General features: G+C 42.4%; 2 protein-coding genes across 3 annotated transcripts; both read left to right on the forward strand.

Moving 5' to 3' along the window:
* The first annotated feature begins 16,544 nt into the window (after window positions 1-16,544).
* On the forward strand, window positions 16,545-29,888 carry LOC113199007 (eotaxin-like). Of its 2 annotated transcripts, none has more exons than XM_026411893.2 (3): window positions 16,545-16,620; window positions 17,353-17,467; window positions 29,666-29,888. In XM_026411893.2, exons 1-3 carry the CDS (start codon window positions 16,545-16,547, stop codon window positions 29,772-29,774), a joined length of 300 nt encoding a protein of 99 aa, XP_026267678.2. In that variant the 3' UTR covers window positions 29,775-29,888. The 2 variants fall into 2 exon arrangements, with proteins under 2 accessions (XP_026267678.2, XP_026267677.2); XM_026411892.2 differs by lacking the exons at window positions 16,545-16,620; window positions 17,353-17,467 and adding exons at window positions 27,885-28,000; window positions 29,134-29,245.
* Window positions 29,889-58,975: 29,087 nt separating this feature from the next.
* LOC113199009 (C-C motif chemokine 8-like) lies at window positions 58,976-60,339 on the forward strand. Its single transcript, XM_026411895.1, has 3 exons — window positions 58,976-59,099; window positions 59,804-59,918; window positions 60,111-60,339. The coding sequence occupies exons 1-3, from the start codon at window positions 59,024-59,026 to the stop codon at window positions 60,214-60,216; spliced, it is 297 nt and encodes a 98-aa protein (XP_026267680.1). The 5' UTR covers window positions 58,976-59,023; the 3' UTR covers window positions 60,217-60,339.
* The last annotated feature ends 11,750 nt before the right edge of the window (window positions 60,340-72,089 follow it).

Consider the following 72,089-nt stretch of genomic DNA (forward strand, 5'->3'; position numbering starts at 1 on the left):
TAAAAATGTATATTTTTGTACAAAACCTGGCTTTGGGTATTTTCTTGAGGGAAATCACAAAGCTGAGCATACGCATTTGGTGGTAAGGTGGGGCATGGTTCTAGAGGTGGAGCTGATGTTTTGAAGGAATGGGGATGTGGGTCAGCCCTGGCCTTTTCCACTGGGAGGTCCCATCTGAGTGTCTATAGACGAATCTTTAAAACAAGGCCCAATCAGGTACTCCAGTATCATTGCTCTAGTCCTCAACATCAGTGACCCTAGTAACTTACCTGCTTAGCAAATCCCCAATCTCATGACTTTTCTCACGTCCCCTGCCCTTGCCCAAGCCCTTCTTATAATATATTCCAACCGCCCTTAACTGTGCTATGTGACTCCCATCTGTACCACCCACCATTACCTGAAATCGTTCAGACAGTGTAGGCACTGGGGGATGGCTATCAATAAGCTGATTAGATTAAGTTTCCCCAGGAAGGAGAAGACCAACTTATTCTTGATAACTAGTTACTGTTTTTATTTTTTTCTGGAAAACTTATAGAGGGGCTGGGATATAGCTCAGTTGGTAGAGTGCTTGCCTTGAATGCACAAGGTCCTGGGTTCAATCCTCTGCACCACCCCCACTCCTCCAAAAAAAAAAAAAAAAGAACTTTAGGATCATTAAGAAAAATAAAAAGATGAGTCAGAGAAAATAGCAGGAGGTAGAGACATTGATGACCTGTACATCAAAGAGGGAGAAAAGCAATTAGATGGCAGTGGGGGTCCACACCTAGATGAAGTGCTACGAAGTTTAGAAAGGAAGGTTAAATGAAAGGTTTTGAATGTTCAGGTGGGACCTGCCCAACTTTATGGTTCCTTTTAGAAGGAAAAGTTGAACATCTTCAGTCCAGTGAGGAGGAATGTGCCATGTTCAGAAGTTCAGAGGTGAGTTTCAGAAAATGGAATGCACTGACTTCACGCCAACATGAAGACGCAGGGAGAAGTGAGAGGCTACAGTGTGGTCCAGCAGGAGAGAGCCTGAATGCGGAGGCTGCCCGTCAGCCTGGAGGAGAGGGAGTGAGGCAGGGTGAAATGCTCAGGGTTTAGATGGAGGAGAGGGACCTCGGATGCAGGCTGGGGAGGCCTCCCCTGCAACCCCCATTTTAAGGGAGCAGCCTCCCTGAAACCAGAATGCACTTCTGCCCATCACCATCCCCATCCCAACCCCAGGAGCCTGGGAACATCCATTTGAATGGATGAATCTTCTCCTCCTAAATATCTACCTGTATTCCCTGGAATAGCGTTTGACTCACTATAGGGTATCTGACCCACTTGGGCACTCAGACATCTCCCACTAGGGAAAGCAAGCCTCTTACACCAGTGAAAAAACCGCATGGTACTCACCTTCTCAACCAGGTAGTGTGCCTTTGGTAGCATCACGTTCTGGGGAGAACTCTGGCTGGCAAGGACCCTCAGATTCCAATTCCAGGATAGATATTGGCTCGTTGTCACTTAGGAGTAGTTGGGTACTCTAAGTCTCTGTCAACAAAATCAGGCTGACAATGTGTTACAAACAGAAACTCGTGGGTACCTAGGTTCTCTTTTATATTTGGAAACATCTCTTGGGAAAAAAAAAAAAAAAACTTCCATTTTCCTCAGCTGAAGCTGGAGAGGAAGAAAGGGATTGTATTTCTACGTCCCTGAACCAAACCAGGGTCCCGGATGGAGGTTGAGGGATTCCTTCATGGCCTTAAGTGCCTTGATACATCCATCAGTCAGCAGGCAATATATTGGCAACTATGAAATTCATTAACCGTCATTCCAGATCCATCAGCCCTCCCTGCCTCTCTTCCATCCCTCCTGTCCACAGTCTTGCCCATCGGAAATGAAATCTCAAATCGCAGGGATGCTAAGAGGCCAAAGAGGGCAGGCATGGAATACAAACAAGTGAGACCCCACCTAGCTTACAGAGGACCAGGTCCTCTGAGGCCAGGTCTAGGAGGTAAAGGGAAGAGGGATCCACAGGTTAAACTCCCAAGATAATCTGCTCACGTGGCTACATTGTTTTTGCAAGTCATGTGTATTTATTTTCAGAAACTCTCCAATCCTTTCCCCCCACCCCTAGCCAAACATGGACTTCCTCTCTCCTTGCATGATGAAACCGAGCACAAAGCATTGGCAATCACGGCCCCTTTAGGAAGGAATGCATTCAGCTCTGGCTGCTGCCAATGTCCATTCCCAGAAATTTAGGCCTTTTCTGTCATGCTGAGAATTCTTCCAGCCTACATCCACTGCCCACTTTCAAAGCTGTGTTCACATTTCTAAGCGTTGGTTAACGTAGCACCTTTTTCCAGGTTCCAAATTCTGTATCAGTTTCTTATTACTGCTGAACGGAATTACCATGGACTTAATGGCTTAAAACAATACATCTAGACCTGAAGTGAAAAATCTGGGATGAATCAGTAGGGCTGCATTTCCCTGAAGAATTTGGGGAGGGGAGGAGTCTTCTGATCTTTAGCAATTTCTAGAAGTTGCCTGCATTCTTTCATTGTGGTTTCTTCCTGTATCTTCAACCCCTGTCTCTCTCTCTCTCTTTCTCTTTCTTTCTCTCTCTCTCTCTCTCTCTCTCTCTCTCTCTCTCTCTCTCTCTCTCTCTCTCTCTCTCTCCCTCTCTCTCTCTCTTTCTTCTTTGCTTCTGTAATTACATTTTATCTCTGACTTTCCTGCCTTCATCTTATCAGGACCTCTGGATAATCCAAGAGATCCTATCCATCTCAAGATCCTTATACTAACCTATAAAATTTCTTTTGTCATGTTAAGTAAAAATATGCACAGCTTTCCAGAGATTAGATTAGGATGTAGGCATTTGGGGAATCGGGTTGTTCTTCAGACTACCCACACCTGGAACCTGGCAAAGATGTATAATAGATAGCAGGGCACTTCGATCTAGCTTTGAGATCTGGATCTGGTTTGCTGATGACTTTGCCAGATAAGTTTTGTGCACGGCACCTTTCATCCGTGCCTGTGAAGGTTAGGGACTTGTTTTGTGCATCAAATGACTCCTAGGTAGCCTGTGCATCCAAATCATCCGAGTTCCTTTCCAAATATCAGTACATTCCCAAAGATTCTGATTTGGGATGTTAGAATGGAAGGAGGCTCACCTTCCCACTGGTATGTTTTATGAATTCCCCAGAAGACCCTGGTGCACAGAGGAATCTGGGCTCCATCCTCCTTGCACCCTCATTCAGGCGACTGGCTGCAGCTCCGATCACCAGAGTGAGAACACCTGGGTTTGAAATACCTGGGTTTTCATAGTGTCCTTTGCTCTGACCTAGACTTGGCCAATTCACAATCAGGAAGTGAAAGGGCATAGAGAGAGTCCAGAAATAAACTCAGGATCTTGGAGAGTTTGAAATACTAAGGGTTTCACCATCTCAAGCAGTTAGATGGATTTTTTAATTTTAATTTTTCAAAATTTTACATAATATGTAATATATTGTGCATATATTTAGGGGACCTCGAGTGATGTTTGATTGTGTGCATTGTGTAAGTTCAAATCAGGGTAAACATATCTATTTCCTCCATTATCATTTTTATGGCAAAAACGTTCAAAATTCTTCTAAGTTTTAAAAAAGTCCTTATATACAGTATATTATCCTTATCTGCAGTCACCTTACTGCAATAGTATACTAGAACTTCTTTCCCCTATCTAAAACTGTACATGTTAATCAACCTCTCCCCATATTCTTACCCTCTGCTCCCTCCAGCTTTTGATAACCCCCACACTATACTCTCAGCTTCTGTGAATCAACTTTTATAGATTTCACATAGGAGTAAGATCATGCAGAACTTGTCTTTCTGTGCCTGCCTTATTTCATGAAAGATAACAACCTCTAGTTCCCTTCATGTTGTTAAAAATGACAGGATTTAGTCCTTTGTGTGGCTAAATAATATTCCACTGGGTTTATATAATATGCTTTGTTTATTCATTCACCCTTTTGATGGACACTTACATCATTTCTATTTCTTGGCTACTGTGAATATGCTGCAATGAATGTGGGAGTGCAGCTATATCTCCAACTGACGAATTTCACTTCCTTTGGATATTTTCCCAGTATTGGAATAGATGAATCATATAGAAGTTCTATTTTTAATTTTTGGAGGAACCCCTTACTATTTTCCACAACAGCTGTATTAATTTACATTCCCTCTACAAAGGTTCCCTTTTCTCCATATATCCTTACTGGCATTTATTATCTTTTGCCTTTTTTAATAACAACCCTTGTAATCAAAGTGAGGTAACATCTCATTGTGGTTTTGATCTGTATTTCTCTGAGTGATTACTAGTGTCAAGCATTTTTTTCATAACCTGTTAGCCATTTGGATATCTTCCTTTGAAAAATGTCCATTTAGATTTCTTTTTTTTTTTTTATGGTAATCTTTTTTTTTTTTTTTTTTTTTTAGATTTCTTGTCCATTGTTGCATGGGATTATTTGTTTTTCTATTGGATTGTTTTGTATGTTCCTTACATATTCTTGTCATTAACTCTGCCAGAGGCAGTTTGCAAACATTGTCTCCTGTCCTTTGGGCTGTCTCTTCATTCTATTGATTGTTTACTGTGCAGAAGATTTTAGTTTGATGAAATCTCAGTTGCCTATTTTTGTTTGTGTTACTTGTGTTTTAAGGGATCCTATTCATAAATCCCTGGCCCATTCCAATGTCCTGAAATATTTTCTGCTTTCCTCTAGCAGTTTCTTAGTTTTGCTCTCACATTTAGGTCTTTAATCCATTTCAAGTTGGTTTTGTGTATGGTGAGACAGAGCGAGGAAAACAGTTTTGTTCTCCTGGATGTGTATATCCAATTGCCCCAGCATTAAGTACCGATGACTAACTTTTCTTCCATGCCTGTTCTTGGCACCTTTGTTGAAAATCAGTTGGCTATAGGTGCAGGGAGATGGAATTGTTTAAAAAATCTTTGAAAAATAAAGCATCCATTGAGCCTTTCAGGGGCTAAAGGAAGAGAATGGATTAAAAATGCAGCAATCTCATGCAAATCTGAGATCCTCAGCTGAAAAGAGAGTTCTGGACTCGGTGTGGAGGAAGCAGAAAGATCAACCAAGAATACTTATGGAGAGTGATGGCACTCGGCTCTACTAGAAAATCAGAAAAGTCCAGGTAGTTGTTTGAAGGAATTATGTTGCCAAGAAAAGTAGGAGCCAAGACTGAAAAGGTTTTGGCTATCCTAGCCACAGAAGGACATTTTAATCTTCCATGAGCAACAAATGATGACAGCCACTAAACAGGGCAGCTCCACCGATTTCCATTTCCAGGGTGGCCAAGGAGCTGCTGTTCCGGGAGTGGTCCTGCCCACCATCTCCCTAGCAATGGACCAGAACTGCTGTAGCTCAGATCCTGCCATGTTTCTTCCAGTCTTTCCTTTCCCAATGAAGGTTGAAGGAAATGGAGTTGATAATGCCCCCACCAAGACAGTGTGTGCCCTGGGAGGAGGGAGGGAGAGAGTTACCAAACCTTTGAAGCTTTCAATCATCTCCTAGTGACAATCCCTCCTCCTAAGGACTGCTATCTTGGATTGAAAGGAGATAACCTTTCAATCAAATTCACTCCCAGTGACAGTGAAACTACACACCAATCTTGTCCCCATGTCAATAAAATGACCCCAGGAGGTCAGATGAGGACTGGACTCTGAACCCTGAACCCTCCATCCCTGCCCTCTAAAAACACTGTCTCACTGATGTATTCAGTAAAAAAAAAAAAAAAAAAAAAAAAAAAAAAACATGCCCAGGAAAAACAAGTTCCAGAAGTTTTCAATCTTTTACCTATGTCCTCTTAAAGGTATTCAAAGTCTAAGACACTCCCCCAGTGTAACCAATGTAAACCCATACCTCCCCTGTAATCAGTGCTATTTTCTGTCCAGAAAGTGAGCCCACCCGATGCCTGACTCTGAGGCTGAATAAAAGTCCTAGCTGATCCATGAAGTCTGTCCCTGTCCCAGCTATTTGTACTTTCATTATGGTTTGGGTTATTTTTGCTTACAAATGTCTCTATTGTAATTGCCTTTTTATTCTATGCTATGCTTACGGGAGGGTCAGAAAAAAAGGTAAATTGTTCATTTTTTAGAGGTATCCATCAATCCTTTATTGGAGACTATAAAATTCACTGCTGCAAGATTTCATTCTCTTTTTCTAACTTCTCAATTTTTAAAACATTGTGGTAAACCAAACATAAAATTTAACATATTCACCATTTTTAAAATATTTATATTTTAGTTGTAGTCAGACACAATACCTCTATTTAATTAATTAATTTATTTATTTATTTTGATGTGGTGTCGAGGATCGAACCCAGGGCCTCACCCGTGCAAGACGAGTGCTCTGAGCCCCATATCAACCGTTTTAAGTATGGTTTAATAGTGTTGACATTAATGTACTTAACATCGTGTGCAAGAGATCTCTAGAAACTTTCCATCCTGCAAAACTGAAACTCTGTACTCAGGGAAAAAACTCGCCATTTCCCTCTCTGCCCAGTTCTGGTGACCAACATTTTATTGGCTTTCTCCGTGAATTTAACAACTTTAGATACCCCAGATAAGGGAATCGGACAGTGTACATCTTTTTGTGACTGGCTTATTTCTCTTGGGACAGTGTCCTCCAGGTTCATCCACGTTGTAGCATGTCACTTTCTTTTGTTTCTCAGGTGAACGATGTTTCATTATTCCATTAGATGAATACACCTCATTTTGTTTGTTCATTCATCCAGTAATGGACATTTGGGGTGCTTGCACTTCTTGGCTATTGTGCATAACACTATTATGAACAAGAAACACAAATATATCCTCCAGAGTCTGTTTTCAATTCTTTTATATAAATACCCAGATGTGGGATTGCTGAATCTTATGGTAATTCTATTTTTTACTTTTTGAGGAACTGCCATTCTGTTTTCCAGACTGGATACACCATTTTGCACTCCTACAAGCTGAGCACAAGCATTTCAGTTTCTCCACATGTTTGCCCACATTTGTTATTTTCTGTCTTTTTGATATTAGCATCCTAATGGTGGTGATATGATAACTCACAATAGTTTAGATTTGCATGCTTTTAATGATTAATGATGCTGAGTAATTTTCCATATGCCTATTAGCCATTGGCATATCATCCTTGAAAAAATGTCTATTGAAATCCTTTGCCCACTTTTCAAACCTTGTTATTGAACTTTTGTTTTTTTTTTTTTATTGGTTGTTCACAACATTACAAAGCTCATGACATATCATATTTCATACATTAGATTGAAGTGGGTTATGAACTCCCAATTTTACCCCAAATGCAGATTGCAGAATAACGTCGGTTACACATCCACAGTTATTGAACTTTTGGTTATTGGTTTGTGGATGTTCTTTTTCTATTTTGAATGTCAACTCCTTATCAGTTGCATGATATGCAACCACATTCCCTCATTCCATAGGTTAACGTTTCACTCTTGATTGTATCCTCTGATGAGTAGAAGTTTTTAAGTTTGATGTAGTCCGATGATATGTCTGGTTTTGCTCTTGTTGACAGTGTATCATCTCGGGTCAGACCCAATAAATCATTGCAATATATAATGTCATGTAGATTTTCTCCTATGCTTTCTTCTAGGTGATTTATAGTTTGAGGTCTTGCATTTAGGTCTTTGATGTCTTGTGAGTTAAATTTGGCATATAGTATAAGATAAAGGTCCAATTTCATTCTTTTGCATGTGGATGCCTGCTTTTCCCAGCATCATTTGTTGGAGAGACTGTCTTTTTTCCATTGAGTGATCTCGACAGCCTTGTTAAAGTTCTCTTGACTGAAGACATAAAATTATATTTCTGGGATCTCTATTCTATTCTGTTGATCTATATGTCTGTATTTATGCCAATAACACACATTTTTTTTATCTTGTTAGCTTTGTAATGTGTTTTGAAGTGAGGATGTATGAGACCTTCAGGTTTATTCTTTTATGAGATTTGATTTTGGCTACTTGGGGTCTCTGGATATTACATATCAATTTTAGGATGCATTTTTGTTTTTTCTGACAAAAATGCCATTAAGATTTTGATAGAAATTGCATTGACTCTGTAGACCGTTTTGGAGAGCATTGCCATCTCAATACTGAGTCTTCTAATCCACAGATATGAGATGTCTTTCCATTTATTTAGGTCTTCTTTAATTTACCTTAAAAACACCTTGTCATTTTTTTTTTATTCAAGTCTTTCACCTTTTTGGATAAACTCATGTCTAAGTTCTTAATTGTTTTTATGCTATTGTAAAGTGAATGCTTTATTAATTTCCTTTTCAGATTGCTTATTATTAATGTATAGAAATGCAACTTATTTTTGTGTGTTGATTTGGACTTGTTTAATAAAACAAACCATTCTAATTCCTCCAGGTGTACAGATGGGTCATTAATTTGATATCATTCTGCTTTTTTTGATGTTAGCATTTATAACTATAAATTTCCCCTTTAGCATTGCTTTCTGGGCTACCCATAAGTTTCAATATGTTGTGTTTTTGATGTTTTATTCTGAATTTAGAGTTATAGAAAAGTTGCAAGAATAATACAGAAGATTTCTTCTGTTCAGAAGATTTTTTTCTTCACTCACCATCCTCTAATGTTATCATCCTATTTTCTTCATATCTTGTAAGTTTTTCTGTGTCTGTTCCACATACCTTCTTTAGAATGGGATCCATCCTGAAGGGCAACTTCATTTGGGCCATGCCATTCTTATGATTAAGAGCAAAAGGAAACATGGTAAAACCATGAGATGACTATTAATTTCTGCTCAGAGATGGATATGTGGCTTCTGCTCACATCCAACTGGCCAAAGCTATTATACTGGTGGCACACAGATGGTGTAAGATGCGTGCTCTTACACTACCTGTGTGCCTGAGTGAACAGATTCCAATGAGGACCAGAACATTTCTCATTTTGGGTTCTTCCCCAAGATTTCCAGGACTTCCTCTGCCTCTGAAATGCCAATCTCTTTTTTAAAAAAAAATACTTATTGGGATCCAACATGGCGGCGGGCGCGGAGAGATCAAGTCTCTGACCTCTTCAGCTGCGCTGGCATAGGGAGTTGTAAACTGTCTAAATGCTGTTTGCTCAGGATCACTAGGCAATGCTGAGCTGACGTGGATCTGGGGCGAACAGTCTGGGCCTCTCAGAACACACACGGAGCCCGGATCGGCTGAATTCAAGCTCCCGTTCGCCTGCTTCTTGCAGACAAACTGCTGTGACTCAGCACAAACGATCCCGCCGAAACAACTGGTCGGCCCTTCTGATCCTACAGAAGTAAATGCCAACCGAGCCTGCATAGGCAGTGGCCACAGGATTGAAACGGGGCTTGGGAGAGACAGTCAGGACCCACCCATTGCATTGGTCACCTGGCAAAGGGAAACAAATTGTTGCCATTTGCATGGGATTCCACCATGGCAGAGGACTGACGTCACCAGAATTCGGCAGAGGAGATAACTTCATTGAAACCAGCGGCTACAGGTGTGTAATCCCCTAGCCTTCCCTCTCCACACAGCAGGGAAACCTTAAGGGCCCCTCCCAGCTCTCCCGTGAGCTCGATAGCCAGACAGAGGGAATCAAGAGTGGCGCGGGACCTGCGCGGCACAGAACTCCCAGCTACCGCTCCCACCAGTGCTGACAACTGAGGTCTCTTGCACCAGCTACCGGGGGCGTGGCTACCAGAGGGCAAGCAAAATTCACTGAGGATTCTCAGCCCCAAGCTCTATAAACTTAGGGTCTGAGGGAATGGCAAAAAGGGAGAGTGTGCCCAGGTGTTCATGAAAATAGGGCTCCCGGGAGCAGCAAACCTGGTGTGTAGCCAGTATTGTGGTGAGCGTCACCGGTGAGCAGGGCCTGGCGTGAGGAAAAGTGGGGAAGCGACTAGACACAAGAGAAGGCCTTAGGCACTCAGGATTGGAGACCTGCCCAGTCTGGGAGGAAGAGCTGCTGCACAGTGATTGGTTCCCACGTATTGAGAGGAGAAGCTTGGCCAGTGGGCACAGCTCCATCTACTGGAAGAGAAGTTAATCAAACTCTAAGACTGCATTTATTAATTTTTTTTTAATTTGGGTTCTTTTTTTTCATTTTCATTTTTTTGTTGTTGTTTTTTAAATTTTTTTCTATTTTGTTAATTTTAATTTTAATTTTTTATTATTATTATTATTATTATTATTTTTATTTTTTTATTTTTTTATTTTCTATTTTTTCTTTAGTCTTTTCATTTCTTTTCAATTTTCTTATTCCCCCTTCCTTGAATTCTACCTGCTTACTCTCATTCTCTTTAGTGACTTCTTCCCTTCCCTTTTTATACCTTTCCTCCCAAGCATCAAATAAATTTATAGGAGTAAACAGTAACTCAGCAGTCAAACAGAACAGGAAGTAACATGAGCAGCATGAAAAAGCAAGGAAGAAAAGGAGTACAAACAATGCAGGACAGCCTAAATATTCAGGAGGACCTAGAGTCATCAGAAAAAGGGTCATATAAAGAACTCAAGGAATACCTTAGACAGATGGAATGGAACCTTAAAGAGAATATGAGACAGCAAATCCAAACAGTGAAAGAACACATTGAAAATGAATTACATAAACAGATATAATAATAAATTAAGCATCTTTATCAGGAGATAGAGATTATAAAAAAATCAAACAATAATTCTAGAAATGAAGGAAACTATAAACCAAATTAAAAACTCAAATGAGAGTCTCACTAACAGAGTGGAGCAAGTAGAAGCCAGAACGTCAGATAATGAAGACAAAATATATCATCTTGAAAAGAGTCTAGCCAACTCAGAAAGGCTGGTAAAAAATCACGAGAAAAACATCCAAGAGATATGGGATAACATAAAAAAACCAAACTTAAGAGTCATCGGAATAGAGGAAGGTGTAGAGATTCAAACCAAGGGAATGAGTAACCTGCTGAATGAAATAATTACAGAAAACTTTCCAGAAATGAAAAAGGAAACAGATATACAAATTGTAGATGCATACAGGACACCAAGCACACAAAATCACAGTAGACCAACGCCAAGACACATTGTTATGAAGATATCCAATATACAGAACAAAGAGAAAATATTAAAAGCTATAAGAGAAAGGAGGCAGATTACATTCAGGGGTAAACCAATAAGGTTAACAACGGATTTTTCATCACAGACGCTGAAAGCAAGAAGGTCCTGGAACAATGTATTTCAAACACTGAAAGACAATGGATGCCAACCAAGAATTCTGTATCCAGCAAAATTAAGCTTCAGGTACAACAACGAAATAAAAATCTTTCATGATAAACAAAAGTTAAAAGAATTTGCAGCCAGAAAACCAGCATTGCAAAGCATCTTGAGCAAAACACTACACGAGGAAGAAATGAAAAACAATAACCAAAACCATCAGAGGGAAGTGCCTCGGTAAAGACAGAGGGCAGGGTGAAAGCTAATCCTGGAGAAACAAACTAAATTTAAAAAAAAAGATAAATAATCAAACATGGGTGGAAGTACAAACCATATATCAATAGTAACTCTAAACGTTAATGGCTTAAACTCTCCAATAAAGCGACATAGGCTGGTAACATGGATTAAAAAAACAAATCCAACAATATGCTACCTCCAGGAGACACATCTGATTGGAAAAGACATACACAGGCTGAAGGTGAAAGGTTGGGAAAAAATATATCATGCACACGGTCCTCGTAAGCAAGCAGGGGTGGCTATCCTCATATTGAATAAAATCGACTTCAAGACTAAGTTAATCAAAACGGATAAGGAAGGACATTATATACTGTTAAAAGGAACCATTCACCAACAAGACATAACAATTATCAATATTTATGCACCAAATAATGGTGCTGCGACGTTCATAAAACAAATTCTCCTCAAGTTCAAGAATCAAATAGACCACAACACAATAATTATGGGTGACTTCAAAACACCTCTCTCACCATTGAACAGATCCTCCAAACAAAAGTTGAATAAAGAAACTATAGAACTCAATATCACAATCAATAACCTAGACTTAACTGACATATATAGAATATATCAACCATCATCAAGTGGATATACTTTTTTCTCAGCAGCACATGGATCCTTCTCAAAAATAGACCATATATTATGCCATAGGGCAACCCTCAGTAAATATAAAGGGGTGGAGATAATACCATGCATTTTATCTGATCATAATGGAATGAAACTGGAACTCAATGATAAAAGAAGGAAGGAAAAATCCTATATCACATGGAAAATGAACAATATGTTACTGAATGATCAATGGGTTACAGAAGACATAAAGGAGGAAATAAAAAAATTCTTAGAGATAAATGAAAATACAGACACAACATATCGGAATCTATGGGACACAATGAAAGCAGTTTTAAGAGGGAAATTCATCGCCTGGAGGTCATTCCTCAAAAAAAGAAAAAACCAACAAATAAATGAGCTCACACTTCATCTCAAAGCCCTAGAAAAGGAAGAGCAAAACAACAGCATATGTAGCAGGAGGCAAGAAATAATTAAAATCAGAGTGGAAATCAATGAAATTGAAACAAAAGAAAATATTGAAAAAATTAACAAAACTAAAAGTTGGTTCTTCGAAAAAATAAATAAGATCAACAGACCCTTAGCCATGCTAACGAAGAGAAGAAGAGAGAGAACTCAAATTACTAACATACGGGATGAAAAAGGCAATATCACAACAGATGCTACAGAAATACAGAAGACAATTAGAAATTATTTTGAAAACCTATATTCCAATAAAATAGAAGATAGTGAAGACATCGATAAATTTCTTAAGTCATATGACTTGCCCAGACTGAGTCTGGAGGATACACACAATTTGAACAGACCAATATCAATGGATGAAATAGAAGAAGCAATCAAAAGACTACCAACCAAGAAAAGCCCAGGACCGGATGGGTATACAGCGGAGTTTTACAAAACCTTTAAAGAAGAATTAATACCAATACTTTTCAAGTTATTTCAGGAAATAGAAAAAGAGGGAGCTCTTCCAAATTCATTCTATGAGGCCAACATCACCCTGATTCCGAAACCAGACAAAGACACCTCAAAGAAAGAAAACTACAGACCAATATCTCTAATGAACCTAGATGCAAAAATCCTCAATAAAATTCTGGCAAATCGGATACAAAAACACATAAAAAAAATTGTGCACCATGATCAAGTAGGATTCATCCCTGGGATGCAAGGCTGGTTCAATATACGGAAATCAATAAATGTTATTCACCACATCAATAGACTTAAAGATAAGATCCATATGATCATTTCAATAGACGCAGAAAAAGCATTCGACAAAGTACAATGTCCCTTTATGTTCAAAACATTAGAAAAACTAGGGATAACAGGAACTTACCTCGACATTGTAAAAGCTATCTATGCTAAGCCTCAGGCTAGCATCATTCTGAATGGAGAAAAATTGAAGGCATTCCCTCTAAAATCTGGAACAAGACAGGGATGCCCTCTCCCACCACTTCTATTCAATATAGTTCTCGAAATACTGGCCAGAGCAATTAGACAGACAAAAGAAATTAAAGGCATTAAGATAGGAAAAGAAGAACTTAAATTATCACTATTTGCAGATGACATGATTTTACACCTAGAAGACCCAAAAGGGTCTACAAAAAAAAATCTTTTCCATTTTTTAAAAGCTCTTCCAACTTTATGTGGTGCTGAGGATTGAACCCAGTAGTACCTCACACATGCGAGGCAAGCACTTTACCACTGAGCTACAGCCTCAGCCTCTGCCAATCTCTTTTTCTGTTCAGCATGGTATTTCCTGGAATCTGATCCCCACTTCACTGTTCAAATTTTGAAGAAAAGCCAGATTTAGGAGCAACATATTTGGGAAGCTGTCAGTGTCTCTCTGAGTCCCTACCCAATATCTCGTTGTCTAGTGCCCTTTCTTCTTTTCTACTATGAATAATTAATAATAAGTCTTTTCTAATATGAATAACACACTTACTGAGAACCGTGTTCTGGTTATTTCCAGTGCATTTTTTTTTTACATATTCACTCATTTATTCCTTACAATAACTCAGAAATGAAAGTACTTTTATTATCTCTATTTTCGGAGATGTGGCAACTGGTTTACAGAGAATAAGGGCTGTCTATGGTTACGACTAAGTGATTACTGGGAAGTGACACGGGGAGTCATTCCCTGAGACATGTCCTCAATTGCCTCTCCTGGAACTGAAGAGCAAAAGCCTTTGTCTGACTCCCCTTACTCCCCTAGACATCCTGGTCCTTGTACAAATATGCTCTAGAACAATGTGCTCCGAAGGAGGCTACAAGCCATCAAATTCATAACTGGCTGATGTGGGGCCTGGACGGGACCACTCCCTGCAGCCACTCACACACCTTGAACTCAGACCCAAAGCCACTCTCTTCAAGAACTCTGTCTGGGATCCCTTCTAAAAGGGAAGGGAATGGGGACATCCGTGATATCGTGAATGAGCTCAGGAGACATCATGCTAAGTGAAATAAGCCAGTCACAGAAGACAAATTCTCCACGATTCCACTTATGTGAGATGCTCAAAATGGTCCAACTCATAGAAGCAGAAAACAAAATAGGTTACCAGGAGCCAGACGGAGGGAGAGAGGGAGAGTCATTGTTTAATTCAAAATTTGGAAAAAAAAAAAAAAAGCTGGTAGAGTTAGCCGCAGAAGCAATGTCATAGAGGTAAATATAAACATGATATCCAATGAAAGACAGAATAAAAGCCTGATATTTCTTTTCAGTCAGTGTTCAAGGTGAGAGGATGGTCTGAGCCCTCCCACTGAAGTTCTCCTCTCTCGAATCCCGTGGCCATCATGGAGGGTCCAGTCACAGGTGTGAAGAGGCCATGCATGGCCTCTTGTCAAACCTCCATTCATGAATATCGTCAGCAATCAGTCGGTGATCTTGTGATGTGTGTTTCTAGGGGAAGTACTGCGAGATGAGGAAGGAGACTATGGCTTTCAAAATGTATTCTTTATATCCCTGAGATATATAGGTGGGGAGGGAGACATGGAATCTCCCATTTCTGCTTCAAATTGATGGTGTGCTTGGATGTCATTCATTCATTTGACCTCCCTGGATTCTTTCACTTGAAGAGATTTTCATACAGATATTTTGAAGACCACAGCATTCTAAGACCCTGATGTGCCATGAAATTCTGATAGCCTCTAAAACATACAAAGGTTTTATTTTACTTCTATTTGTTTGTTTATTCATCCTAGGGATTGATCCCAGGGCCTTATACACATTAAGCACATGCTCTACCACTGGGATATACCCACAGTTCTAGATACTGGGCAGTTCCCCTACCCCCTCCCCATTTCCCTTTGCTCTGACTCCTTCCTACCATCCCTTGCATCCCTTCAAGAAAGACCCAGAGCTCACTGTCATGAGCCTTTCTTGTTGCATTGCAGTTGGGATTAATATCTCTACCTGCTCCTCATGTAAAACATGTCTAAAAGTTATTTTACGTTCTCTCATTAAAAGGTGTGGTCTTTGTACCCTAATCTTGCAGCGAGGAGCCTTAAACCATTATGTAAAATATCCAAGCATGTGGATAAAGGAGGAGTGGGAAGCGAGGGAGCTAAAGGACTGCATCTGATACAACCACCAGCTGTTAATGTCCTTCCAGACCAGACAGTGAACACTAAATAAAAGCTTCGTGCTGACCCCAGCCTTAGCCAACATCTAACTGCAAAGACACCAAACACCTTAAGCAAGTGCTGCCGAGCCGAGACTGGTCAACCCCTCGAAGTTGAGAGCAAAATGACTGACGGTTTCTGTTGTAAGTCACTATCTTCAGACGCACCGTGGCCGAGTCGTGGATTGCTAGATAGACACTACAATTTCAGGTACTATTCTCCAATGCAAACTGCATTCTGCTTTTCCTCTCAGGTTCTGTTATTCTCTTTTCCTCTGAGATTTAGAAAGCCATCAAGACTTTGAGTGAAAAGTGTTTTAAGTTCATTCTGGAATCCAGCCAAAGTTGGAACGCCTCTTTCTAGACTCCAGAGTCCAAGGGATGCTGATTAGAATGAAGAAATGTGGGAATCTCTGTCATTTTCTTGATTTCGGCACCCAAGTGCTTTGCTCAGCCAGACAAGGTATGATTTCTTCCTTCCTGTTTCTACAGAAACTGTTTCATTTCAAAGAAGCTGAGCTTATGAGAATAGGAATAAATCACATACCCTGGTCTGCCTAGGCACAGCCACCACCTCACCGAACTCTCCCAGTCATGGATGAAAACAGACCAATCGCCATCCCTAAACCCACATTTTCATCTCCCAGATCCTAGCATCACCCCAGGGCAGCATGCTGGCCCCAATATATTACACCATCCTGTGTAATTCATTCTGTGATTCATTCTGAATAACAAAGCTCTCTCTCCACACCCCTTCCTTTATACTCCATGTCTGCTTCCTATAAAAGGCAGAGACAGAGCCACCCGAAGAACAGAGAGCTGAGAACAACTCAGAAACCTCCAACTCCCAGGCTGAAGCTCTCTCTCTCTCATCCTCCTCACCATGAAGGTCTCCGCAGCTCTTCTGTGCCTGATGCTCACAGTAGCCGCCTTCTGCATTCCCGTGCTTGCTCAGCCAGGTAAGACCCTGCCCCCTCCACCCTGAAACATATCACCCCATCTCTGGGTCATCATGCTCAGCACATCCCAAGGGGTACCCATTGCCTCACCTTAGCAGCTGCTTTTCTAAGATCAGGCAACTCAGAGAAGGCCAGGAGTGAGCCCAATCACACAGCTGCTGCTGGGCAGAGCCTGGGCTAGAATCCCAGCTCTGGAAACATGCCCAGAGCTACAGCCCAGAGTTACTGCCCAGCGGCTGTCAGTGATCCTGGGTGATCCAAAGAGAGGGGCCTCCTGGTGGTGGCCTGCAGGGTATTTCCAGATACAGGAGAGGCAGAAAGGAGACCCAGAACCTGGTCTGTGCATCCCCCAGCCCAGCTCCCAGAGACAGAGGCCCTGCAGAGATGGATGGTATCCCTTGCATGGCTCACCTGCAGGCACAGATTTCTCAGAGCCTTAGTTATGAATCCCCTTACTACAGGGGATTGGCTTATTATCTCAGCTCCTCCCAGCAACAACCATAGTGTTCGTCAGTTTCTCTTGTGCCTGTCAGTTGGTGAGGACCTGCTCCCGTTTCATAGCCCATGACATGAAGAGCGTTTAAGGGATACCTCAGACCCATCCGACTCGAAGGATGGGCGGGTTCTTCTCTCAACTTCTCCCTTCCCACTGACTCCTTCTTACCATCCCTTGCATGGCTTCCAGAATGACCCAGCACTCCCTGTCCTGAGCCTTTTCCGGTTGCATTGCAGATGGGATCAACATCTCCACCTGCTGCTTTGAAACCCGGAGACGGAAGATCTCCGTGCAGAAACTGAAGAGTTACACCAGGATCACCAGCAGCACCTGTCCCAGGGAAGCTGTGATGTGAGTGGCCTCTGATCAACCACCTTCCACCCTGAGCCCTAAGTCCTTCCCGGGAGCGGCGGGGAGGAGCGTTATCCAACCGAGTTGGATCCAAACACTCAGATGCTTAGAGCATCTCCCACAGAATCTCAGAACTTTCCCAGTGGAAAAGGGGAGTCCCGCCGAGGAAAGTGACTTCCACTACCTGCTCCCTTTCCAGGCTTCAGTTCAGAGCTTGGTCCCTTCATCCAGACAAGGGGGTTTCTTCTGGGTCCACAAAAGCAGCTGCTGCCATCTCCCCCCACTGCAGGCCCTTCCTCTGCCTTCCACCTCCTCCATCCTAGGGCAGTCCCCTCCCCCTGGAGCTCAGGGGCCAGGCAGGTGAGCCATCCAGGGGGGTTCTCAGGGTGACCCGTCTGATGGAGCCCTTTCTCCCCCCACAGCTTCAAAACCAAACTGAACAAGGAGATCTGTGCTGACTCCAATCAGCAGTGGGTCAAGGATGCCATCAAACACCTGGACAAGAAAACCCTTGAACAGCTTCAGGCCGGGACTGGAGGAGCAACCCATCTGCATCCTCTGTCCTTTTTTTTTTTTTTTTTTTGAGAATTGCTCTGAGATTAATTTATTCCAGTTCTCAGGAAGGGCTGCGAGTGGTGGGTAATGAGGTGGATCCTAATTTTTTTTCCCTCAGTCGTGTTTTCAAAGTTATTCATATTTTAATTTAACCTGTCATGGGTGTTGGTGTGTTTTGAATGTAAAGCTGCCTTGCTGCAAGTATCATGAAGGAGCTTGCAAGAATCAATGCAAAGATTTTATTTAAAATTTTTGTGATAATGAAATCGTTGCGTTATTACAAAAATGGAATATTTATGCGGGTATCACTTTCGCATTTTCACATAAAATATATTTTTGTATAAAACCTGACTTTGACGGCTTATTAAGGAATAAAGTTAAGCTGGAGAGACTGATGGGGTGGCAAGGAGGAGGGTATGGTGGCCAAGGGTGGGGCTTGGGCTGTGAAAGAAAAAAGAATAGGTAGTCTCAGGGCTTTCCCCTGGAGACATGTCATCCCCAAGATGACTGGTACAGGAGAGTCTGGCAGGCTGGGGCCAGGCTAAGCCAACTCCACAGCTCCATCTGACACCCCTCAGCTTTAGCTGTTGGCTTAGACACCTTCCTTCCTTTCTCAAGTTGTTACTTTTCTCTCCATCACAAAAGTATCTCCCTTCATTTACTGCGTCAGACTCCTGGCTGGCTGGTTGTCCACTTGTATTCAATCACCCAATCCACACTATCACAAACATCACTTGCACTGAGAAATCCCTTCTGCATCTGGAGCCAGGTATCTTTAAAAAAAAATAAAATTTCCATTTCTACAGATTAGGGAGAAGCAGGGAGGGAGGTGACCCTGCACCCCAACAGATAGCACTAACAAACCCTTAACAGCTTGCAACAAAGGTTCTTGGAGACAGGGTTTTCAGGAACAGAGGGATTCCATGATTAGACGGGTTGTACCACTAACGTGCCTAGTAAACTTGGGAAAGTTACTTACCATAGACATTGCAGTAGATGGATGGCTCTCTTATGGACCTCAACATCACTTAGACACTTGGAAAAATACAGATGTGCAGCACCATCACCAAAGATTCTGATACGGAGTGCTGGGTGAGGAAGGTGCTGCTTCTACCTTTTTAACTAGTTCTCTATCATGTCTGGGGGCCACTCTGAAGTTCCCTTATTTTCTCTCTATTGGATTAAGGTACTCTCTGGACATGTCCACTGACTTAGACAAAGAATTGTATCTTTTTGTTACAGTTTGGGTATGAGATTTCCCCCCAATCTCATGTGTAAAACAATGCAAGAAAGTTTTAAAGGAAATATGATTGGGTTATGAGAGCTTTAACCTAATCACTGCATTACTCCACTGACATAGATTAACTGGGTGGTAACTCTAGATAGGTAGGGTGAATCCGGAGGAGGTGGTGCATGGGTGGTTGTGTCTTTAAGGTACAGATTTTGTCCCTGGAAAGTGCAGCTCTCTCTTTCTCTGCTTCCCAATTGTCACACCCTGAGCTGCTCTCCTCCTTCACACCGTCTGCCCTGATGTTCCGCCTCACTCAGACACAGAGCCATGGAGTTGGCTTTCTATGGACTGAGACCTCTGAAACCTGTGAGTGCCATACAAACTTTTCCTCCTATAAAATCGTTCTTGACAGGTCTTTTGGTCACCGCTGCAAAAATTCCCATTAAATCATTTTTCCTTGTCTTTTGCCTGACCTTTCCCACCTGCTAGATGAGGTTGTTAGGCACACACCAGTCCTAAGGTAATAGTGAATGTGAATGCCTGACATCCAGGGGCTCTCACATGTTCTCCAGCATGATAAAATACTTGGGAATTAATCTAATGACGGATGTGAAGCACCTCACAATGAGAATTAGAGAACATTGAAGAAGATGAAGACAACCTTAGAAGATGGAAAGACTTCCCATGTTCTTGGACAGGCAGAATTAATATCTTCAACATGGCCACACTACCAAAAGCATTATATAGATTTAATGCAAAACTCACCAAAATACCAACAGCATTTTTCACAGAACTAGACAAAGCAGTTCTAAAATTCATTTGAAAAAATAAGAGACCCAGAGCAGTGAAAGCAATACTGAGCAAAAAGAGTCTTTTTTTTTTTTTTTAAGAAAGAGACTTTTTATTAGCATCATTACAGGCAGTGTGTCACGTGTGAGCTGACCCTCGGTGTGCAACCCACCGTCTTGCTTGAGACATCACAATACCTGATCTGAAATTACTGCAGAGATACAGTAACAAAAACAGCAGGGAACTAGCACTAAAACAGGCTTAGAGACAGACAGAATAGAATAGGAGACACAGAGACAAGCCCACATGTATACAGTTATCTGATACTAGACAAAGTTGCCAAAAACATAACATTGGAGGAAAGATATCCTCTTCAACAAATGGTGCTAGGAAAACTGGAAATCCATAGGTAGCAGAATGAAATTTAACCCCTCTCTCAGACCCTGCATAAAACTCAAATCAAAGTAGATCAAAGAACTATGCATTAGACCAGAAACCCTGCACCTGCAGGAAGAAAACGTAGGCCCAATGCTCCAACATGTTGACACAGGAACCAACTTTCTTAACCAGACTTCTAAAGTGTCAGAATTAAACCCCAGATCAGCAAGTGGGATAGAATCAAATTTAAAAGCTCCTGCACAGCAAATTAAGAGCGTGAAGAAGACAGAGCCTACAGAATGGGAGACGATCTCTGCCACCTGCTCCTCAGATACTGCATTAATATGCAGAACATAAAAAGAACCAAAAAATATTAACATCAAAAAAAGCCAAATAACCCCAATTAATAAATGGGCAAAGAAATTAAACAGACCCTTCTCAAAAGAGGAAACACAAATGGCCAAAAAATGCATAAAGAAAAATTCAATGTCTCTAGCAATTAGGGGGGAGAAAACTACATTGGAATGTCATCTCACTCTGGTCAGAATGGCAATTATCAAGAATATAAATAATTGGGGCTGGGGTTGTGGCTCAGTGGAAAAGCCCAGCACCTAGCATGTTTCGGGCGCTGGGGACATCCTCAGCACCACATAAAAATAAAATATAAGTACTGTGTCCAACTACAACTAAAAAAAATTTAATAAAAAAGAATATAAGTAATAATATGTATTGGCAAGAATGTGGAATAGAAGGTACACTCATATGTTGTTGGTGGGACTGAAAATTAGGGTAACCACTCTGAAAAGCAGTATGGAGATTCCTCAAAAAGCTAGAAATGGAATACCATATGACCCAGCTATCCCACTCCTGGTATATATCCAAAAGTTTTAAAATTGGTATACTACAGGGATACAGCCACATCAGTATTTACAGTAGCACAATTTACAACAGCCAAGCTATGTAACTAACCTAGATGTCCATCAACGGATGAATGGATTTTAAAAAACGTGGTATTGGGCTGGGGATGTGGCTCAACCGGTAGCGCGCTCGCCTGGCATGCGTGTGGCCCGGGTTCGATCCTCAGCACCACATAACAAACAAAGATGTTGTGTCTGCTGAGAACTAAAAAAAAAAATAAATAAATATTAAAAATTCTCTCTCTCTCTCTCCTCTCTCACTCTCTCTTTAAAAAAAAAAGTGTGGTATATGTACACAATGGAGTATTATTCAGCCATAAAGAAGAAAAAATATGGCATTTGCCAGAAAATGAATGGAACTGGAGACTATTATGCTAAGTGAAACAAGCCAGACCTAAAAAGTCAAAGGTTGAATGTGTTCTCTGATACGGGGAGGCTAGTTCAAAATAAGGGGTGGAGGATAAAAGGAAAGGGAAAGGGAGAATTCCATTAAAATAGAAAAAGTTCCATGGAATAATGCAAGGGGCTTGAGAGGGAGGGAAGAGGGATGGAACAAGGGAAGAACAGTGGAATGAACCTGACCTAACTTTCCTATATACGTATGTTAATATACCACAGTGAGTCTCACCATTATCTCCATCCATAAGCATTATTTAAAAAAAAAAAACTAAGTAAATAGTAGAAAAATCAGAAGAGGGAAGGGAACGGAGAAGGGAGAAGGGGAGAGAAAGGGGAAGTTCTGGGGACTGAGAGCAAACTATATTTCATGCTTTTATAATCATGTCAAAATGAATCCCAATGTTATGTATGACTAAAAAGAACCAATAAAAAATTAAAATTAAAATCCTGGCACAGCAGCACTCGCCTGTAATCCCAGTGACTTGGGAAGCTGAGGCAGGAGGATCACAAGTTCAAAGCCAGCCTCAGCAACTTAATGAGACCTTAAGCAACTTAGCAAAACCCTGTCTCAAAATAATAATAATAAAAAAACATAGGTGTAGTCATACATGTACCCAGGGTAATGATGTCCATCTCATTCCACCATCTTTCCTGCCCCCATGCTCCCTCCCTCCCCTCCCTCCCCTTTGCCCAATCATTCTTCCCATCCCTCCCCACCCCTTGTTATGGATCAGCATTCAAAGAACATTCAGCCTTTGGGTTTTTAGGATTCACTTACTTCACTTAGCATTATATTTTCCAACTCCACCCATTTGCCTGCAAATGCCATGATTTTATTCTCTTTTAATGAGGATTAATGTTCCATTGTGTATATATATATATATATATATATATATATATATATATATATATACCACAATTTCTTTATCCCTTCATCTACTGAAGGGCATCTAGGTCTCTTCCACAGTTTAGCTATTGTGAATTGAGCTGAGGCTACATTGCGTACAACCATAGAAATGTAAAGTTGTGCTGCAATTGCATACAATGAATCAAAATGCATTCTGCTGTCATATATACCTAATTAAGATAAATAAATCAATTTTTAAAAATTAAAAGGGTTGGGGATGTAGCTCAGTGGTTAAGCACCCCCTGGGTTCAATCCCCAGTACCAAAATAATAATAATAAAAGTAATAACAAATTAAATTTTAAGACATTAAAATTTTAAAAATTGCATTTACTTGGGAGTCCACATGACTTAATTATATACAATCAATTGGGTGAGCATCTAAATGATGTACAACACTTCCACACCGAGTCCCTACAACAACTTACATTTCCAGCCTTCTCTCCCCCCATCACGGTAGCCTTGAGAGAAATGTTCCATGAAGTCCAGCTTCCAGGTGGAAGCAGTCCATCTCTCTGGGGACAGCCACCAGGTCTACCTTGAACCGTGACAAGAGAAAAGAACATTGGTGGTGTCAAGCCGCTGAAGATGGGAGCCTCGCTTAATCCTGAACAACAGGGGACCTGGGACCACGGTCATGATGAAAGCCCTGACTAGACATCGGACTGCAGGCCGTGAGGAAGCTGATTTCTCAGGTTGAAAAGATGAAGGTTCATGTTACAAACTGTCAAAGCTGTCAGGTCCTGTCTGCTAAAACTGTAGCTGCAGAGAGGAATTTGAAAATATATATTAATAGTATGTTGGTTGTTTATGTCTGAATTTGTCAAGGCCATAGGAGAAGAGCTCAGAGGAAAAAAAATCTCCTGTTCTTGAAATAGAAAAGGGGGGCGGGAGAGAGAGAGAGAGAGAGAGAGAGAGAGAGAGAGAGAGAGAGAGAGAGAGAGAGAAAGAGAGAGAATAAATAACATCTACAAATTCAAGGTCTTAACACTGTTGGAAAAGCCATCTGTGTCTTGGTTCCAAACATTAAGAGAATGAATTTTTTAAAATTCAGCAATACAAGTCCAGAAAAAAAAAAAAAAAAAGTGATGTTTCAAGCCTAACAGCCTCATTCAGGAGAGAGAGAGAGAGAGAGAGAGAGAGAGAGAGAGAGAGAGAGAGAACGCAGAGAAGTAATTTGAGAAGTACATCTGGTAAGAAACTTGAACTGTGACAGATGGCATAATATACACATAGAGGTGACTGGGTACAAACAGATGAGAAACCTCTTAGGCATTAAGAGAACAATCCTCACAAGTGAGCCTGGACCAAAAAAAAAAAAAAAAAAAAAAAAAGCACGGTCAATTCAAAATGAAAATCAACTCCAAGCTCAGTGAGCAGTCCTCAGAGGCCGCAGAGCCCCCTAGAGGAGCAGGTTCTGTTCTGCACACCTCAGAGGCACCCAAGGGGGAGAATGGGAAATGAGGGGGGCCTCCACAGGGCAGCAGGGAGTCAGGATCAGAAAGACAGAGCACTTCCCCAGAAAGGGGAACCAAGCCTAGTGGAAGGGGGGCGGGGGACTTATATAACATCTGCCTGAGGGCCACAGGATTGGTACAGAGTTCAACTCCACCCCCACCGCCCACCCCCGGATGGCCCTGCTTGCAAGGACTCTGGCCTTTGAAAACTAGCTGCATTCCATATAAATAACCTGTCCCTTTAGTACCCAGGTCACCGGACAAGGTGGGTCCATATCCTCATCCAAAAGCCTCCATCAAGAAATCCCATAGACTTAGGTGGATTTAAGGAGTCCATGGGAGTTTGGTCATCTCTCTTTTGAGTGGGTCAATTGTGTCCTCCGTGCCTAAGAGGTGAGCTGAGGACAGACTGCGATAGAAACTGTTTGTCCTCACCAGGTGCTCAAGTGCTGCCTCTTCATTCCTCGGGGGTCCCTGGCAGTCACAGCGAAGTCATGTGATGAGCTTACGTCCAGGGCATGTAGGCAGAAGTGACCTGACTGCTTCCACACCTGGCTCTTTAGAACTTCCTACACAGTGACCAAGCCGCTCTTCTCTTGCCTCTGTGAACTTGGAGGCCACACGTTTCAAGTGACCGCTGGAGTTTATGCACTCTGAGCATCTGAGCCCCCGCGCCCCCGCCTTGGGAGAGAGCACTTGTGACAAGCTGCTTTAGCAACATCTGGCTGTCACACGCTCATCAAACAGATGTGCTGCCGCGAGCCCACCGGGATCATTGCTGCTGTTCCCGAGGGGTCAGCCAGCGTTCCCCTGACCTATTTCCAGTGAAATAGCCACAGCCCTGTGTGCCTCCACGCCTGCCTTTGTACAGGAGAGCGGAGTCCATAGCTGTGAAAGGATCGTGAGATCGTGTTACAGAAAGAATATTTCAAATAAACAAGCCTCAAGGCAATCCTGAGAAGCAGGCTCCGCTTTCATAAATGATTTCACAGAAGAGGAAGAGACTTAACTTCTCTGAGTTTCTGTATTCTCCTTTGAGAAATGGACTTACTTTGGTGTTTCCTGGGAGGATAAAATAAGCCAATTCTTGTGAAAACAAAGTACTACAGAGTCTTGCATGTGCTCTTGGTGACAACTTGCTATTTGCTAGACACATTCATAGAAGTCTTAGACTAATGTAGAGTTATGGGGTAATTTTTTCCAAAAGGGACGAGAAACTGCAGACATGGCCTCTGTGACCTTTGAGACAGACAGAAGTCAGATCTTTCTGGGTCTGGTTTTGCCCCAAGGAAAAACAGAGGTGAGAGTTACAATGCAGTAAAAGTGTCCCAAGACAGAGTCAAAAGGCAGAGGCTCCAAAAAAGAGCTCTGCCCAAACACATGAAGTAGGCTTCAGGACTCCCCGACTCTGGTCCCCACCACCACCCCGACCTGGGCTTTTTACTCTTTTGAGGTTGTAGTTTCCAAGAGAGGGTTGGGATAAACGTCTGTGTCTCTTCCAAGTCTGTCTTTGGCTTTATCACAGCACAGGAAATCGGGAGCCGTACGAATCAAAGCCAGGAGCCCCAATTCCTGGCACCCTTTCCTGCTAATCTCCCACCATTCCCTGAAAAGCTCTCAGGCCAAGATTTTGCTTTCTCCGTGGAGGATGCAGATCTCAGAGTGGGTCCTGACCAAGGCCTGCTATTCATCAGACACCAAATCTGAGGAGTGAGAGGTAGGTTCATCCCAGGTCACTGCTAAATGAGAAGCTTCCTGGAAGGAGACAGATAAGAACAGCCAGCTCCAGCGGCCCCATAGTTAGAGACAGCCAGGCTGCTAGAGGGAGCAGCTGCTGGTGAACTTGGGTGCCTTGAGAGTGACCCACCAAGTTTCTGGAATTCAGATAAAAACTTAGGGAGAATAATACAAATATAGAAAGTCACTCACTGATAGGAGCTTCTCAGCTCCCAGATGAGCTCTGAAATTATTCCTACGAAGGCCACATAATACTTCACCCACGTCAGCCAAGAACCTCTGAGGGTCAAGAAACTTCCAAATTTATATTCATGACACAATTTCTGATACCTCCCTCATGTCTCCCAAATGTGCAACTCGTTCATTCCTGGAAACCATCCCTAGGAGCATACGTCTTTACTTGGAGGCAATAGGAAGTTTGGAGAACATATGGAGAAAGCCATCTGCCTACACTCTCAGTCTCTTTCTAGTACCCCCGACCCGCCCCATCTGCCCCATTTCCTAATAATAAAAACTGTTAACTTCCGATTACTCGGTACCTACAGAGATTTGGTCGCTTTTCTAAGTAGTGTGTGTGTGTGTGTGTGTGTGTGTGTGTGTGGTGTGTATAAACTCATTAGATTCACATGACAGCCCTCAAAGTTAGGAAAGATTATTATCCCCTTCTTAACCTGGCAGTGTGGGGATAGGTGTGGTGACCGTGGCCTCCAAGCTTGTCAGAGGCAGGGCCATCACCCAAACTCAGGCATCTTGGATTCACTGTCTCCACTAGACTATCCCATTTGGAACTGAGTAACAAAAACCAGGGAAGGCCAAGTGTTCTGGCCTTGACTTGATCCCTTTGTAGGGAATTGCATTCCAATTATTCTAGATGGGTACTTAGAAACCTTGTAAGCCACTAAGGGGACTCTCTAAACCCTTTGCCCATGACAGAAATAACCAGTGAACTGCAATACTGTCCTCTATTAACTCAAGGCAAGTCCTCGGAACCCTTCTTAACACACCTATCTGTGCAACCTTTACCCATCAATCAATCGCATCCTGGGGTGTGTGGGAAAAGCCAGGAAACAGCCAGGCAGGGCCTCCAACCAGTATTCAAGCTGTAATTACTGCAATTGCCTCAATAAAGACTTTACCCCTCCTTGCACCCTCTCCTACTTGGTTATACACAATGTTATACACAATGCAGTATGTACAGGTTCTTGTGTTCCCTGTTTCTTTGATGTCTTCAAGCCATCAGACTCCTTGTCTGCAATGCATGCTCAGGGAGTGAGAGTAAACTAGGAGTAAACTTTTCCAATTGTGTTCCTTGAATCTTTGGGGTGTGAGGGCACAGGGGCCACCTCCTCTGCTGCAAACAGACCCACTACACGACAGTATATTTGATATATAGAAGTTTGTCTTGATTTCATTTGGAAAAGGGCTTTATCAGCTAAGTGAATCATTTTAAAAGGCACCAGCAGTCAAAATCAATAGGAACGATCTTGTTCTGATGGTCCTTAACACTAAACCCCAAGGCATTAGGATTCTATGACCACTGGATTAAGTCACAGGGGCGAAGCTCTCCTGTGCTATCCTCCCTGGGTCATGCAGACCCAACAAAGCTAAGTTCTGCTGAGCAATCGCTCGTTTGCAAATGAGTGAGCACCCTGCAAAAGTTTGAGGGTCCCTTCCTGTCTTCCCGAACTCTGAAGATCACAAGGTGAACACAGGGACCAAGGGGCATTCTTAAATCCACTGCTTTCCTATGCTGTTAGTTTCTTTGCCCTCCTGCAGATGTGGAATAATATTTCATAATCACATACGCCCTTCCTTCTCAATCCTCATGAAACAGGTGCCAAATCCCACCCACAAATTTGCTTCCTTCTATCTTGCAATTTTCTCAAGAGCCAGAGTGTGGTCAGCTGTTGAGAATCTTCCCTTCAACATGACTTGACTCTCTCTGACCCCGTGTAGGCAAGGGCTTCCCTGGAAGCTCCCACCCACTCTGCTCTCTATAAAAGCAGGCAGAACAGCCACAAGAGCAGAGAGGCTGAGACCAACCCCGACACCTCCACCTCTCACACCAAAGCCCTCATCTGGCACCACCATGAAGGTCTCTGCAGTGCTTCTGTGCCTGATGCTCACAGCAGCCATCCTCAGCACGCAGGTGCTTGCTCAGCCAGGTAAGCCTCCTCTTTCCCTCCAGGAAAGCTATGCACCTCCAGAACCAGCAAGAACCGTCAGAGACTCCCTGCAAATTCTGCATTTTAAACATGGGGAAACAGGTCTCTGAGCAGATAAGAACTCCCAGCCCCAAATCCAGTCCATGGAAGAGCCAGAACTGGCAGTCTGGCCACTGAGGCAAGTTCCCATGCTCTTTCTTTGTCGTGAGCATTGACGGATGCTGGGTGCATCCCTGACCAGCTGTCCTCACAGGATTTGGTGTGGCATGGTGGGCATTTTTGATAGTAGTAAAGGGGGATAAATCTGTTGATTCAAGCCTAGAAGTTTTGCTAGACTCCAAGAGAGCTTTCAGAAACATGGGTTAGAAGGGGGTGAGGTACCAGGGCACCCTCCCGAGGTGATTCATTTTGAATCTGCTTGGGGAGCATATCTAGGTGTTTGGGCCATAACTCATCTTCCCATCCTCTGAAGAAGTCTTAGTGTATTAGTTTCAATAAGCTCATGCATGCCGCAGTAACAAACAATCCTGATTACCCATGGCCTAATACAATTAATTCACTCAAAAAGGGTCAATTTCTCATTTATAACCAAATGTCGGTAATGCATGGGCTCAGGATTCTAACTACATCCTCAGGACCCTAAACCAGTTAAGGTGATGAAGAAGAAAAGCTCTTAAGGAGCTTCAGTGGCAATACATGTCTGCTTAGAAACGACACAGGTCACTCCATCTTCTCCCTTATTGGTCAAAACTAGTAATGGCTCCAACCCCAAAAGAGTGGTCAAGAAGTGTCAGTCTCTCCTGTGTCCAGAAAGCAGAGAACTGAGAATATTTGCAGGACATTCTGGTGACCATCACAAAGCCAGGTGGCTTCTCATCAGGAAAGAGTGGGAACCGAGCACCTTGATCAAGTTTTTCTGTATTCTTGGCAGAGGTGATGGGTTCCCACCGTAGGGAGGGATCCGTGTCAAGGCAGAGGCAGAACCTTTCACGGTGAATGAAGGAGCCTCCACCTCTTCCACGTCCTCACTTTCTCCTAACTTCTTTCCGTCTTTACAAAGTCATGCTGGAGAATCCTCACTTACCATGAGTGGCTCATTCTTTCTGTTTTTCTTTCCCTCTTCTCAAATTCAGCTTCTGTCCCCACTACCTGCTGCTTTGCCGTGGCAAACAAGAAGTTCTCCATTCAGCGCCTGGAGAGCTACAGAAAGATCACCGGCAGCAAGTGTCCCCAGAAAGCCGTGATGTGAGTAGAATGAGCTCACCCTCCCCCAGACCAAAACTCCTGCCCAGGGCACGGAGTCAAGAAGAACTGCGTCAGAATTCCTTGGAGTCACAGGCTCAGTTTGTAATCTAATCCATGAATTTTCCCAACAGAAAACATTCACCCTCTGTTCCCTGCACGGGAGCTTGTTCAGGGTAGACTTGGTCCTTGGAGTAAGAGAAAAGATGGTTTTTACGGGGCCTTCAAGGGCAGCAGCCTACCCCAGAGTCCCATCCTTCCTCTGCTCCCTGTTGTTCTTCCACAACTACCCCTTTAGCAAATAACCCAGCAACCCCGTTAGCAAAAAGATCCGTAGCAGATGATCCCAGAGGGTGCAGAATTCAATGGGCAGAGGTTCAAGTTCAAGGAGAATCGTTCTAATTTCTTCCTCTCTTCCCATAGCTTCAAGACCAAACAGGACAAGGAGTTCTGCGCTGACCCCAAGCAGAAGTGGGTCAAGGACGCCATCAAGTACCTGGACCAAAAACTCCAAACTCCGACGCCACAGTAATCACCAATTTGGAGACTAAACCAGAGACTGAGACGAAACTCAGAGACGGAGAAATGCTGGATTCAGCTTCCCTTCCTATGATGCATTCTGAAATAATCTCATTATCATACGCAAAGGAATGGGTCTTATTATGTAATTAAAAACAGATTATATTTAAGTTATTGGAATTTTTTAATGCATCTTCTATGAATGTTTAAGGATGAATATGTCATTTTTTAAATGTAAAGCTCTGAGCAGATCCCTCGCCCTCTGTGAGACCCAGCGAGTTCCCCTGTGAGGGTGAACCATGAGACTCCTCTCCTACCTACCTCCCTGGATTCTTGTAAGGGTCCTGGAAACAATAATCATTGTGAAATGCTGTGTATTTTTAGGAGGACGCTGCTCTCACAAACCTAAGTTTAATTCACAATGTTCAATGATAGTTAAATATTGTTAAAGGAATATATAAGATAAATATAAATTTCATTACAGTAAGCGGTTGTGTATTTTGGTGTGGGAGGGAGATTCACACTGAGCTGGGGGGGGGAGCGGGTAAAGACAGCTGTGGGGTGTAAAGTCTGGTTGTGAAGCAAATGACCCTTTGGTTTGGCTGATCTTCAATGAGACTCAAGGCCCATTCTGACTCTCGGATTTCTGCCCCCAGCACCATTTCCCAGACTCAGGTTAGTTTAGTCACTTACTCTGCAGGAGCGCCCCCCCCCCGCCCCCGGCCAAATTCTTTTCCTCACCCACTTCAAACTTGCCCCAAGTTTCTCCTGTGACCCATTACAACAATCTTCTCCTGCTCCCTGACCTGACAGCTCTGTCTACCAACCTACACAGAGGCCACAGACATTGAGAAATCAGCGGAAGCCCAGAGGACCCTTGGCAAGAGGTTTGGGTGGAGACTTCAAAGTAGAATGGAAGTCATACTAGGTCTTGGAGGAGAGACCGGAGGGGAGTGAGAGATATCAGTGCAGGAAGAGAAAGAGATATTCTTTGAGCAAATGCCTAGAAGTAGGGATGAGCATGTTGGTCAGATTGGGGGGATGCCTAGGCAAAGTGTTAGGGCTAGAATGTGCGCCATGTTGGGAAACTTGGAAAGAAGTTCGAGGGCTACCTGTCAGAGTGGAGGGTTTGAGCTCCATTCAGATAATTATAAGTAAGGTGAGCATAGCATTTGTATCCCCCAAATAGGATTCTCTTCAGAGTATAATGTAGGCTTACAAACAATTTATTCTTGGACAATAGATATAAATCAGAATGGTCCCAGGGAAACTAGAGCACCAGGTCACCCTAGTGATTATAGGCACTGAAAGTTTCAATTCAGTGGAGAGAGAAGGACCATGACCAGAGTCCCCCAGGAAGAGCAGGTAGCTAACGTGCCTAATTGGGAGGAAAGAGAGATGTGTTAGCACAATACCACAATAGATAGGCAAGAGGCCATGGGGCATGGACCAAAGCATGGGTAGACGGGGTGGGGAGAAGGTAAGGTAAGAAGGTAAGGCCAAGGCAGGGTGAGATGCTCTGTGTTAGGGTGGGGGAAAGTAGGACTGGTTCAGGAAACTCCCCAAACTCCACAGAGCTGCAACTGAAGGGTAGCTTCTTAGACCTAGAAAATCCACTTCCCTCTAACACTCTTCCCTGACACCCTAACTTTACCAGCTTAAGAGCTTCTGTCAAATGGACAGGACTGCCTCTTCTGGCATAAGCAACTCAAGGCAGTATTCAACCTGCATTTGTCAGTCACATGACCCCCTTGTGGGGACACAGACAGCAACTGGGTCCCCAAGGGTAGAAAAGAGCTATGGTTGCCCTGCAGAGAAACATCTGCACAGTTAGGTACTGCCAATTCAGGGGGCTGAGGGTCTGGTCATGCCATATTTAGCTGGATCACTGTATTCACAGCTCCATTGGGCCCCGTTCACACCATCTCTCCTAGGACCTTAGTGACCATGGCACAAGGACATATAAATGGCAGCATGAGACACTAGGAAAAGCACTGACCTGGAAGGCTGTCTGGATAACTTTGGTTTTATCACCAGAACTGATCTCTCTCACTGTTCTACACTGAGCCTTGGTTAACTCATCCATAATATGAGGAAGATCATGTCTTTTAGGGAGGGAACTAAGGAGTCCAATCAACGGCCCTACCCAATCTTCTATGCTGAGAGCTCTGGCACTTGATCACATCATTACCTCCCCCACGGAAGCAGCAAAGGCTGGCAGATGGTTCAACAGTCATACTTCCAAGGAGGACAGGGGCTGAGGTAACTGGCACACCTGCTGCATCTTAGACTGAGTCTTTCTGGAAGTTTCTCTATGAGAACATCAAGTAGAAGCATGGACCCCAGGAGTCACCATAGAGCTTCTAGTGATTATCACACACTGGCACCCATTCATAGCAATGAATGCCTTTCATTTCAAACACACACACAAAAAAAACCTCTCTGCCTTTCCTACAGCCTAGAAGACTTCAATCCTAAACACTAACTGGGAATGTACCTCCTTGTCCATGAGCCATGGTATGACCACAAGGAGAGCTCATTGGGATCAGCAGACCTGCTAGTGCCAGAAAAATCTTAAAGAAGATGTTAAGAAGGAGGAGAGAGCTGCCCTCCATTTATAAAGGACTGAACAGAATTTGCTTATGTCCCCCATGCCAAGATCACTCTCAAGGAATGCTGAACCCAATTCACCTGCAACTGAGAGTAGCATTTCCTGTCCTTGGAGTATGAAACTGCAGGTACAAGAAAATGGAAGTGATTGAGCCTTCTTATGGTGCACAGACCCCAATCAGGATCCAGGAATGTCACCAACTGGTCTCCCTGAGAAGCCAACTCGGGCAGAGAGTGTTCGAGAATGTGGAAAGCAAGAATGAGCAGAGAAAGAATTGATGTCATGCTGTAGTCACAGCCTAGGTCCCAGCCAATTCCACAGGGAGCTTCAGAATTGGGATAACCCAGATGTGGCAAAGGGACAGGGTGCTTATACCCCCATCTCAACCAGTCATGGCTGCAGGTCACTCCTGCATCAGAGCACAACTCTGGATGAGATGGCTCTGTTCAGCTGAGGAACACTTCAGTCCTGGGAGAGGAAAATCTGGTCAGCACACTGCAGACTCCATAACAACCCTCCCCTTGCACTGCTGGAACCTCTTTGCTTGTACAATAAGTTCTGGAAAACTCCAATAATCTTTCAAACTTGTTTTTCTCAGGAAATTTGCAAGACAAAGGTTAGTGGGGTGAGCTGCAGTGCCCCCCCTTCCAACTGCTACAGCTGGTCTTGAGGCCACAAATGATTCTTATCACTGGCTCCTTGGGCCCTAATTCTAGATCTCCCCCTTGTCCTAAGCCAACACATCTGTTGGTCTAGATGGCTTCCCTTCAGGGTTGAAGTGGACCCTCATCCCTGAGTGCTGAGCCCCTCGCCCTTCACACCCTTCTGAAGACCAGGCTGTGGCTGCTGTTCTTGTCCATTTGCCATCAAGAATGGGTAAGGGGGATACCAGAGAGATAGGCAAATGGGTGACCTACCTGCCAATCATATTCAGTAAGCAATAACAGCTGCATCTTCTCCTGATGATGAGGGCCTATTACCACCTCCCCCTCAAACTGGTGCCTTCTTCTTCTTGCCTTTGGGTCTCTTGGCCTGCAAATTTTAAGAGATGGAGTGCAGCCATGGCTTGAGGCTGAATAAATACACTAGAAACCAAGTTGGAAGCACTCTTCCCCTGAGAACCCAAACTTCCAAACCCATACGGCTCTAATTTTCATGAATGTGAAACACAAATTTCTCCCAGCTGGGGTGTCTAGAAGTGATGGTAAGTGAGGTCACTCTTATTTCCCCTTCTCATATCTAGATCCATGAATTTTTACCTACCAAGGACACAACACCATATGTTGGTTGGTTCGGGGTATCTACTGAATCCTGGAAGATGGCCCTTCATTCTTGTGGGGTGTTCTTTCCAAGCTGGTGCCTCAACTATGCCTCCAGCAGGCTGTCCACTCTTCTATCTGGCCAAGATCTTCTGGAAAATGTTGGTACTTACAGGATCAGCAGATCCCATGGTCGTACACCCTGTGGTGTACCTTATTTGCTGTAGTATGTCTGTTACTCTATAGTGATGTCATGCCAATGGACATTCTATAAGCTTGGAGATAGTGGTGCTAGCTGAGGTGCTAGAAACAGAAATGTCAAATTCATTCTTCAAAGTATGTCTATACCAGTTAAGATGAGTCGTGGACATTTTCAGGGTAGAGTGAGTACAATGCAATCAAATGAATATTTTCCACTAACGAGCTAGCTAGTCTCCTTGATGAATGAGGCCACAGTGGGGGCTCAGTGTTGGCCTTTGTGACTAGCAGACTGGACAGTCAAGTATGTCAATCACGGTGAGTGAGAGCTCTTGCCATTTGACCCACGTGTATCATAAACCCCTGATACAATGGCTACTTTGTTTATATTCCTCTGTCCTAGCACCACAAATCATGGTAGCCAGATAGTGGAGCAGAAGGGAGAGCAGTAGCCAGGGACAAAGTATAGTCCCCAAGGGTATGCCCCCAAGGACCAGCTCCAGTCAACTAGGTTCCACCTTCTACAGTTCCCCACAGCTCCCAATAGATTATTTAATTATGAACCTATCAATGGGAAATCCACCGATAAGATCAGAGTCCTCATAATCTAGTCACTTCTCCAAAGCCCCATTTCTAACATGACTACATTGAGAACCAAGCCTTCAATTCATGAGCGCGGGGAACATTCCAAATCCAAACTATAACAATCACTATCTATGAGTTCATATACACAGTCACATGCCACATGAGAGCATTTCTATCAACCATGGAGTGCACATAGTTGCACCTTATGATGGTGGCCCCATGAGATGACAACGAGTTAAAAGATTCCTAGTGCCTAGTCATATCATGGTGTCTTGAGATGGAATCCACTCCTGGTGAAGATGCTGTGAGCGTTGTTGAAATGATAGCAAATGATGTAAAATATTACATAAACTTGGTTGATAAAGCAGCAGCAAGGTTTGACTCCAATTTTTCAAGAAATTCCCCTGAGGGTAAAAATGCCATGAAACATCATTGCAAGTTTCAGAGAAATCATTCATGAAAGGAAGTCAACGAATGGGGACAATTTTAGTGGTGTCTCATTTTAAGAAATGTCCACAGCCAGTTCCACCATCCGCATCAGTCAACAGCCATCCATACCCAGGCAAGACCCTACACCAGCAAAACGATTAAGATTTGCCAAAAGCTCCCCTAGTCGTTAACATGTTTATTAATAAGGTCTTTTTAAAATTAAAGTATAGACATGGATTTTTAGACATAATTCTATTTGCACACTTAATACATTACAGTACAGTAGAAACATAACTTTTACAAGAACTGGGAAACAAAGCAATTCATGTGACTCTTTTCATTGCAATATTTGTTTTATCGCCGTGGTCAGGAACCAAAACCCCAATAGTTCTGAGAAATGCCTCTATGGGCAATAAATGATAGTTGACAATGATACTAAGGCACAATTTATTAACCTATACATTTACTACACTACAATTTCTATCATTGTTTTGGATTGTACTTCTTCTGCTTATAAATAAAGGAATTTCACTTTAAAACAGTTACATCAGCAGGAGCCCCCCTAGATCTCACGATTGCTGCATCTCTAGTTTGCATCATTTTCTCTTGTGCTTGATTTAATCTCCTGTTGTCTTGTTCATTATAGCCCCCAAGCACACAAATCCCACTAATGGTGCCGATAAGAGGCTACATCCAGTGATGGCATGGAAATTGATCAAGAACTACAAAGGTAGAAAACGGGTCATGTTTACTGCTTGCCAATCAGGCAGGCCCCATCCACCACAGCTGGCATCTGGAAGAACAAGAACAAAGTGATGGAAGCTGCTTAAGAATCTGCAGCATGAAAGGCAACAAAACTAATGCCAATTTGAGAATGGCCTACGTCCAGTGCGGAGAAACTTTAAAGGACATGGATGGATTGAAGCGCAAACGCAGAAGTGTACCCCTCTCTGCACCATGAGGATCATGGCCAAAACAAAACTTGGCAACGTTGGGGGCTCGGGGTGAGCCTCAGTGGTGGAGCTCTTGCCTAGCATGCATGAGGCCCTGGGGTCCAGCCCCAGTGCTGCGAAACCCCCAAACAACAAACAAAACAAAACAGAAACTTTGCAACATTGAAAGCAAATACTGGACTCAACTACAATGCTGAATTTACTGGGTGATTCAAATGATCCATGAATTGATTTTCTAGTACAAAAAGCGAAAGCGAGCAATGGTGTGTGTGCTGACATCAAGACCACTGGAGAGTTTGGGGGAGAATACATAGAAGTGGATTATGGAAGAAAATTACTTGCCAGAGCAAGTCTACTAGGAGAAAAACTGGCAGAACTATAGGCTATGCCATGCAGCCTAGCTGTGCCAAAGGCAGTCGGTACCATCTGGGTTTGTGAAGTACATTCCAATAATGGTCACATAATGACAAAATCTAATGACACATTTCTCAGAGCATCTCCTCTACCCATAAGTGACACATAGCTATAATTCTAACCTCAGGCCACTTCTCTTTCTATGCAAGCAGATGACCAGGAGAGATGCCCACCCACTCTAGCCATTGGGAGGATTTTCACTTTGTCTTTGAAGCCCATCCCCAATTGGACCATGCACCAAGCTGGGTCCTCTGTGAATCAAGCCCTGCCCTTTTCTTCCTCTATCACTTGTCATAAGTGACTCACCCTGTGAGCATGGTGTGAGCAGGGCGAGGGGCACAGCAGTGTGGCTGACATCGGATCTCAGTCACCTGCTCATCTGGCAGATTGTGACCACTCATGCCTGACCCAATGGACTGCTTCATCTTATCATGGATTGCTGCTGGGCCCATCTGGCACTGAGACTTGGTAGGGTGTTCTGCTCTCGGCTCATGATGGGCAGTTCTGGTCTCAAAGTCCCTTGATATCCCACAGACGGGCTCACTATCTCTGCAAGAGTTCAGCGGCACACCAGGAACTATTTCTTTCAAAAAATGTAGGCTCCCCTGCTCAGGTGACCGGGCCTTGATCAAGAACCCCAGATTCACCTAGAGAACCAGAGACCAGGTGCACAGGGTGGGGGCCTTTCCCTGCTCACAGTTAACACTGCTACAGCAACATCTGTCCAGTTCAAGCTGCAGGATCCCATGCACTGCAGCCAAGACTATTGCAAAGCCTGTTCCTGCCACCACCCAGTCACAAGGGACGGTCCTTGTGTATGTCAGTGAGAGTAGCCTCCCGAGGGCAGGTAAGCTGCCAGAACCTCTTGTTTAATAGCAGGAGGCATGAGAGGCAATAATTAGTCTTTTCCTTAGGAGAGAATGTCCCAGGATGTGCCTAGATCAATCCTATGGCGTGCTCTGAAGTTGGAACAACCCTTCAGAAGGCAGCAGACCTCTACACGCCTCCACCAACCCCATCATCAGATATGGGATTTCTGCAGATGGGGACCGTGCCTGTAAACTGAGGGGAAAACCTAATTCAACGCTCTAGTTCCACTTGCTTTCTGTTGATTTTACAAATCACTAAATTTGGAGGCCACACAGCCGAGCAACATGTCATCAGTCTCCCAAAGCTTTGCTCCAGAGGCCACCTCTCACCACTTTACAGGTCAAAACTGTTCTGTGGGGAATATTATCATCTCCATTCCCCATAGAAAATGGTTTTTTTTTTCTATCCATTTGGTATGCTACTAATTAACTACCGAGTTAGCTATTCCTGTGAAAAAAGAACTAAAAAGACATGAGTCATAAGACGCTCTAATCAGTGGTTTTTCTTTAGAGAACAGACCCCAGGGCATGTAGTCATCGACAGACAACAGCAGCCCGTGCATCAGAAAAGAAGACCACCTAGAAGTTGGAAGTTCCAGGGAACCCCCCATATCTGATATGTCTCCCTAAAATCCCTGAACGAGCTTGTTCCTGCCACCCACCCCTGAGATGACGTCCTTTCCGGCCAAAAGTCCCCATCTTCCAATCATTGCCAATACATCTTAACTCCCCTGGCACTCTTCCCCTAGGGTCATTGACTTCATAGTCATTGACCTTCATGGTTACATGACCTTGAGGACAGCAGCTCCCTACAGCCAAGACTAATTCACAAGAACACATTCCATGGAGATCTATTGGTCACCAGAGTCACCAAAACTACCTGCATTATAGTTACCCTAACCATAAAGAGGGTTCTCCACTTCCATCTGTAGCTTCTGATCATCTGTGTATTAAGATCACCAGCAATAATATGTCTGAAAATACAGATTTTTAAATTGTCTTCCCTGAAGGTTCTAGTTCAATATGTCAGGGTGTGAGTGGGACTGGGGATCTCTGTTTACCTCCTGGACCTGCTCCAGCTCTGATGTGCTCCCCAAGTCCCCATCTCAGTGGAAAAGTCGGGATAAAGATACCTGCCACCCGAGGACTGTGTGACATAATGGGCATATGTCTCTATCAACCAAGGTAGGTGTCCACGGCCTCAGCCTCCCCTGAGGAAAGAGCCAAGCTTGACTGGACCTTGATACTTGTCTCTTCATGATGAGCATCATGACGGCAGCACTTCGCTGTCAGAGCTTGATCGGGGGGACCAAACTGGCCAATCCACATGGTAGTGCCCGGCTCAGACAGCACATTTAACAAAAGCATTATTGTCATTCCTCGAGTCCCTACTGAGCGTCAGCTGCAATGCTAAGCTCTGTACGAAAATAAATGTCCACCCAAGGAGTCGCAAGCCACGTTGAGAAAGTCTGGTAGCAAATCCCTGATGCTCCTTTTTTGTATGAGGGCATAAGAAAGAACGTGACATGGACAAGGCTTAAGGGACAGTCAACGGACCCAGGACTGAATGCAGTAGAGCACTCCGGAGGGCCTTGAACGCACTGCATGGCTGCAAGGACTTTGTTTCTGTCCTTGGCCCTGTTTTCTCTACCCAGGGAAAGGACAGGGTAGAACACAGGGAGTCCTCAGTGCCTATTTGCTTCTCTCTAACTGTGTGGTCTTAGAGGAACTCGGAGACAGAGCCGTAGAACACAGCACTGATTTCCAGCCTTATTCCTACCCCAGCCACTGGACTCTTTGGGGACCAGGTGGGAAGCCGAGAGACCTCTTCCTACCACAAAGACCTCATTTCCCGCCCAAGTCAGAGTTATTTCCGACCCCAGGCTTCCCGTTCTCTAGCAATGGAAACTGTGGGAACTGTGACTTGAATCCACTTTAAATGGCTGCTACAGGGAAGTCACCAAGAAAGAGAAGCACAGAGAGAAGCCAGAGAGTCAGCCACTCCCTGCAGGAAGCCCCCGAGGTGGGCAGAAGCGCTGCTGTGTCAGGGGTCTGAAAAGTGGCCTTAACATTCCATTCTGAAGTCCCACAGGTGGGACCAAGTTCAAGAATAGGGAGGAAATTTGCAAAATGAAAATAGTAGTCCGACTGCCTGGGGTCACTGAACGCTTGTCCAGCGGACACTCTGGTATCTCTCAGAAACTGTCACTTTTGGACCACAACAGCCATACTCCTGTGAGGCCCAGAGCACTCCAGGACATCCGATCCTTGGCCGGAGACGGGGATCTCTTCCCTCCGTCGATATTCCTCATTGTTTCTGTGCCCGTAACTCGAGGCATTCTTTGGGAAATTTGCTCACTGAACCATGTCTCAGTTGGGAAGCGTGAGTCAGTTTGGGGGAGGAAATTATAAAAATTCCTCTATCTTACGTTTTGAGTCCCTTACCAGCATCCCATGCTTTTTTTTTTTTTTTTTGAGTCCTTAGGAGTAATCACTGTTAAATTTATTGAGAACTTACTATGTTCTTTCAAAGCACTTTACAGTGTTCAAAACCCTTTTCATGTGTCAGTTCATTTAAGCCTTGTAACAGTATCATCCCACTGGTTCTCAAAGTGGAAACTGGGGTACAGGATTTCGTCTTCACCCTTTTCTTCACGCCATGATTGATGAGCACGGGTGTCTACCTAGTGGACCTGGTGAGCATTCTCTCTCTGGTCACAGGAGAGATCCCCTAAGGCTTCACCTTGAGAACGTTCAGTTGAAGGTCACAGCCTATGACGCATTGATTCAGCATTCAAAAGAGGCGTCCCATCTCTGTACAGTCCCTGTGCCTTCTGCCATGGTCAACGGTCACTCCCAGGTTTTCAATGACGATGATCTGTGGATCTGTCGGGAATCCTAGGTAAAACCCACTCTGTTTAGGAAAAAAGAGTCAGGCCTAGTCTGGCAAGTTTACTGTCAAGTGAATAAATGTACAACTCAAGTCACCGAAGGCCTGTTGTCCAGAGTGGAATCTGAGCAGTTGGTGGGGTGGGGTGCACATGGAGGAGACAGGAGGGAAATCAAGTTGTAAACCATTTCCAGAATTTGGAATAATGGAGGAAAAAAAGATAACTCTCCAGGGAGCTGATCGTCAGAACCGTCAGACAAAGTCAGAAGCAGGGATGAACACAGAGAGCAGGGGTTGCTGGGCAGATGTCCCAGAAACACTTCCAAGCCAATGTTTATGTAGTTTTTCTTTAATGACCTACACTACAAAATTTCTGGCCCTGTAACCTACCATCCACTGGAGGGAGCCAGTCCTCAGGAAGTAGAAGCCATGTCAGGCCTGGGTTCAGGCCCCCTTGGTTAGGACTGCCTTGCTGTGTAGGTTATGGGGAGAGCGGGGTTCACACTGTTTTTCCATAGTACTGGGTGTGAGAAACAGGCACGTCCAGTTCCTGCATCTCACAGACTGCTCCCATGGTCCGGGTCATACATTGGGATCCCCGTTGTGATTTCACTTGGGGAGATACTTTGACAGATAACCCAAGGCTTGAAAACCATAGCACTCCGCCATCTTCCTGTGCGGCCCAGCTTTGATGTCCTCTGTTCCTAAGACCCTACAGCCTTGTAACTGCAGGTCCCTACAGTCCTTCATCCAGCCAAAGTGCTAGTTTAACGCCACTCCTGGTTTTAAAGGAGTCGGCAAGCTTTAGAAACGTAGGGGATTTTGTTTATTTGCTTTGTTTTGTTTTTATCTCTTTGGATCCCAACCACAGTTAGAACCCAGGATGTGCATGCTTCTAGAAGGCAGGGACAGGAGAGATTTTGGATCTGCTCATCTTTCTGATGATTGCAATGTCCTTTCTGCCCTCCACCACGACCTTTTTTTTTTTTTTTTTTTTTTAATAAAAAAGGGCATTTCAGGGCAGATGAAGTGTAGTAAGATGATCCCACTCAGAACATTTCTTGCTCTGAGACTGGCCATAGCTGCCCCCTGTCCCACCAGTTAGTCTCAGTGATGGGTGGAAAATATGTCCAGTCACAGCCTATGGTTCCCGTTTTCCCTTCCTGGAAACCTCCCCGTGCCGACTCTGCAGATTTTAGATCACATTTCATCATTCCTCAGCCATGACCTTGCCAAGGAATTCATCTCCCGAACTCCCCACCTCCTATAAAATAACCATTTACACATCCATAAACACCGGGTAAGGCAGCCAGAGAAGCAGAGAAGTAAAAAAATAAATAAATAAAATCCCAGACACCTCCAACGCTCACCTTCCACCATGAAGGTCTCCAGAGCACTTAAGTACGTGCCGCCTACGGCAGATCCCAGGCACTGACTCACCCAGGAAGACCTTCTTCCCCAAAGCAAGGCTAAGCACCTCCAGGACGATGAGATCACTAAGGACCTCAGAACTGCATTACCAACTCTGCATTTCTGAAAATGAGAAATATGTTCCAAGAGGGACCTGAACAGTCACACTGTGAGAAGTCCAGGCCACCAAAGCCAGTCTCTGGGCTCTTTCCTAGACATCAGCTTTGGGTACAGACCTACTCTAGAATATTATATGGCTCTAGGGTTTTCAAGAATACATTTTATTTATAAAATAAAGCAATTTTCTTTTCTTTTAGGGTAACACAAATCCAGAAGGATGAAGCTGGCAGTGGAGGAGAGGTACATTTTTAGAAACTGAGGCCATCAGTTTTAAGAATGGCCTTCTGACTTGGTTGGTCTCTTTGCCCATTCAAGACAGACACGTCTGCTCTGGTACAGTAATTCTGCTACCTAATATCAATTTCCTGGGACCCAAGGACTTCAGTTGCTGTCTAGCACCAACCTGCATCAATCCTTTCTCCTGCCACCCTCCCCTGCCCACTGAGAGAAGAGTCCCTCCCAACCCATTGAAATAGGCTCCAGAACATTCTGCCTACCCCTAGTTATTCCCATCCAATTTATTCTCAACCCCAGAGAAATGCCCATCATATGTGAATTGAGACCTCAGAGGAAGAGGAGTGACAACTTCATTGAAGTCAGGTGCCACTTTTGGATGAAGAAGTGGCACAGGAAACCAATCTCTGCTAGAAGTAAAACCCAACTTTTAGGGCCCAGGTCTGCAGGTCTTTGCGGGGTGTGTGTGTCAGGGAGATGCAGAAAGCAGCACATCCAGAAGTATGGGGCACTAGGAGAGTGCTGGCCTGGGAATCAGGAAGCACAGGTGCTGATTCTAGAAGTGGCACTAACCCCCTGTGCATTAAGGCATATCAAGGTCTTCCAGGCCTCAGTATTGCTCTCCTTTAAATGACAGTGATACTGTGTTAGAGACAGGAAGTGAGGGACTATGGCAGATGAGCTTACACATTTCCTCATCTCTAGGAGCCATGTGTCCTAGAAGACAGCACCGTCGGCACAGGCTAGAGCAGAGTTGAAAGAGAAAGTATTTAGGATCCACACTCACATGGATTACAAGAAATCCGCTCCTGGCTCAAGCATTGCCCATAAGACAATTCCCCCTCCCCCACTAAAGTCCCTACAATGTCCCCCAGTCTTGGGAGCAATTAGCAATCAAGCAACTTCATTCATCTTTATACCAGATCTAGTAGTTCTGTGTACCTCTTCTCCTACCACCAAGATTTCATCTATATACCCCAATTAGGAGTGAACCCTAAAACTCCAGCCAAGTATATGAGCACATGCTAAATTGGAATAAAAATGACTGAGATAGCATCATGTGCATTGGTACTTAGAAGACCCTCTGGTACTCAGCAAGTCTGGGGCAGAAGGTAGGAAAGGGTGCTAGGCAGGGAGTAGTGAGGTGGCCTCACCTGCCCAATGTCAAGTAGAATCTGCCTTCACACCTCTGTAATACTGTATCTTTTTCTTTTGAGAAGTTTCCAAGCCATCTGTCCCCCAGCTTCTGAAACATGCACCTACAAACACAAAGCAGAGAAGGTACTGAGGCCTCCTTTAAGGAAACAGAGTTCCCAGCAGGGACCAGGGACCAAACACAAAGGATTCACATGTCATTGAGCCCTGCAACCTCAACCTTTCCTTCAAGGCTGTACCTCTGCACTAAATCGTCTGGTAACCAATTGCCCTGCACAGGACAACACATCCATGAACACACTTCTGCACTAGTCCACAGCCTTCAAATTGTCCATGAATACAAATCACCAGGACTGTTTCCGAAAATACAGATTTCCCAGTCTAACACAGAGATTCTGGGTTAGAATATTGGGATTGTGAAAAAGGGATCCATCAGGTTTTTAACCAGTTTCCCTGGGGATCCCAAAGTCCAGGGCAGTCTCAAGACTAGACACTTGGTGCTCCCTGAGGTTCCTCTGTGATCTCCAACTGGAGCTCTGCAGGTCTTGAACTTGCGGTCTTTATAATGGCTTACTCACTTAGCCACTCTTCACTTTCCAGCTTTGGTTTGTCATGGACCAGCTGTGTGTCTCTTTTCATTGTTTGTGTGATTTCGTAATCTCTGAGGACAGAGGACAGATTCCATTGCAAAAAGAAAAAAAAAAAAAAAAACTCCTTTCTTTCTCAGCCTACCTTATCTCTGTCCACCACTAACTCACGATCCAGACCATGATCTCATCATTCACCAGCACCTAAACTACCAGCAAGTTGTCTGTTCTGCTTTAGAAAGCTGCTAACCAGGAAGCAAGGAAGGAGGATAGAGAGAGAGAAGGCAGAAGAACACCCCCCCCCCCTGTAGGGTTCACAGCCCACAGCTGGACCGAACAGCTGCACCACCTGATAGTCTAAAGTTTCATTTTAACTTTGCAAATCAAGGTTCCTCAAATTCAGATTGAACCCAAACAAAAGAAGGGAACTTGCAAAGTAAGGGAACTTGTTAGTCTGCAATCTATGAATTCCTAGCAGACCCTGGCACGGTGCCTCACAGTGTCTCCTACCTGGGCTCTTTCTCCTAGCTTCTCTAGGGCCCAGAGCTCTCTGCATCTCTGGTCCACGGGAAGCTGGGACTTCATGCTCCTGTTTCCAGGAGATTCTTTATTTCTTCGTCTATAGTACAGACATGCCTGAAAGTGCGCCTCTACCTTGTCTTCATGAAGAAGCATGAAGGTACTTAGGGACTCCTTCCGTCTGACAGCTCTCCTGCTGGGCCTCTTCCTGGCATCCTCTGATCACTCTATTCCTCATTATCACTATCCATAACAGCTAAGTCGTTAAATACTAACCACGTGTCAATGACTCACTGTTCAATGCCCTTGTCCTGTGCCAACACATTGAAGTCACACTCATTTTTGGGAAACTGGGGTTCAAAGAACTGAGATAAGCATCGAAAGCATCCAACACTCAAATCCTGGTGGTCTGGCTCCAGAGTCTATGGTCTTTCCCACTCTCCGGCCTGTCCTAGAGCTAAGCAGCAAGGAGCTCTTCTCTGCACCAAATGTTCAAATCTCAGACATTTAGTGTCTCGAGAAGATAATTAGTCATGGGAGAAGAAAATAGAGGGTAGCCAGATGCCATGGCACACTCCTACAATCCCAGCAACTTGGGAGACGGAGTCAGAAAGATCTCAAGTTCTAGCCCAGCCTCAGCACTTTAGTGAGGCTCTAAGCAACTTAGCAAGACTCTCAAAATACAAAATAAGAAGGGGTCGGGGTTTATGTCAGTGGTAGAGCACCTCTGAGTTCAATACCCAGTATGGAAGAGAGAGAGAGAGAGAGGATAGATTTCTCCTTGTCCAGAAACAGGTGGGCTCATCTCTAATCCTGTGCCCATAGAGGATATCTCGTAGAATCACATCACTATCTTTCATAGTTCATATAGAGCTTCACCATCTTTTCCAACACCCCTTGGGTTGATGCCTTCATTGAAACCTCTTTGCCACCCCTGGTTGGGTGTCTCCCACATTCTATACATAAAGCAGGTGGATCTGATGGACTTTAGTTAGGCCACCTAGCTGCTTAGCAGGCAAGCCAAGCTTCTGCCTGGACAGTGGACATGGATCTCCTGGGTTTCTGCTAACCCACTGGACCTCCTCCGAATGCACTTTGACTGCCATTTCTATTTATTGCCTCCAGATACTTTGTTGCATTGAGACACCTCACTGGAGAACAGAAACCTCTTGGGCTTATTCTGTGGGACACTGGCCTTGCATGTGGACTGGTGGTTTGTACAGACTAGATTCCTAAACCAAACTTGACTATATGAATCAGTGTGATATGATGAAATTGCCAGGGGACTGTCCCAAGTGCTTTTTTGACTTAAAGGGCTTAAGTTCCTTCTTGCCAGAGGAAATCCAGAGGTTGGGAGATTTGTTTCAAGTTCTGTCACTTCTGTATTGTTACAAAGTGACAACGGTGTTTTCAAAAACTAGAGAAAACAAGAAATAGAAATGCAAAAGCCTTTAGGAGCAAATAAGGAAAACAAATTCCTAAACTAAGGATAAGCGGATCATTTGCAAGATAAAAACATGCACATAAAATACCAACCAATAAATAACAATTCAAAGAAGCTGATACTGGATTGTTTGCTTTTTATTTATTTTTTATAATTGAGGTTGTGCTTTTCTTCCATAAAGTTGAGTGAAGTTAAATTGCTGTTACATTTGTGTACATTCCAGCCACCACTGCCCCGTCAACATTTCAAATCCCCACATCTTGCCTCCTGCCTGTTAATATGCCTCAAATACAACCTCTAGTCTCAATTCTACCATTAGAGGTTGATTTTGCCTGTATACGGGTAACACTTTTATTAACAAAATGATATGCATTTTAAAATAATGCCATATTAGCTTTCTATTACTGCTGTGATAAATTGCAGGTTGAGGATCTCGTATCTAAATTGTTTGGGACCAAAAGCGTTTCAGATTTCCGTGTTTTGTTGTTTTGTTTTTGTTTTCATTTTTTTTGTAAATATTTTCATAGACTTTACTGGTTGAGCATTCGTAATATGAGAAGCTGACATCTGAAATGCTCCTAAGAACTAAAATTTCAGAGGTCAACATGTCTTGTCAAAAGTTTGCCATTTCAGGAATTTAGGCTAGAAGTGCTCAATATGTACCATAAAATTAGTGGCTTAAACAACATAAATTTGCCAACCTATAGTTCTGAAGGTCAGGGTTAGACATGGGTCTCACCCAAGTAAAATCAAGATGTCGCAGGACTGTGTTCCTTTCCAGAGGTCTCAGGGAGGATCCGTGCTCTGGATCATTTGGGTGTTGGCAGAATTCAGTTCCTTCAGGTTATTGGACTGAGATCCTCCTTTCCTAGATGGCTGTCAGCCAAAGGCTTTCCTCAGTTTCTAGAAGCCTCTGTACGCAGCTCATAGCCCCCTCCTCCATCATCAAAGCCAGTGATGCAGGTCAAGTCCCTGCACACACTTTGGACCCCTTCTTCTTCCATCTCTTCCTTCACGCAGCAGCAAAAAAAAAAAAAAAAAAAGAGCCTCCACTTCTAAGGACTCGTAATTCCACTGGACCCAGGTGACGCTCTCCCCATCTCCAGGTCTCTGTCCTAATCACATTGCAAAGACCCTTCTGCCATGGAAGGTAATAGGCTCACAGGTTCCGAGAATCAGGGAGTGGACTTGGTCCAGCGTAAAAATCTGGTCCAGCGTAAAAATCTTCCTAACAAGCGATGGGTTGAGATGTATTTAAATTTCACTTCTCATATATTTTGATGTGTCCACTCCACAGCTACAAAAATAAAGACAAAAGGGAGAGGATTTGTTCTGTTGTGCAGCATTGGAGATGGAACCCAGGGCCTCAAGCAGGCCCAAGAGGTGCTCTACTACTTACTGAGCTACAGCTACGGCCCCATGCACAAGGATATTCAATCCGGGTTTTCCAGTATAATTTTAATTGAAATCATTTTTAATGAAAACATAAATGATATAGATATACAATTACATAGTGAGATGCTATGATTATGGCATATTTGTATAATGAACAAGGGTGAAGCCTTTAACACTCACCCACTTGAAGAATATTTAATGATTTTGGAGAATGCATGACCTATGTTAAGTTTTAAAAAAAAAAAAACTGTAAATATGATTGTATATCCATTATATCCATCTATGTTTGTATTTATATACATCCATTTATAAGCATAGATTTTGATACATAGATGCACATGTATAGGTGTGTGTGTGTGTGGAGAGAGAATAAAGGGAGCATGCACACAGACATCCGTGTTCAATCTCACACCATGCCCTGATTTGACCAGGACAGAGTCATTTCTCAGACACTGGACTCGCAGTGCTAAAACCAGAAGAGCCCAGGCCAAACTAGGATGAGATGGTCACCCTAGAGGCAGACAGACTTTGTCCTCTCTTTCAGACATTTCTGAATCTCTTTCATATTTTTCACAAGGAGCAAATAATCATTTAGAAGTCTTTCAACTGTTTGGTTCTGAGTTAGGACCTCAGAGACATTTCAGAAGCGGTTCTTAGAAATATGGCAAATCCTCAACATGCTTTGGATAAGCAAGGGAAGTGGAGCAGCCTCTACCAGGGAGATAGACACCTCTTGATGTCTGAGGGCAGAAGCCTACAGGGGCACAGTCTCCCCTAGATCGACACCGCCACAGGGTAGCAAGGGAACACTTTGTCTCCTTCAATTATATCTGATTAAAGCGATCTCAGAGATTGGCGTGGGAAACACAATCAAATTAAAAACCACAAAGCTAACATTGAGCTCCTTGGGAGCTGTCCCTTGCACTAACAATCTCGTATTGGAAGTCCCTTGTGTGGGAACATCGTGGGTATTGGTGCTGGCCACTGCTTGACCACGCCAACGTTTGCAGGTCTCTCAAGAGAGATGGTTTACATTTCTTCACGAGTTTTTGTAATATAAAATGCATTAATATTTATTACTCTTACCTAAAGATTGTACAACTGACCTAATAAGATATTTTTAATCTTTAAAAAATGTAGAATAAAAAGAAACTGCTATTTTTGATGCAAAGTTAATAGAACATGTTTGGTTCCGAATGTTAAGGAGTATAATATCTATTATTAAATCAAGTAGACTGCTGTAGTTGATCTCAATTTTAAAAAAAGGGTTATATTTTTTTAAAAGGACTCTTTTGTATGCAACATGAAACTTTTAATAGCACAATGACTTCTTTCAGTGCTTAACAGATACTACCCACAGGCTATTGGCCTTCATAAGCTTAATTGTGATCTTAATAAATAATGAAATAAACATATCACCCTACATACTAATTAACACCTGTGCCCATTAAGGGCTTAATAATAATTCCCTTTGTAACTGAGCTGATGTGTCAATCATTAGTATGATTTCCTGACATTTAGATAAAAGTCAGTTGCAGGTATGTGTTCTTTTAAAAAAAAATTTTGATAAAAATAATAGAATATGTTTTATTCTAGAATATTTAGAATATTATTTAGAATAATTATTCAGAATTATTATTTAGAATATTTAGAATAATATTTTGGATATTATGGAGAGCAGTAAATATTATAAAGCCACTTAGACCCACCACTCTGCTTCAAATTAAAATGAAAAAAAAAATATTTTAATTGAGTGAGCAATTTGAATGGGAAGCATTGGAAATTGTTTAGTCTAGGAAGGTCGAATAGCATAGTTACTTCTTAACAATTCTTAATCATTACAAAACTGAATGACTAACATGGAATATGTGGTCATGATGAGAGACAGTTACTAGTATTTCCAGTTCGTGATAGGAGCACATGCCAGGATTATATCTCCATGTCATCCTGAAGACAGACAAGACCCGTGTGATCCCCCCTGGACCAACAAAATGTAAACAGAAGAGACATGTGTCACTGTGGGCAAAGTCCTTTAAGAACGAGGTCAAGAATTTCCATGTCTCTTTCACCTGCTACCGTGACCGGGGATGTTCCCAATGATAATGAGACCCAGCAGAGGGCATGGAAGAACAGAGCCCCCTATTCTGCTTCCCGTGAGGAAACTGTTAGATTCTAGGTCAGATGCAGGCCATATAGTGCTGTGCCAGGCAGTTCCATCCCTTTCCACACACTATACCTGAAACCAGAGGCCCTGGCAGAGCCTGGCCTGGACAGCCAGAGACCTGGGTGCTCTATTATAAGATAGCCAAGGCACATCAAATCTGTGCTGTCTTCCTTGACTGCTCCATTAGTAAAGTTGAGACCATGGCAAATATCTCCCAAGTCCAGGGGACTTCCAAGCACATCCCAGAGCATACCTAAAGACTCAGGGGCACCTGGAAAAACAGCTTGCTGTCACCAAGACAACCTCTTAGCGCTCATTATAAAACAGCCCTTCCCAACTCACATGCAACCCTTACCCCCAAGACCATTCAGGAGTTAATCACAACACTCCAATGGATTCCGCAGACTTACAGAAGACAAGAATAGTCATCATCATATAGTTGATTGCATCTCAAAAGTCTCTGGTGCTGTAAAAAAAATGTGTACCAAGTGGAGATTGTTGAGACCAGGGCTACATGGGGTGAGCTATGTGTTCCCAAGTCCAGATGGAGTCTGTCCCTGCTCCCTTTGTTCAGACACATCAAACATCCTCCTTGAAATTGTTTATCATCCAGCTGGGCTCGGGATTGCTTGGCCCTGCAGCACAAACCAATAGACACAAAACACTGGAGATTCTGGAGCCTCCATGAGTATGGAGTCCTTCCCAGGTCCCAGGGACTGATCCAGGAGGCCCAATGCAGAGCTGGGCAAGGACTCCCCATTCTGTGTTCTGGACTTGGTTTTTAATTAAATTGCTAAAGTGATTTTGTGGAAATACTTTTCCCACTCTCTGCCTCAGCTTACGTGTCTATAAATGGAGCATTTAAACTACAGTAATGGCTCCAAAAATGGCCGTGGTAAAGTCACCTGGCCACCTGGAACACTCAACAGATCATTCAAGATATCATCTCTAAAGACTCTGGCTCTGTATTTGGGGCTGGACTAAAGCCCCCTCTCACACTGTCAGTCGTAGTCTGGGGCATCTTGACAGGCAGGCCTGAGATTGGGATTGGGTAGTTTCCAGGGTTCCTGGGCACCTCACTCTAGTTTTCTGCTGGGTTCTTGCCCTCTAATTGGAGTTACCTGAAGGCTTTTGTTCTGACATGATCCATTTCCAGTTCTGGCCTGTCATGGAGCAGCTGGATGCATTATGATACATCATTTCACCTTAATTTTTTTTTTCATTTTTAAAGGCAAAGGATTGAACAAATTAAAAGGAAATGCTCCTTTTAACTCATTCTGTAATACTGTGACCATTTAGGACCCTTGGGACAGAGCTGGGAAAATGAAGGCAGAAATCTTGATTCCCAGGAGAGCACTGCCATTTTATCACATGTTCTGGAGAAGCAGGTAAGAATTCAAAAGAGCTTTTTGTACGGGCTGCCCATGTCCTGCTCTCCATTCACAAAGAGGCTGACCTCAGGTTCCCCTTCATTAACCACTGAACAACTGTCTAACCTGCTTTAGGAAATTGCTCACTGGGAAGCCACCAACGAGAAAAGAAAGAGAAAAGGCAGAGTGATTGCTTCCCTGAACAACACAGGCAGACCCTGAGACAGAACAGCTGATGAACTTGCATGCCCTAAAGTTTCGATTTAACTTTTTTACATTGGGATTCAGTTGAATTCAATTCTTTGAATTTATTTAAAAATAAAAAGAGGGAAGTTGCATAATCAAAGCAGCTTGCCAACGGACACCTCCAAAATTCCTCTTAACTAGGAACCTGGTGCCCCTGGGTGTCCACCAACATTGGGGATCTGACTCCTAGTCCCTCTGAGGAGCTAGAACATTCTGCTCTTCTGGTTCATGGCAGGATCCCAGGATCTCACCTCTTCCCTGTTTCTGGGAAACATTTTCTTCTTGTGCATCTATAGCACAGGCATTCCCTGAGGTGCACCCTTCCAAGATACCTACATCCCTTCACCTTCTAGACACAGCCCCCGTTACTTGACCGTTATAGCTGGCTTACTGACCACTCCCCACACAGTGCTCACTCTTCAAAACAAGTTCTGGATTTCAGGTGATTTAATATTTGAAAGAAACCCCATTTCCATGCAAGAAGATCAAATAGGTAAGAAATTTGAATATACAGGAAAAAAGCAAACAACCTCGTGCCTTCTCTGACACACATATTAAGTCCCAAGTTTTCAATTCTGCAAATATTTCAACAAAATTGACATGGGTATGGTAAAATGGGTTGGAAATAATAGTCTAGAGCTAATATATATTATTATATTCATTTCGTTATAGATGAGTATTATTATATAGTTTATTATATATTGTATACTGTATTTAAATTTTTATAGATGTTCCATAACTGGAATGATGGGACAAAATAATTTATTAGTCTCCCCTGTATCCAAACCCAGTCCTTTATACCATCACACTATTCTGTTTCTCATAGGACTGACAACAAAGAACACTTTTCGTACTATTTCCTAGTGTCCTAGCCAGTCTGCTCTCTGATTTGGTTCTTTGCAGGTGAATCAAGTTAGAGAAGAGCTTAAGTATCATTTAACTTAAGAATTCCAACTGTGTTGCATTCACAACAGAGATCCCCAGTCAATCATAGCACCATATTCAATAACTCAAGGTAAGACCACTCTGTTTTGTTATGTTTTGGTTTTGCTTTTTAATATTTTTTTTGTTTTGTTTCATTTTTTCAACAAAACTGTGAGTGATCCAGCACCAATCTATAAAGCTGATATAACAAAAAAACCACTTGTCATTCCTGGACTTCTCAAAACCCCGTCTTTTGATCAAAGTCAACAAGCTTAATCATGGTCACATTGGGCAGGTTGTTGGCAAATCATTGGCTGAATCAGGACTAGTCCCAAATTGCTTAACACTTAATTCCCTTTTCTTTTTTACTAGCCTTCTCTGGTTTCCCAGTAACTCTGCTTTACACAACTGTTTTTGTTGTCTGCTTATGGATGCACTTTCCATAGAAGTCAACTCGGAGGAAACATTAACAAGGTTCTGAGGGCATTATGTAAGATGAGGACTTTACTTCCGAGTAGGAAAAAAAAAATGTATACAAACCTGAACTCTAAGCCCATACCCAGAAAGACACTAAAGGACTGAGTTGACAGGGGACCATCCCCAGAGATTAGGAAGCAGGCTTTCTAGAGGACCCCACGTTCTTTTTTGGTTAGAGGAAATCCTAATGGCACTCCTGTGCTCCGCATGCAACCAATTCTCTCCTGTTAAAGTTTATAGGATATCTGTAATCGATAAAAAATGCCTGAGGTACATGTTTCAAAATGTCTTCTGAATCATTTCTACTAAAAGCCACCTGATTGAAGAACAGGAACCTATTAATCACAAGAAGGAGGGGGAAAAAAAGCAATGAACATATATGTTTCAAAAACAGACAAAATGTAAGCCAAAACAATACTGTTTTTTTTTCCTGTAATTTACCTATATTGAAATGTAATAAATGTAAGCAAAATGATACTGGGCGTTTTTTGTAATTTGCCTATATTGGGATGTAATTTATACATAAGCTACAGATATTTTAAATGTACTGGTTCATAAATTTTGCACATAGATCCAGCCATTTTACTACCACTCTGATCAAAATATAGTGTTCCTGGCTCCCAAGAGGATATCAGTGCCCAAAAATGAAATCACCATTCTGAGCTATCTTACCAAAGGTAATAATTTTTTCTTTTAGCAAGATAAATGTCATTTTTAGAATTTTTTTAAAAGACTAATAGATTCACATTTCAGTGGTGGTACAAAGTTTTCAACAATGCAATAATTTGCATAAGCACCTTAATGATATGCACACATTTTGGCTAATTAATCCCTTAGCTCTGAAGTTAAATGAAGACAATGATGACAATGTTTTGTCAGCTTTTTCATAAGTATTGTTTATAATTGTAAAGAAAAAATGGAAATTGCATGATTCCCAACAATAGAAAAATGTTCAAATTAATTATGGAGGATTAATATATGTGGACTTCTAGGGAGCTTTTAAAGTTCAAGATTATTAGAAAGTATTTAGTGACTTTGAGAAGCCTAGGTATGTTAAGTGAAAAAGCAGTATAAGACCTTGGGCTGGGGATGAGATTTTAGATATAGTAAAAAAAAAAAAGCAAGACCCATGGCAGGAGAAAAATTGGTAAATTGGGGCTATATTAAAATTTAAAACTTCGGCTTTAGGAAAGATACTCTTAAAAGGAGTCACAGATTAAGAGAAAATACTTGCAATGCACACTTCTGATAAAGGAATTGTATCTAAAGTTTAAAAAGAACTCCTAAACTCAGGAGTAAGTAAACAAACAAAATTTTAAAATGGGGAAAAAGATCTGAAAAGACACCTTCACTAGAAAATATGTACAAATGGCAAATAGACATATGAAAAGATGCTCAATCACTTCTGCTTTTCTTTCTTTGAACTGGAAAGATCTTGAAAGTCATTGCTCATGTCCCCTGAAGAAGAAAAATGCTGAGGAAACTGAGAATCAACAACTCTTCTTAGACCTCTAAGAAAGCTGAAGTCACAAGGCAAACTTGCTGCCTGCAAAACTGGACGGAGAGAAGGATGCTGAGAACCGTGGGTTACCAGAAGCAGAAGATTAGCAGATCCAGGAACTGTTGGGAAAACTTAAAACTGTGCAGACGCACTGCTGGGCCCTGAATGTGGACGGGCTTGAGAGCTAACCCCTCCCAGGGGCCCAGCTCTAGGACCCCAAAGTGCCTCAATTTTGCTCCCAGAAGCTCCACCAGCTCCTCTCGGAGCATAGCAGAGAAATATCCACTCATGCTTCTAGTCGAGGAAGGGGGAAAGTCGCCATTTTTAAATATATTCAGAGCAAGTGTCGCCATTTTGAAAAACGCTCAGAGCCTTGTGCTTTTTGTCTGTCCTAAAGGAAAACTACCTTACCAGACCCTAATCCACCCAGGGGGAAAAAATATACCCAGCTACAGCCCTGGCCCCAGCCTCCCTGATTGTGCAAAGGGTGTTGAAATGTCCTGTGAAGCTCAAAACCTAGGAGCAAAAGTTCACTTACAGACTGAGACCTCTAGTCATGGGGTTCCAGAACACATCTCCTCCCCCAGCACCTTGCCCCCCACATCAACAGGGTTCCTGTGCAATACCAGAAAATTAGAGCTAAAAGAACTGCTGTGCCCAGATTCTATTTAAGAAGGAATTTCTAGAGAAACTCAGCCTAACTCTTAGATAAACATAAGCCTTGACCCTAAAGATCTAGTTACCTCAGTTCCTATTACCCAACCCATTAAACCTGGCTTTCTAATGGAAAAAGTGGAACAGTGTAAGAACAGATGAGTAATGTTAGCAGAGAAATGGAAACTCCAACCAAGAACAAAAAGGCAATGATAAAGATCAAAATCAGGGCTGGGGTTGTGGCTCAGTGGTTGAGTGCTTGCCTAGCATGTGTAAGGCACTGGGTTCGATCCTCAGCACCACATAAAAATAAAAACTAAATAGAAGTAAAAGTATTGTGTCCATCTAGAACTAAAAAATAAAATTAAATTAAAAAAAAAGAAAGATCAAAATCGCCATAACAAAAATAAGCAATGTCATTTAAGGATTCACCAACAGAGTGGACACAGCTAAGGAAAGAATACTTGTCGGTAGAAAATTCCCAAACTGAAATAAAATGGGAAAAAATGGAAGAGAATATTCAAGAACCATATATGACAAACACAAAAAGGTACCATGTACATCGTGGAAATATAAAAGGGAAAGAAAGTAAAAAGGAGGAGAAAAATATGCCAAGCATTAATGGCTAAGAATTTTTCAGAATTAATGATGGGTACCAAATTCATATCATTGTTTAAGATTTCAACACATCTCTGTCAGTAATTGCCAGATCCAGCAGGAAAATCAGCAAAGATACAGATGGACTAAACAGCACCCTCCATCATCTGGATCTAATTCACATTTTAGAATATTTTATCCAATAAAAAACAAAGTACACATTCCTCTTAAGTTCACATGTAACATTCATCAAGATGGACCAAGGTTTTGTTATAAACAAATTTTAAAAAAAACAGAAATCATATAAAGTATGCTCTCAGACCACAATGACATTAAGCTAGAAATCAATTAAAGAAAGAGAGCTGAACACTCCCCCAAATACTGGAAGATTAAAGTACATACTTCTAAATGATACATGAGTCAGAAAAGAGACCTCAAGAGAAATTTTTAAGTATTTTAAACTACTTAAAATGAAAATACAACTTACCAAAATTTGCTAGATGAAACCAATTCAATGCTTAGGAGGAAATTGACAACATCAGATGAAAATATTAGGAAATGAGAAAGATTCAAAATTAACAATCCAAGCTCTAACCTGCAAAATGAGAAAAAGAAGAGCCATATAGATGAAAACAGGCAGAAGAAAGAAAAATTAGAGCAGAAAATAGGAAAATAATAAAGATCAACAAAACCAAAATTGGTTCTTTGAAAAAAAAAAACAAGAAAATTGGTAAACCTTATGTAGCACAATCAAGGATAAAAGAGAACCCTTCCAAATTCAGTTTATGAGGCCAGGATTACCTGACACCAAAACTAGATAAAGCCTTCCAACCAAAGAAAATTACACACCAACCAAAAACTGTAGACTGAACTCGTGAACATTAATTCAAAACTCCTCAACAAAAATATTAGCAAATAAGCCAATGTATGTAAAAAATTATACAGCACAACCAAGCAGAATTTATTCCAGATAGGCAAGGTCAGTTCAACCTTCAAAAATTAATTAATGCAATCTGTCACATCCACAAGCTGAAGAGAAAATCTTATGATGTTATGGGCAGATATAGAAAACACGTCTGACACTAGCCACAAGAGATGGTGCACGCCTGTAATCCCAGCAGCTCAGGAGGCTGAGGTAGGAGGATCTCACGTTTAAAGCCAGCCTCAGCAAAAGCTAAGCAACTCAGTGAGACCCTGTCTCTAAAACTGGGCTTGGGGATGTGGCTCAGTGGTTGTCCCTGAGTTCAATCCCCGGTACCGCACACCCTTCACACAAAAAAATTCATCTCTCAAAAGTCAACACCAATTCATGATAAAAATCCTCAGCAAACTTGGAATATAGAGGTTGTTCCTTAACTTAAGAAACATTTACAAAAAGCCTACAACCAACAACATATGTAGTGGTAAAGAACTAGATATTTTTCTTCTAAGGTTAAGAATAAGACAAAGATGTTCTTTCTCACCACTCCAATTTTAATATCATGACAGGAGTCCTCACTAAATCATTAAGATAAGAAAATAAAAAGATATACAGAATGAAAAGAAAGAAAGGAAACTGTCTCTTCAGAAGACCTAAGTATCTTAGGCAGAAAATCAAAATACTACCACCAGCAGAAATGAATGCAAACAACTAATTAGTGATTTTAGCAAGATTGCAAAATACAAGGTTAGCATATAAACTTCAATAGCTTTTCTATACATCAGCAATGAACAATTTGAACTTGAAATTAATAACCATGCAATTTATATTAGCACTAAAAAAATACCCAGGAGTTAATCTAAGAAAATATATATAAGAAAAACTGCAAAATTGATAAAAAAAAATTCAAGGACATCTAAATAACTGGAGAGATGTTCCATGTTTCCAGGCAGAATGAGTCAACATTGTCATCATGTCGTTGTTCCCAACTTGATCTACACGCTCAGCTTAGTCCCAATTCAAATTTCAGAAGGTATTTCATGGGTATTGACAAACTGATTCACAAATTCACATGGAGATGCAGAAGATTCAGAATAGCTAACACAATACTGAAGAAGTCAGCAGATTGACACTAGGGGACTTCAAGACCCTGTGGTACTGGTGTAGGAAAAGACAAATAGATCAATGGAAAAGGACCGAGTGCCCAGTGGTACACCCACACAAATAGTGTCCGCGAATCTTTGAAAAAAGTAGCAAAGGCAGTTCAACTGAGAAAGGGTAGATTTTTCAATAAATAATACTTGCAGCAACCACACAATTGTGCAAAAAAGAAATATCTGGAAACAGACCTTATGGCTTACACACACACACACACACACACACACAAACACTTAAAATGAGTCATAGATCTAAGTCCATTTACAGTTTAAAATTCAAAACTATAAAACTTCTAGAAGATAATATATGAGAAAACCTTGGCAACTTTGAATTTGGTGATGGTGTCAAAAGCACATGACATTGGATCTGGCAGCGACTTCTTAGATTTGGCGTCAAAGGCACAGGCAATAAAAAGACAAATCAGACTCGATGACAATTTTAAAAAAAATTGTTCATCATAAGCAATTCCAATGAAATAAAAATTCCACCCGTAGGAGCGGAGAAAATATTTGCAAATCACATATTTAATAAAGAATTGATATACAGAATAAACAGAGAGCTCCTAAAAGCAACGAGATTCAGAAATGGGCAAAAGGTTTGAATAGACACTTTTCCAAAGAACATATAGTGAACAGCTCATAAGCCCATGAAATGGTGCTCAACATCACTAATTATTAGAAAAAAATAAAAGTCAAAAGTCTAATGAGATACTACCTCACATCTATTTCATATTACTATGAAAGAGACAGAAAATAACAAGTGTTGGCAAGAATGTGGGGAGAATAAAAACATTGTTCATGATTGATGGAAATATAAAATGGCATAGCCACTGTAGAAAACAGTAGGGAAGGTCTTTAAAAAATCAAAAAATATAATTATCATCCAACGCAACAATTCCACTTGTGAGTAAATACACCCAAGAAATTTAAATTATGTCTTGAGGGCTGGGGATGTAGCTCATTTGGTAGAGTGCTTGCCTTGCATGCACAAGGCCCTGGGTTCAATCACCAGCACCAAAATAAATAAATAAATAAATGATGACTTGAAGAGATATTTAAATTGTGCCCACTTCTAGATATATACATCCAGAGGAATTTAAATTGTGTCTTGGAGAGATATTTGTTCGCCCAAGTTCATAGTAACCTGACTTGCAATAGCTAAAATGTGAAAGCTGTCCAAGTGTCCATCAACAGATGAATGGCAAGCACACTGTGGCAGATGCATAACTTGGAATCTTATTCAACCTGAGAAAGAAAAGAAATTTGACATAGGCCACAGTCTGAATGATCCTTGAGAATATTTTGCTAAGTAAGACAGTCACAAAAAGTCAAATATTTTATGACTCCAATTATGTGCGGTAGATAATCAAAATTGCAAAGACAGTAAGTAAAAATCATGGTCACCAGGGACTAGGAGGAGGTGAGTACTTGTTTAATGTATAGACAGTTTCATTTACAAAATGAAAAGAGTTTTGGAGGCCTGGTGCCACGGTGCATGCTTCTAATCCCAGCAGCTCAAGAGGCTGAGGCAGTAGGATTGCATGTTCGAGGCCAGCCTTAGCAACTTAGCAAACTCTAAGAAACTTAGCAAGACCCAGTTCCAAAATACAAGATAAAAGGGATGGGGTTTAGCACCTCTGGTTTCAATCCCTGATACCAAAAAAATAAAAAGGCAGGAGAGGGGGAATTATGGAGATTGATTGCACAACAATGTGGCCTGCTGGTGATGAAGGTCACAGGCGACCCCTGAGGGTCCCATCTGGGACCTCCTGGTTCCTCGGAGGGGCAGCCCTTGCCTCACAGTCTCTAGTGTGACTTCAGCTGCCAGTCTGTCTTTCCTACCGATCATTTCCATTTGGAAGAAATGAGAGCCCTGAGTAGTCCAATGAGATCACTTCCTAGGCCTTACTGGGTAGAAGCACATATCCTTCCTCCCCTGTTCTACAAAATTTAAGAAAAAGAAACTACATAGCTTCCTTCTCTATTATCTGGAAATCACCCCAGGATCTGATGTCTGCTCAGCACATTCAGGTTCTTCTTTCTTCCCTGATCCCCAACCCTGCCCAGGCTCTCTGATCCCTATAAAAGGCAGGTGGAGCCTCCAGAGGAGCAGAGAGACGGAGGAGACTAATCCAGAAACCTCTCTCTCTCACGACAAAGCCCACGCCTGCACCCTCCACCATGAAGGTCTCTGCGGCACTTCTGTGCCTGGTGCTCACAGCAGCCACCGTCAGCTCCCAGGAGCAGGCTCAGCCAGGTAAAGCCCTCCTTCCCTCACCTTGACCTTCTAATGACCACAGGCACCAACGTCCCAGCACACGTCATCTCAGCCTGGCTGCCTCGCCTGCACGTTGAAGATGGAGAACTGTGAGGTTAAGAAGCTGGGAAGAGCCATCGCTAGTCACAGTCAGAGACAGAGCCAGAACTGAATCCCCAGGCCACCAAGATCAGTCCCTCTGATCTCTCCTGACACCAACTTTGGGAAGGGACCCTGAGGGCAGCCACATCATCGACCTGCTCACATTGTTTGGGGAAGCTGCCCTTCCCACTCTGGGTAGAAAGGACCATAGTAGGGTTCCTTGAAGTTTCAAATTTGGGATCATAATCCAGTGCAGCTTTTACAACAGGGATTGTGTAAGGATAAGAATGCAGAGGGTTCTCGGCATATGACCTAGATTTGCTGTAAAGCCCATGGGGACAACTAGCTGGGAAGCAAGGTCTTTGTTTTCTCCATGTCAGGAGTTTTGAATTAGCAGAAGAGATTTCTCTGTTCCTAGTCCACAGTGAGGAGCCCCATCGTTCCATGGAGGAAACCGACTTGGGTAGTGTTTTATCTCTGGGATCTGGACTCAGGCCCTGGACTTGGCAATGGTGACTCCTAGGTCTTCTCCTGCCTTCTCCTTCCCTTGTGAGTGCACACATGTCTCCTGCCTGTCTCACTCTTGGCAATATTGCTTTCAGATGCACCATTGGTGCCCATCACCTGCTGCTTTAGCACTATCAACAGGAGGATCCCCATCCAGAAGCTGCAGAGCTATACAATCACCGGCACCCAATGTCCAAAAGTAGCGGTGATGTAAGTAGACCATGCCCAGCACCCTCAGGCAAGTGTCCCTCAGTTAAGAGGTCAGGATTCATGGCCAAATGTCCCAGATTCGGGTCCTTCACCTGTGCAATAAGGGCTGATGTGGTCAAGGGACCCATGGGCCATGCTCCTGGGCCGACTTCTTAAGACCCTCCATCTAACCAGGCCACCTTTCCCCCACAGCTTCAAAACCAAATGGGGTAAGCAGCTCTGTGCTGACCCCAGTGAGAAGTGGGTCAAGGTTTCTATGACGCTCCTGAACCAAAAGTCTCAACCTCCGAAGCCTTGAACCCTCGCACATGGCCTGAGAGTCAGAGCCTGAAGATAAACCTCTGTGTATTTTCCCCAGGGGCAGTGTGACAGTATTTTACCCTAATAGATGAAAAGAGGTGCTTTGCTTATTAATTCAAAACACAATAATTCTTAATCATATTTAAGTCAATTATATTTTGACTTAATACGCCAAATAAAGTGAATGTAAAATGCAAAATCCTGGTGATGTGGTTCTATTTATTTATTTATTTTGTCTATGAAGTCAAATTCCTGGCAACATGTCATTGTCCTCCCTCTCACCCACCTGAGGGGATTATGAGATCCATCCAAGGGCATTGATACATACACATTCTTCTTTATTCTCTATCTCGGCGGGAAACAAATAGTGCCCTTTCAAGTCAAGTGTGTGCTTTATAATGTTATGTTTAATGTCATGATATGATTCTGGAGTCTTCTATGGGAAAAATATATCATTTTAAGCTATTTACTCTTATTTTGCACATAGTAGCACTTAACTGAGAAGCAGAATGCAGCTGCAGAGGTTGGAGTTGGGGTGTATGGTGCCACCCCGCAGGATGGTTTTGGCTGCGTTGGACTCGACTGAGGTTCAGGAAGAACTTGGTAGGAGCAGCTCTCCCTGTGTGTTAGGATCTCCACGCCCATTTTTCTCACCACACCTATCTTTGCCCAAAGTCTCTCTCTTGGATCTTTTGGGACAGTCTACAAACTTTTCTCCATAAGCCCAATTTTCTCCATCTAATTAAATCTCCAACTCAGAGTCATACCTCAGGAGTGAGACCAGACCTCCAGGGAAACTAGATGTGCATAACCCACATCCACTTAGGGCTTCTCACGAAGAGGACCCTTCAACATGACAGTCCGGGAGGGATGGGGTATGTGACCTATTGCAGAAGGGGGAGAAGAGGGCAGGGGCTCGGAAGGAGGGATCCCACTCAGCTAGACTCTGAAAAGACAGGGGAGTTTGGGATTTTAGAAAGGTTAGATCCAAATCATAGGGAATCTAGAACTTCAGATTAGGAGGTTAGCAGATAATAGGGACTAGCTGCAAGTTTTCAAATAGCACAGGAGGAGAGTAACACATTTAGAGCCACACATCAGGAAGAACAACCTGGTGACCGAGTGCATGAGGAAGGGAAGGGGCTGAGAGCATCCCACTGCAGTGAAGCAGGAAGACGGCGAGGGTCTGAGCAAGGTCACATTGAGGGAGAAGTGAGGTGGAATGAGCCGGACACGGTGGTGCTACCGAGAAGGCTGTAGAGGGACAACCAGGGGACTAGGGCAGAGCCCATCTCCTGCCATTTCACAAAGCAACTATTGAAAGCGATGGCAGTTCTGAGACTCAAAAATTAATTTATCTCTGTTATGGGCTGAATGTTTGTGTCCCTCCAAAACTCATGATCACACTTCTCCCCGTGTCTTAGCTCATTTAAGTGTCACTATAAAAACAAAAAAATACCTGTGTTAAGACACTGGATGAAAAAACAAGTTTATTGGGCTGGTGACTAGAGACATGGTACTACCTCTTGCAAGGAGTCCCTGACTGCAGTCACCACATGGCAGAGAATCAACGAGGGAAATAGCTGTATGCAGAAGGGGCCAAGCACATGGGGTGGCCTTGCTTGATCACAGCCCACTCTCCAGATAACTCCTTCCTGTGAGATCCAAACTACTCCTAGAGACCAGCACTGATTCACGAGGGTGGAGCCCCAGGACCCACCCTGCCTTCTACCAGGCCTCACTTCTTAGAGGTCCCACTACCTCCACATCGCCATACTGTCCCCAAGCCCTTGGGGACAAACCATATACAAGCCCTTGTGTTATGGTTTACATATAAGGGATTCCCCAAAATTGCCTCATGTGTGAGGCAATGAAAGAATTTTCAGAGGTGAAATGATTAGGTTAATCAGTGGATGAACTGAGTGGCAGCTGTAGGTGGGTAGGGTTAGGCTGGAGGTAGTAGGTCGCCTTTGGTTTTAATATTTTGTCCTAGGTGGGTTGAGCTTGCTCTCTCTCTCTCTCTCTCTCTCTCTCTCTCTCTCTCTCTCTCTGATTTCTGGTTGCCATGCCCTCTGCCATGATATTCTGCATCACTCTGACCAGGAGCTTATGGATTCGACTAACCGTGGGCTGAAATCTCTGAAACCGTGAACCAAAATAAACTTTTCTTCCTCTAAATTATTCTTTGCAGGTATTTTGATCACAGTGACTTCAAACTGCCTAAAACACCTGGCATCCATTGTGGTGGTATTAGGAGGCAGGGCCTTTGGGAGCTGAGTAATTCACAAGGGGTCTGGCCTTCTGAGTGACATGACCGCTCTTATAGAAGAGGCTGGAGGGAGCTTGTTCTGCCCTTTTACCTTGTGAGGATACATTACAGATGCAATCCATGAGGAACAGGGCCTCTCCAGATATCAGATCTACCAGTTCCTTGATCTTGGACTTCCCAGCCTCCAGAACCTATTTCTGCTATTTATAAATTACCCAGCCTAAGGTATTTTGTTATAGCAGCAAGAATGGACTAAGGCATCATGATCACTATATCCTCATCCTCAATCCCAAGAACTTGTAAGCATCCATTTAAAAGGCATGGGTCCTTCTCTTCTTGGTAGCCTCTTAAGCTCAAGAGTCCCTATACTCCAAGAACCTAGTGACTTGTCTTTGAGACACATGATCCCCCACATGGAGGCACACAGACCCGACCCCTCATGAAGAGAAAAGAGATTTATTGTCCTGTCGAACGGACCCCACAGGGCCTGGTTCAGGATCATGTGGAGAGATGCCACAACTCCAGCATACTTAGAATCCCAGAAGGCAGGGGACTTGGATTCTGATCCCCAAACCTGACCTGACCGTTTCCTCTGGCATCAAGATGCCCCATCCAAAAGTGGAGACAGGACTGTGTCACAGGAAGGAAGTGAGGGGGATCCTGCCAAAGACCTCACAGAGCCCTCCAGCTGGACCCTCACGGCTCTTGAAAACATGGCCTTGTCTGTTAACAGGGGCAGAGTGGGGAGGGAAAGTGCTTGGAAATGAAAACCATAGAGTCAGCCAAGGGCGCTGCTTATTGGAAAATCAGCCCTGAGTCTGACATCACCTGTCTGCAGACAAGTTCCCACCAAAGTTCAAAGTAGCACAGCCGAAGACCCAGAGCAATACAGCAGCAGAGGGTCAGCTGGGTGGGAGACAGAGGGGGAAATTTTGCTTGTAAGAAACAATGAATGAAGGAAATGGGAACTGAGGCTGGATCTATGTGAGGACATTTTATTTGGGAAGGGCCTTCAGGGATCAGGACTGAGGGGGCAGCAAAGTGAGATGGGGGCAGAGGAAAAGCAATACACACTGCATGGTCAAGGTCAACTTTGTGAGCAGCTGGAGATAGATGATAGACAGATAGATAGATAGACAGACAGACGATAGCAGGCAGGCAAGGGCTCTATCCAATTCTAGCCTCTTTTTCCCACAGCTTCAAGGCCAAACTGGGCATATAGAAAATTGGGTCCAGGGTTCATCCAGGACCCCAAGTCCCAGAATCCAAAGGCATGAAGATTCACCCCTAAAACTGACATAACAACCAAAAGACCCAACTCCAATTTCATTCACTTGTACTCTGGGATTATGCCATTACACTTCAAACCACTGTTGTGACTGTTGTGCAATGGGATCAAACACTACTTAAATAATTATATACATCATTTTTTAAAATTTTATTTTCAGCTCCTAGCAATTGCCTATTTTATTTATGAAGAATTTGTGATCACGTAATAGTTGTGTACATCATGTTTAAGGATAAGGTGCAAAATTACATATTAATTGAATCTAAAAGTCAAGACACAAAGAGAAAGAAACCCATACCCATCCCAGGGCCATGTCACGCTAGCATCCAATTCTGAGTAGCTCCCTGACCGTGTGCTTCTGATGAGCTGCCCGCTCCTCCGCATCAGGGCCTGCTTTACAATGGAGACAGTTCTGACCCACAGGGCATCAGGGTCAGCCTCTCCTCCCTGCTTCCTTGGAAGGTTTGGGAGGCAGGCTCATCATTTGTTATCTGCCCACAGCTGATGTACCTGTGATTTTTATATGGGCCCTGACTTGAACATTAATGTCTGAAAGTCCACACCCTTCCTCAAACTGGTTCTTATCTGTGAGTTCCAGCTCACTACTTTGGAAACTGGGGACAAAGAACTGGGGCGGTCACCACCCAGGGCTCCTCCTCTGAGGTTCACCTTGACTTCACCCTGGCTCGGGCAGACGGTCTGGGCTGTGACTCAGCACCCTCTTTCGGCTTCTGCTCTGTGTCTGCTACTTCTTTCTTTCTCTCTTCCTGCAGGCTCCGCCTTGGATGAGGAGCCAGCTCACCCTGCTACTTGCCTCACTTCTCAGAAGCGTGGACAAGTGAGCCCTCGAGGCAAGAGCTTTCTACCAAGGCTGGGTGGAGGCAGATGTTTAAACCGCTCCTTCCGGTGGTGGACTCTGGGAGTTATTCCGTAAGCTTCTAAGGTTGTTCCAGGAGAATCCGTCCCCACTGCTCACAAGGTTGACCTTGACCATGTGGTTTGTATTGTTCCTCCTCTGTCCCCATCTCACTCTGCTGCCCCCTGGGTCCTGATCCCTGAGGTCCCTTCCCAAATGTTGTCTGCACATAGGTCCTAGCGTCCATTCCTGTTTTACTGATTCCTTATTTTATAAAGACAAAATTTTCCCCCTTGTCCTTGGTCAATGTCTGGATCTTGACCAGCAAGTAGCCAGGGGTCAGGGCCAGCCTACTTGGTTGGTGCACTCACTGGGCCTGAGACCAAGATCAGGGACTTAAAGGCGAGTTCTTTGGCACCAGGACTGGGTCCCAGTGGGTAGTTCACAAGTCAGGATGGATAGGGATGGTACTCAGTAGCCACGTGGCTAGGAAAATGATGACATAGAAATGAACTGAGCAAATAAATAAATGGATCAAAGATCATGGAAGTCAAGGCATTCACGGTTAGAAAAGTTTCCTAGAAATGTGGATTACTGGAAAGAAAAGGTTAAAAAAAAAACTTGTGCTATTATTATATTAACCTAGAATTGGAAGTTGTGGTGTGAACCTATGGTTAAAGATGGGTGGATGAATAGATAGATAAACAAATGAGAGATAGATAAATAGATAGATAATATCAGGCAAGCAAGCATACAGGGTACAGAGATAAACCTAGAACTGGACAAACACACACACAAACACAAACATGCATATTGGTTATATTCACTGAGAAAACCTAGAAATAATGACAAACATGTAGCAATATGAACACCAAGTGCCCAATTTATAAATACTCCCCACTAAAGAAATCAAGAGCCCCTGGGATAAAGGGCTGACTCTAGAGTTGGAATATCTTATTGTATTAAAGAAAAACAAAGTATAGCTCTCAAAGAAAAAAAAGGGATATGTCAAAAACACACAAGAACCCGTTCAAATAGGCTCATGAAGGTCAATCTGGAACAATTTGATTCACCAAAATAAAATGCAATAATTTTCAAAATGCAAAATAATTATTTGAACCCATTGAGTAAAATCAGAGAAGGAACAGTTCTAACTTAATTGCTCACCAATAAATATAGAAGGAACAGTGGGGTTAGGAAAATGACCATCTGGTGACCATCAGAGTGACAAATGATTCAGGCATGACTCCTCTGTGGTTGCTGAAACCAACAGGTGAGAATATGATTAAGATCAGACTCGGAGCTGGGGTTGTGGCTCAGCGGTAGAGCGCTTGCCTAGCATTAAAAATAAATCAACAAAATAAAGGTATAAAAAATACAATAACATTAAAAAAGGAACAGACCGCTGACATAACCTCAAAGTCTCTCCCCATACATAACTAAGAAGAACTTATTAATTAATAAGCACATAATACTTATTAATTGACGCATGTCATTAATAAGAGAATTGCAGATCATATTTAACCTAGTAATAAAAGTTAACATCACCTGTAATGGGACCAATCATGTGGGGTTCCTGGGAGTGTCCACTGAGAACACAGCATTGCTTCCAATAGTCTCCTGCCAGAAACACACACGCTGGACCTCATTGTGAGAAAGCCCCAGACCAGTGAAACTAGGCGAGATTCTACTGAGTAACTGGCCTTACTGTCCAGCTCATAAAGACAAGAAAAGACTGAGGGACTGTTCATATTGACAGAGACTAGAGAGACAGGACAGTTAAATACCTCACATGACCTTGATTGGATCCCGAATCTGTAAAGGACGTTGTTGGGACAATGAACAAAATTTGAATGGGGTGTCTGGATCAGATAATATTGCTGGACTGATGTTAACTTTTTGACCCTGGTGTTTGTCCTGTTGTTCTGAAGGAGAGTATCTTTTCTTTTCTCTTTTTTTTGGTTGGGGGGTACCGGGGATTGAACCCAGGGGCACTTGCCCACTGAGCCACATCCCCAGCACTGTTTATTTTGGGGGGATTTTATTTAGAGACAGGGTTTCACCGAGTTGCTTAGCACCTCCCTGTTGCTGAGGCTGGCTTTGAACTCGAAATCCTCCTGCCTCAGCCTCCCAAGGCACTGGGATTACAGGCGTGTGCCACCATGCCCGGCTCTTTGCTTTTAAGAAATATGCATTGAAGCACTAAAGTGTAATTAGGCATCCTACCTGCAAGGTAAGCTCAAATGGTTCAAACAATTCCACGGATGAATAGGTAGGTAGGTGGTCAGATATATAGATAATTTAGATAGAGATGGATGTTACATATTGTCATCGGTCTATGGATGAATGGACGGATGGATGGGAAGAGGAGAATGTGAGCCGTTCACATCTGGTATTGCAACATCCACTATCGCCCATTTGTTTTAGTTCACCACTCTGATTACATGTATACTCCCACCTTGTGGTTTTAATTTGTGTTTCTCACATGACTAATGAGGTTGCTCATCTACTCAAAAGTTTGTTGAATATCTTATTTAATGAAGTTTTAATTGAATTCTTTCATCTACTTTTGTTTAGATTGTCTGGGGTTTTTTTTTTTGTTATGAATCAGAAATATTTTCTGTATTCCAAATAGGAATCCTTAGCCAGACATATGAATTGAAAAAAAGACTTCTCACAATCTGTGACCATTAAAAATGGTCTCTGATGAAAACAGGTTTATAACTTTAACAGAGTTCATGTATCATTGTGCTCTGTTATGGACAATGATTTTGCTTTCTGTTAAAAAATATTTTTAAACTCAAGATCATGAATATATTCTTAGGATATCTTCTGAAAGCTTTTTATTCTGTTCACATTTAGAGCTGCAATTCACCATTAATTAATTTTTGTGCACGCTGAAAGGTAGGGGACAAGATTTGATTGTCCCATATGAATTTCCCATTAATCCAGAATTGGTTATTCCGAAGGCTATTTTTTTCTAACTATTCAGAAGTACAAACTTTGTTATAAATCTAATGTGCATACAAGTATGGTCCTACTTCTATACCATCTAACCTGTTCCCTTGGTATATTTATCTATTCTAGGAGCAATGGGATAAGTTCTAATGACTATAGCTTTTTAATCAGGATTAAAATCTGTTAGCATAAATTCTAAAACTTTGTTGTTCTTTAAGATTCTTGTCTACTTTTTTTTTTGTATTTCTTCTAAAGTTGAGAATAATCTTATCGATTTCCATGAAACCCTTGCTTGGATATTTTTAACTAATTAATTTATTTATTTGATCTAATTTGTTATACCGGCAGGTAAACGGATGGAATTGGAAAATGTTATGCTAAGTGAAGTAAGCCAATTCCTCCCCTAACCAAAGGACAAATGTTTTCTCTGATAAGTGGAGGAACTTTGCTTGGATTTTAATTGAGATGGCATTGGGTTTGGAGAGGAACTGACAAATTGATCATATGGCCTCTTCCAATTCATGTGCATGGGCTTACCTTCTTTAACTCCTCTCAATAATGCTTAACAATTTTCTACACATTCATTGCACGAGTCTTGTCAGAGTTATTCTTTAGTATTTGAGGCTTTTATAAGTCTTTGGAAATTATGTCACTTAAGAAATGGCCTTACTTAATGTCAGTCACCTAGGTATAAAAGTAAAATCAATTTTTGTATTATTAATAAATAGGCTAAAGTTACTTATTATCTATAATAGCTTATCTGTAGACTCAGATGTCTTTCAGACAATGATTCATGTAAAAACATGACAGTTTTACTTCTTCCTCTATAATCATTATAATTCTATGTCAGCACAAAATTGCCTTGTGCTGCAATTCATGAGGTGCTTCATGAGACGTTGATGGCAGTGGACATTCCTGTCCTGGCCCTGCTCACAAAGGAAAGTTCCAATATTCTATATTAAGTGTCATGCTTGCTAAAGGATATTTATAAAATACTCTAAAGAAATTTCTTATACTTCCTTGTTTGCTCAGCTTTTTTGTTCCCCCTTTAGCATAGATGACTTTTGAAATTTCAGATGATTTTCTATTCAGAGAATTGGAATTTTTTTTCCTAATTTATTTTGTAATTGTGGTGAAACACATTCATTGGATTTCCAATTTTCAACCAGCTGGTATTTCCTCTGGTCAAACCAACCGAGTGATAACCTATTCTTATTTCGGACATGGCCGGGTTCCATTTGCTAAGATTTTTCAAGCTCCTTACATCTAGGACCATAAAAGATGTTTCCTTCTATGTTGGGGGTTTCATTTTCTATGCTATTTCTAATTCTTGAGCTGAGTACTTAGATTATTCATTTGAAGCTCTCTTTTTCATAGACTCATTTAAGTCTAGGAAACTTCTAAACACAGCTTGCACTCTATCCCCACAAATTTTGATATGACAGACACATTGTCATGATTTATTTCAAAACATATTTTCAGGAAAGATTTATTAAAGATTTCATCATTAATCTGTGAATTATTTAGATGAACATGACTAACTTTTCAAGCTTTGACATATTACAAGAAGTAATCATTTTGCTATTTGTTTTAATCTAATTCCACAATGATTCAATATATATATTCTTTATATTTGCAAATATTTTGTGTTTATTGAGACTTGCTTTGTAGTTCATCATACAGTCAGTTTGATGAATGTTTCCTGTGTATCTGGGGAAAAAAATTTGCATTCTGCAGTCGTTGGGTGTCAACATATCAAGCTGGTAAATTGTATTCATAGTGTTGTTTCAATCTAATGATGTCTTCAGAAAGACAAAGGCTGAGTGCATTTGTTACCAGAACAATATTTCACTGTAAAAAAATCCAAAGGCTTATGGGAAACCATTCAGCTGGAAATACAGATCTTAGGAGAGGTAAGAAGAGCACCCTAAATGGTCAAGAGCAAGGTCAGGATATCCAGCATCTCCTGATGCTTTCCACATAGTTCTCAAGATCTTGGTCTGTGCAGGGAGCCAAGAAACCACAAATAGGGAGCAAGAACTTAAAATGCCATTTACAGATGACATGATCATGCATATCAAACTCAAGAAAACCTGCAAGAACTACCATAACTAATGAGTGCATTGTTCAAGACCAAAAAAATTTAAGTTAATACACAGAAATTAGTTGAATGTCTGTATATTAATAAGGAACAGTTGGAATATTGAAAATGTCAAATGCCACCTATTGTATCATTGTAAAAATGTAAAATACATAAGAATAAACTTAAAAAGATGTGTGCCATCTCCATAAGACTATTGTACATACCTAAGGGAAAAATAAATAACCTAAATAAATGGAGAGATATAAGCCCCACTTACGGAGTAGAAAACTCAACAATATGAAGGTGTCGATTTATCACTAAGCATCAATGTGGCATATTTGCCAGGTGATGCTCAGCCTTGATGTTGGTGGTTGTGGGCACTTGTCCCTGGACCTGGTCTAGCTAGATTCTAGAATGGCCCAGTAAACACTTTTATTTCAGGAGAAAAAAAGAAAGAAAGAAAGAAAGAAGTCAAAGCAATCATGATTACATCCCCCACTGTCCGTTTTTTATGTAGAAATTTATGTGAACATGCAAAGAACTAAGTATAGCTAAAACAACCTTGAAAAGAATGTAGTTGAAAAATATGCATTATCCGATTTCAGAAATCACCATAAAACAACAATAATTAGTATAGTGCTTTATTGGCATAAGAGTAGGCAATAGATCATTTGAGCCAAGTAGAGAGTTCAAAAAAGATTTTAGCAAAGTAGTTGCATAATACACATAGAATTTACCTATTTATAAAGTTTAGATAGATAAATCTGCATTAGTCAGGGTTCTTCAGAGAACTAGATAAGATAATGGATAAATAAAGAGACACAGAGAATGAGATTACAAGGAATTGGCTTACATGACTGTGGAAGTTGACAAGTCCCAAAGACCCATGAAGTGACTTAGCAATCTGAAACCTGGCAGAACCAATGGTATCCTAGTTCCAGTCCAAAAAACAGGAAGAAAAATCTCATGTCACAGTCCAAAGGCGAGCAGGTAGAAAATTCTCTCTCAATCAAAGAAGAGGCAGCCTTTTTTGTTTGATTCAAGCCTTCAGCTGATTAGATGAGGCTCACCCACATTAGGGAGGCTAATCTGCTGTACCCAGTCTCCCTATTTAAGTGTTAAGTTCATCCCAAAACAAACTCATGGAAACACCCAGAATAATATTCGACCAAATATCCTGGTACTCCATGGATCCAGGCAAGCTAACATATAAAAATCAATCAATCACACACACACACACACACACACACACACACACACACACTCACACATTCACACATACATACATAAACACACACTCATTGATTTGATTTTTGAGTTATGCAATGAAGGAAAAGAAAACTTTCAAGTAAATGATTCTGGAGTAATTGTACATAGAAAAAATAAGTTCCTTTACCATACACAAAAATTAATTTAGAATGGGTAAACCTCCCAAATATGAAATCTGAAGCCAAAGAACACCTAGACGAAAACATCGGTCAATGTCTTAGGGTGGGAAATGAACAAAACATAGAACTCATAACTATACGGTAAAAATAGGCACGTGCATTGGACTTTACTGAAACCGAAAATAACTATTCATGGGAATAAAATATTAAGAAAGTAAGAAGCCAAGCCAAAGACTGGAAGAACTTATTTCATACCGCGTATGAAAAACACATTAATCAAGACTAGATAAGGAATTCTCACAAATTAATAAGAGAAAAACAACGATCTCATTAAAAATGGAGAAAAAAATGTAAACAGGCCTTTCACAAAATAATTTCACAAAATTATTCAAATAATGTATGAATATATTAAAAAGCAGCTCGATATTACAGGTGACCAGGAAAATGCAACTGAATGCAAAATGAAATACTACTATCAACCCACACTCACGTCTTAAATAGAAAACATTGATAGTTCCAAGCATCGGTGCAAGATGAAGCAAACGAAATCTCTTGGACATTGTTGGTGGGAAGTTTGGTAAACTGTTCAGCGGTTTCTCGTAAAATCAGACACATGTTTTATCCTGTGACTCAGAAATTCCACTTCTGCGTAAATCCTTAAGATAAACCTGCTTTTGTATACACAGAACACTTAAACCAAAATGCTCATAGCAACTCCATTCATCAGAGCTCAAACTAGAAGCAGGCTAAATGTGGATACACACTATGGTACATTCATAAATGGATTACCACTTAGCAATGAAAAAGGAGAGACTATTAAAATGTTTTTTAAAAAGCATTACACGGTGCAGAAGATTTCAGACCCAACAGAGTGCCTGCCACATGATTCCATTTACATGACAATCAGGTCATCAGGGGTGGCAGAGGTCACAGCAGTATCCACCTCTGGAAGATGAAACATCAACTGAGAAAGGACCCAGAGACTGTCCAGGGATGATAGAAATGCCAGTCTAGATGTCAGTGGCGGTT

This window comes from Urocitellus parryii, chromosome 7, assembly GCF_045843805.1.
Source record: "Urocitellus parryii isolate mUroPar1 chromosome 7, mUroPar1.hap1, whole genome shotgun sequence".
Taxonomy (NCBI): domain Eukaryota; kingdom Metazoa; phylum Chordata; class Mammalia; order Rodentia; family Sciuridae; genus Urocitellus; species Urocitellus parryii.

What these genes read in the sequence shown, in the direction of transcription:
- LOC113199007 (XM_026411893.2), top strand. Translation starts at nt 16,545, where the DNA reads ATGAAGGTCTCCGCAGCTCTTCTGTGCCTGATGCTCACAGTAGCCGCC. An exon ending in TCCCGTGCTTGCTCAGCCAG is followed by an intron (nt 16,621 to 17,352) that starts GTAAGACCCTGC and finishes GTTGCATTGCAG; the next exon opens with ATGGGATCAACATCTCCACC. An exon ending in TGTCCCAGGGAAGCTGTGAT is followed by an intron (nt 17,468 to 29,665) that starts GTGAGTGGCCTC and finishes CTCTTCCCATAG; the next exon opens with CTTCAAGACCAAACAGGACA.
- LOC113199009 (XM_026411895.1), top strand. Translation starts at nt 59,024, where the DNA reads ATGAAGGTCTCTGCGGCACTTCTGTGCCTGGTGCTCACAGCAGCCACC. An exon ending in CCAGGAGCAGGCTCAGCCAG is followed by an intron (nt 59,100 to 59,803) that starts GTAAAGCCCTCC and finishes TATTGCTTTCAG; the next exon opens with ATGCACCATTGGTGCCCATC. An exon ending in TGTCCAAAAGTAGCGGTGAT is followed by an intron (nt 59,919 to 60,110) that starts GTAAGTAGACCA and finishes TTTCCCCCACAG; the next exon opens with CTTCAAAACCAAATGGGGTA.